At 44.0% G+C, this 72,089-nt stretch overlaps 1 long non-coding RNA gene across 1 annotated transcript; it reads right to left on the bottom strand.

Annotated features, from left to right (window-relative positions):
• Nucleotides 1-1,561: 1,561 nt before the first annotated feature.
• LOC138285632 (uncharacterized) lies at nt 1,562-41,233 on the bottom strand. The gene is made up of 3 exons (XR_011201624.1): nt 40,836-41,233; nt 35,227-35,274; nt 1,562-1,603 (listed from the first exon to the last, which is right to left on the bottom strand). It is a non-coding gene; the product is annotated as an uncharacterized lncRNA (long non-coding RNA).
• Nucleotides 41,234-72,089: the final 30,856 nt, after the last annotated feature.

Raw genomic sequence — 72,089 nt, forward strand, 5'->3', positions numbered from 1 at the left:
AGAGAGTGTTTACACTGGGAAGGGGGACGTGGAGCCTTAACATGGGGCAGGAGCCCTTAGACAGATGAATATTGCAAGTGGAGAAAGGAAGCACGAAAGTGGCATTGATCTGTGAATCAGAAGGGCAAATGGGCATTGCCAGGTGGGAAAGAGGGGAGAGGAGAGAGAGAGCCATGATCAAATGTTTGGGATTAGATGACAGTAGAGCACACCAGGGAGAAGGAAAGCATGGCCATTATGAGGTGCTTGAGAATGGATTGAAGAGAAATTTCACATAGTAAGACTGTTGTTAATGAATTGCCTAAGCAATGGGGAATAAACAAACAGAGCAAACGGTTTGAAGGAAGGTGAGTTATAATGAAGGAATTGAGAATAGGGGTCCAAGAATAATTTTAGAGGAAGGAAGGGCAGCACATAGTAAAAAAAGAGGATGGTCATCATTGCAATGAAGAAACTTGGCTTCAATGGGAGGCAGGAGATGGGGTTAAGGGGATGAAGAACCATAATACATGCTTGGAGGTGAATGGGATGGGGGTACATAACAATGGGGGGAGATAACAGCACGTATATTGGGGCAAAAGATCTTCATGAAAGGGTCACTGGAAGAGGAAACATGATCGTAACAAGGGTATAGAGCTAAGGATGGACATCGTATGGGCAGTGGCATAAAACAGCAAAAATGAGATTTTAGGGCAAGGAGAAAAGTGCTACAGAACAAAGAAAATAGAAGAGGCAGGGTCACAATTATGGTCTGGGAAGTAGGAAAAAGAAGATCATGGCAGTAGGGGTGGGGAAATCAAAGCCACAATATCGAGCAACTGTTCAAGGAACAGGACAGTCCTAGAAAGGGTGTGGGTGCCCTTGGCAAGGTTATGAGGTACATCTTAAGGAGAGGGATGGTTAGGGTTTGTATTGGTTTCATCCACGTCTTTCACATCCTGACATATAAGATTATCTAGAATCATTGCAATACATGAGGCAGACCTCTAAAGATAAGAGTAAACTAGAAATGTTTGTGACCCTTATATTTGAATCATTAGTTTTAACATGATCTGACATTTGGATTAGTGATATCTCTTGACTAAGTTAAACTGCACTTGTGTTTTAAATAACTTTGAAATCAATTAATAGTCCTGCAGAATTTGTTCACCATAATGAAATTAAAATAGGTGTTGAGATTTCCACTTTTTATTCATTTGTGCGTTCCAAACATCTGGGTAAAGAACTATTACAACTCAATATCATTCTTGATAATTTCCACATTTTAATTTATTATGTTGAAAAGTTCATAAATATGGTGAAATAATATACTCACAGCTTGCTTATTATGTAAGGAACATGAAATAAGAAGTAGAATATCCATAAATATTCAACCGCTTAATGACTTATAATTGTCCCTTCCACTGGGTATGGAACACTATCATGAACGTTCTTCTGTGACACTTTGCTGTGTAATTTTGGTGTTCATCAGAGGGAAAGAAGTATTTATAAAATGATTTATCTGTTAAGCTTACTCCTCCCCTGCTTAAAGATCTTCAAAAAAGAGGTTCAAAAGAACTTGTTGGATTTTCTTGTAGAAAAATCTGTTTCTAAGGTTGCCTGTCTGCAAAATAAAAAAATAAAATAATCGTTATTTTTATTCGAAATCAAAAATTTTATAAAGCACTACATTAATTTGAAATACATTCTAGTGACCAATTTGAATTTTATGTAAAGGCCTAGCTTATTTGTAAGCATATTTTAGTTAACATTTCCATTTTGTACCTCATTGTTAGTGTATGCTGCACAGGAGTGTTGGGATTTTCTCAAAAGTAAAGAATTAAGGATCTATGACAGTTTAGAATATCAACAAATTCTTTTAAAGTTCTCAAATAAAATGCAAACAATAAGAACATCAATATCTCTCCTTCCATTGTTGATATCTTCCCACTTTCACTACATGCACTACATCCCTTATTTATTATCAGCTCTCTAAATTCCTCCTACATCCCTCGTCTCAAATCGACCAACACCTTCTTTTCCCTCATAGACATTTATCTCATAAGAAATCAAACTCGAGACCTTTGTCACCTATTCATCTATTTAACAAAGCTGTCCTCATGGGCAATACCTAATTCAATTTATAGAATTGCACCAATTATACACATTAACAGGAATCCTCTTGTCATGCCACTCTACTTCATCCACATAAAACTCACTCTTTCCTTTTTTCTCCACTAGAGCATTGAACAAGTTCAACTACCTCATAAACATCATTAAACATTTTACAATCTGACTTGCACAAAATGCTCTTATGTCTTGTGAGAGACCTCATCAATTCCACACACAACAAACTCTCTTTATCATGACTGTTCTAGATCTGTCTCCTGCAACAATATGAATCAGAGCATATTCTGGAACACACTGTCTGCCCTCTGGATCTTTTAAACAGTTCTCTAACAGCTTATTAGCCAGATCCCTAGCTTCTATGGCTCCAAGATTTTCTAAGGGAGCTTGTGGTGCTTCAACCGTCCTGCCTTATCTGTATTACAATGGGCCCTTTGTTTTTTTCCCAAAAACACATGCAAGAGCCACATCATTTCTACCCATTCTTATCACCTGTTTGCTGCAAAAAAATCCTGTCTCTTTGATCATCATCACCAACAATTCTAAGCTTGAGGAACCAACACCAGTCTCTGTCAATATATATACTCAAAGGCCATTTTCTATTTGATTATCATCTCTGCTAATATTGAAAACATCTTCTCGTTATTCACTACCAAAAAACGTTTGAACACCTATTGGCTTCCCTGTAATGCGATGCTTTATTTTCAGCGAGCCCACAATATCAGCAGCCCTTTTAACAGTGAAATTAGAATTTCTGCATTTACCACCCCACCCACTTGCTACTGCCCATTACCTCAACTTAACGGCTACAGAATCCATTCAGCAATCAACCATTCCTCTGCCAAATCCCTAGTTAATGCCTCACACCTCATGAAGCATAACTGGTAGAATGGTTCTGCAACTGGCATGCATTACGTCTCCTTCCCAAACATTGCACTTTGTCCTCCATTTTATACCCCCAACCCACTGATCCAATTGAAGTGCACAGCATTGAAAAATTAAAGATCCTCCTATTTATGCATGAACATCATTCTTTTGGGATGAACAAGTGATTCATTAAAAAAATATGACATATACATTTAGGATTTTTTTTTTTTTTCAGAAGGCTTTTCAGAGACAACTATTCAATTTTGTCTGGAACATGTTAATATCTGTACAGAATGTATTCCATCCTTAATTAATGTATGCTTTAAACTATCAAGCATTAATGTGTGCTTTGATATCAAGCACATCAAGCACATTAATGTAAAGATATTTCTAGAATTTAAAAGTGTCACTGCTCACTAGGGCAACACTACTCCTAATCTATGGTTAATTGTTGTGAGGTCATATGCAAATTGTTTCAAAACTGCTGAATGTGGGAGTCAATTGCTTTTGGTTGGTGGCATTGATTAACTCATATATTGACCCCCACCTACAGTAGAAGCTGCCGGTCACACAGGACAGAAAGACCAAAAGCCATCTCATTCACACAAAACACATGAATAGGACATGGGAAGAAGAGCACCAGATCCTCTGACACAATCCTTTCAAAACTTGAACTGGCAACATCAACACAACAGCATAGAAGGGATTCATGATCATGGACATAGGGGAAGAACAGTAGTGACTGATTGGCACCAGTCTCCGTCTACACCATCAGCTTTCATAAATATTGCCACTGACTCCAGAGAGGACAAACAAGATCAGTGGCTCTTCACCCACCCCTGGCAACACAAGGCAAAATGGTGCCCATCGACCAACCAACATTTTTCCATTATCAGCTAATTAAAGAAGTAAATGATCAACACTTCCACGTTACCTTCACTACCATTAATTCTGCTGAAGACATAGCATATTCACTGATTGGTTGAATTATTATTTCACTGATTGGTTACACAGCAGTAGTGTTACAATGTATAGGTGCTGGATAGACTCAGAGCAGACACAGGAGTGAAAGTGGTTATGCAGCCGTTTCCACTTGCAGCTGCATCCAAGCAGAAAGGGGGTTGTTTGAAGGCTAGTGGTCAGTTATTTAGGACCATCAATTTCAAGTGATCCCACGTTCTTTTGCATTCAGCAACTTCTTCTTTTTTTTGATTAAGTATATTCTTAAAAATAATATGTACAAAATGTGTCTTCCAGATCTACGCAATAACAAGCTCTGAAATGAAAAGGAGGTAGCCAGACATCCAAAATCTCAAAGATTTCAAAAGCCCAGCATGTGATCTACACTGACAGGGGTTCTTGTGGCTATTGGAATCAATTACAGAGCTGTAGCTTGTTCATCAGTGCAAGTTGTTCCTGCCAAGAAAGTGAGTAAATATTGTGGTTCTGATAGAAATCAAAGGCAGTCTATGCCTGTAAAGAATGTTGAAGGTAGAAGAACTCAACTGCAGAAGGGATCAGAAGGAAGTGCCCGTTTCACAAACCTGGTAATCCAGCTCTTTGACGCTGATCTAATCTGTGCTCTCTACAGCTCAGGACTGTTCCCTCAACTGTGCTTTGAAGACTGATATAGGGACCCATGTATTCAAACTAAATGTGTGTAAAGTTTTGCTGAAATATTTAACTGAAATGTAACCATTATTTAAAATAATCCCCAAGAAGCACATTTTTAAAGGACAATTAAAAATGAACAACTGTATAGTATACCTAAATATCCACTTATTTTCTCTCCGAGAGAGAGTACTTTTGTGTGAAACGTGTCAGAAGGGTTATTTCAGATTTTGTTGAGAAAACACAGTAATGACGGCAATGGTATTTTTATTTGAAAAAACTGTGCAGGTGATTTGTTTGGCGTGCCTTTAATTAATACTACAAGCTTCTTACCTGAGAATAATGATGTCTCATTGTTAGGGTGATGTAAGGGTTTGTGGATAAGTATCAGGCCATTGAAGAATAGCTGTTCGATATAAAATAATATAGTCCCCACCTGCGTGATATGTCGGAGTTGTGCATGGGGAGGCAAGGTATCCGTGACTTAATTGCCCGCGTGGCAGAAGGCAGAGTGCATCCTCTTATTTATAGGGAATGGGACTTATTTTTCGTTATCTGACTTTGACACGGATCAATAAATAGAGAGAAAGGCAGAAAACAGACAGGCGAAGAAGAGAAAGACAGGAAAACAGTGGCAAAGGGAGAACGCGGGGGTAAAAAAGAACCTGCACAGGTGGGATGAAGAAAAATAAAGTGTAGGCATGTGGAAGAAAGACGCATGAGGTGGAATTAAACTAGAAATCCTTGTGACCTGCAACCCCGGTATTTGGCAGCACAGAAGCATTCAAGAAAAACATTGACTCCTTGCTGTTCTTTAAACAAATTGTCATGACTCAATTCTTACAAACAAATGTTACAAATGCATATCTGAATTGCGTAAGTGTACGGAATAATACTCGTTCCCGTTCGACGCTACAAATACAACTAAAATAAAAAAAATAAAAAAACTTTAAAGTGACGTACCGCAACTCTTCAAATATGGCTGCCAGCAATGTGTTATTTCTTACTATGTTCGGAAGAACGGAGTAACACAGAAGCTTTATTCACAGACTCCTGCTCGTGTATCCCTTGCTTGCCCGTTTTGAAGAGGTCAGCAGAGGGCCTCCCCCTGTTTGCGCCTGATTTGGGCCACAAGTTAAACCAGGTGCAAACCCCTTCAAAGGACTGGGACTGCACAAGCCTTAGGGTTCCTTTGATAGCGTGACCTCTGACCCGGTGGCAGTGGACAAAGGCCTTAGTTTGCACAACCTGAATGCCTTTTTCTGCTGACTGTACCAGTGCGAACACACGATGGGTTGACTTCGACATGTTTCAAGCTTCTCAAAAAACATAACAGCAATGATTGCCTGCAATGGTAAGCCTGAGTGCTAAAACATGTACTAAAACCGCTATTTACTAGCCTCATATTACAAGTGGGCTCATAAAACTGATTTGGACGGATCTGGAGGTTCGAACCAAATCGATATTATGATGCATGCAATAATTCGTCCTACAGTACACCGCATGAGGAACTACCACTGGTAATACAAAAAACAAATTCGGCAGGTCAAACCTGTTGGAATTTGACTGCACACAAAAGGCCTGGAATTCCAGAAGAAAATGCGAAACCGTTTAACACCGATTTGTAAAATAATCCTCAATTGATATGGGGACTACATTGGATTACATTAATCCTGTTGTAATTCTGCATCCTGGAATTACCAATACATAAAGCACTGCAATTCTAAGTGCAAAATTAACACGCGGGTGTTTCTACTGCATATGTAATGAGCGCGAGGGGAGTATCCACCCTGTAGACAAGGAAACTGCAAACTCTTTATAGGGGAGTGGCTTTCATCTGCGCAGCAGGTGCAGTCGTACAAGGACCCAAAGGCCAGAGGAGGCGAGGCCCACGGAACCCCGTATTATCGCTGCATTTTGTAATTCAAACAGTAGCCTGGGGGCTCATTTCCTCCTTTGCCCTGGGACCCATGATACACAGGCTACCCTACTGCGTCCTGCTAGCTTAGGTTGTGGACACTTTTGTGTTATATCCACTCTGGTGCAAACTTTCATACTGCTGGGTAACATGCCAAAGTAAACAATTAGAAGTCTAGGTGTATTTCTCCCCACTTAGAAGCAGATTACAGATCAAACCTCTGCAGCAGGGTGGATTAACATCCAGCAGCTTCAATACACTGGAAGTTAATGTGTCCAGCACTGAAGTTGCAAGAGTTGCCGTAGCAACCATTCTAAATAAGGCTTTTTAATTCCATCATCTTCGAGGAGGAGGAAATTAAGTCCCAATGTAAGCAAGCCACTGTGATTTCTTTTTTTTCTAAACTACTTTATAGTTCTAGGTGACTGTGATGCTCGTATAAGTATAATGCGTTTCTTTGTATGTGATAAAAAGCCACTGAGAATGATAGCGATGTAAATTATTTACATTTTCTGTTTTGGATGGCCAGTGTTTTGAACTCGCTTCTTGTTATTGCTTTTTTAGATTTTTTTGGTTAATACCTAAAGTTGGCAAAAGGTCGCAAGAAGTTTTAAGTAACTAGATACATTCTAATGAACGCAGACTTCAGAATGCTGACATTCAATTTGGCTCTTCTTTCCCTAAAGCAAATTTGGCTCCAGGATTCACAGTTTATATGTTTTACTAACTGTGTCCTCCCCATTATAGCATTCATAGGGGCGGCAACCAGAACGGGGTGGCAGGAGGAGAGCCTATTATAAGAATATAAGCCTTTTTTTAATCTACCAGACATCTAAAAAATTTGCCACTTCATCTGAAGCTACTGCTGAATATATTGGGGATTTATCTTTGAATGACAATAGTATTCATTTTCATCTGGAACTTCTGTAAGGGTCCGCTCTAGGGTTCGTTTAGAAGACAGAGATCTGTATCCTCACTTTATTAAGGAACCCACAAACAAGGCAAGCCACATTACTGCTGTAATTTTCAGTTCCCCACACATCCAGTGTACTACTGAACTCTGTTTCCCTACGGCTTGAACTGAATATTTACGAGTATCTTTTTAGGCCTCGCCTGTGACAGTGAATGCGCAGCATTCGCTCTCGCTTACAAGAGATATTGTACACAAGGAGCTTGCAGCCCGCCCATTGCTTTACATTTGCTAGCTGCCTTTTCACTCTTATTTGCTGCCTTTTAATTGGCCAGTGCTTGCTGACTTCACATTCTCTTCTTTTAGCTGGAGCATGGACAAAGTATTGATGCTCCAGTCTGATTGCTGTCTTTCTGATGATCGTGCTGTGATTGAGGGCCCTGCTTTGACTTTTTCTTCTGGCAAAGGACCGCCCCGCAGGGGGCATCAGGGGCCGGCGCATTAACCGCTGCCGGGGACCCGTAAATTATATTTCAAAGCCACCCCAGCGGCAAAACCAACGAAGGACGAAGGACATCTGGTATTCCCCCTCTATGGAGAGGGAGGAGCCCCTCTCCTTTTTAAGGAACAATAACAAAGAAAAGTACAAACCCCACAATGGGATGGGGAGACACTGCCCCGCCCTCACTTCGGAGGGCAGACCAAAAGGATTCTGCTGCCCAGGCAGAATTCACTTCGTGGGCCACAAGGGACAGCGTGCGAGATCGCGAAACCCACCCATCCACACCGGAATAACAGCATTGTCGCAGGGCTGAGAGGACAAGCGGATGGCGGTGGCGGAAAAAGGAGCACATTGGTTGGTAAAGGAGGCACACCGGTGGGCGGTGCACCGGCGAAAGGCTACTTACCTTGGGATGCCTTACGGCAGGGTAAGGAGGCCGATGGGGGAGTAAGCGGAATACGGCACTCGCGGCCCAGACCTGCCGGTTGGCAGGGCACAAAATGGACAGACAAGGTAGCGAGTTGAGCCTAACAGCACTAAGAGGCTACCCCCCTCACGATCAGAGAAAAGAACCAACAAAAGTGGATGACCCCAAAAAGCAGCATGAAGGACGACCTCAACAACAATAGGTGTCAGAATTATGACAAGGACTAGATTGATTTATAGCAGAGATGATGTCATGCAGCAAAGTTATGATCCTGGAGAAATGATTTATGTATGGCATATCAACTGTGATTTATGACCTGTCTCCAAATTACGATTTACAATCATAACGAAAGCAATGTGTGGCACTCAAAATGATTTATGACATTATGATAATTTATGGCCTTGTCTTTGTGATTGATGGTGGAACCTAATGAGTGATGAGGTCAAAGATTGTCGCAAGAATCTATGCTTGTAATAAAACTGCGGCCCAGTATTCCCACAAGAGATTGCAAACACACTTGTTGTTGTGAATTTATTTTAAATGTTTATGGGAATTACATTAATTGGAGTGGGCCAAGTGCGGGGGTTATACCCTGTTGTCATTGTTAAACTTCTTACCATTTGTGGCTATGTTTTACAAAGCCACACTCACTTCAGAGAAGCCTTCATCTCCTTTGAAATCAATGTATATTGTGCAATAGGCATTACCTGCTTTTATTGTGACAACAGATGTTATCTGCTATCAAATGCATTTTCACTAAAAATTTGACATGGGCGCAAATGCTTTCTTCACGTAATAGGATTTTTTGCCAGAAGCCTTTTTTTTCTTCACACGCAAGGAAATTAACTGATTTGATTAGAATAACAGGGGTATTGTGTCAAGACCTAACAGGCATTGACAAAGCCAATAGGTCTATCCCCTTTGAGACTATTGGCTTTGCCATTGGTTTTTGTTTCTACTTGTTGGAAACGGCCTTTTCTGCAGGGTCATCCCCAAACTTTTTGCCTTCCTCCTCCTTTTTTTCTGACCCTGTTTTTGTTTGTTTTAGGACTCTGGGCACTTTTCCACTGCTAAAGTGCTTTTGCTCTCTACTCTCTAAACATTGTAACACTGGCTTAATCACAATTGGCATATTTAATTTACTTGTAAGTCCCTAGAAAAGTGCTCTACCTGTGCCCAGGGTCTGTAAATTAAATGCTACTAGTGGGCCTGCAGCACTGAATGTTCCACTCACTGCTGTAGCACTTTAAACATGACTCGGGCCAGCCACTGAAGGGCCTACGTGTGCAGTTTTAAACATGCCATTTCTACCTAGAAATTGCACCCACTTGCCTGGCCCAAACCTTCCTTTCTATTACATGTACGTCACCCCTAAGGTAGGCCCTAGTTAGCTCCAAGGACAGGGTGCAGTGTATTTAAAAAGATGGACATGTACTTTTAAGTTTAACATGGACAGGTAGTGAAAAACTGCTAAGTGCGTTTTTCACTATTGCAAGGCCTATTTCTCCCACAGGATAACATTGGGATTACCTTAAAACATCTTTTAAGTGTAATTCCTATTTGGGAAAGGATAGAAATATGGAGTTTGGTGTGTCTGGAATCACAATTTAAAATCACAACTTATGGTAAAGTCGGATTTTAAATTGTAAGTCTGAAAATTCCACTTTCACTTTTTTTACTTTAATTATTCTGTGCATTTGCCTGCCTCTGAATACACATCTCTTTGGGTGACAGCTGGGCGTTGTGCATTCCCTCCAGACAGCCACACACAATGCTAGTTTAGGTGTGCCTTGATCAGCCTTAAAGGGCCATAGTGGCCCATTAACTGCCTTGATGGGGGGGGATTAGCACTGCCTCACTTACACCCAAATAGACTTGTCTGTCCACCCACAATAGAGCTTAACAACGCTGTATTGTCACTAGCTAGCTTGGAGCCAGGACAGAGGAAGCAGGGAATCCTCACATTTCAAAGAAAGGCCTGGAAGTTTTGCCCGTATTCCAGAACAAATACACCAAAGTATAAATACTGGACTCCAACTCCCACCAAATCAGATTGTACTGGAAACAAGGACACTCTGTCAACACGAAGGACTGCTGTACTGCCAGGAAGGACAGCCACTCTACAACTGCACTGCTGTTTTGGCCTTGCGCTGTTATTGTAGGACGGACTACCACTTTTCTACTTGCACTGCTGTGCTGGCCTGCTGCTGCTGTTGTAGGAGAGACTGCTACTTTGCTGTTTGCCCTTCTGTGTTGGCATGCTGCCTGGTGCTTCTGTCGTGCAGTGAGAAGGACTAGACTTGTCCCTATATCCTTACATCCAAGAATCTCTAAGGGCTTGCTGGTGTTCCTCCTGTTTTCCTGCAGTCTCAGGGACATCAAAGCCTACCTGCAACTCACCTGCTACAGCACCTGGACTTTGCCATCTGTGAGTCTACCCTGTCAATTAGTGCCACCCCAGACCGAGACCCTTGGAAGAGGGCCTAAAGTTTCTGCCTTCTGGAGTTGTCATCAGAACCGCTGGGAAGCAACGCAAAGTGCCAGCAAGTCCTGCAAAGCCTCGCGGCTCAACTTTTTGGAACCGATGCCGGACGATTTGAAGCCTCGCAAAGCAATGCTGTGCAGACCGCACACCAGGATTTAAGGTACTGTGTTCAGTGGGTCCAAGTGAGTCCTGAAGTCAACCTGTGCTCCATTGCAGTCGGCCTCAACTTATGATTTCGTCCCAGTCAGCATGACCAGCTAACCACCATAGGTGCTTTGCTCTATTTTCACCTAAATCTTTAAAATAGCATGTCTCAGGATCTACTTATTGAATTTTTTCTGTTTGGGTCTTATTTTACTTTAATAAAAAATATCTATTTTTCTAACCTGGTGTGGAGTCTTTTTGTGGTGTCTTTCACTGTGTTACTGTAATTAAGTGATGCACACATACTTTACACATTGCCTCTTAAATAAAGCCTGACTTCTCTGTGCTAAGCTACCAGGGAGTGAGCACAGTTTAATTTAGGGAGTGTAACTGATTTACACTGACTAGAATTGTGGTCCCTACTTGAACAGGTTGCAAAACTCTTCCAACTAGAGGCTCAATTTCAAACACTGCTGTACGGCATGGGCTTTGCTAACTTTGGCAATGACTTGTAGCCATACTGTATAGCAGTGTGGCTGTTCTGTGGCATAGCTAAAATTAACAATAAAAAAGCATCTGCATCCAACATCCAGGACTAATGCACTTTTTAAAAAACACAAAGCACTTTATATGCAGCAATCTACAATGGCTATTTGGCTAAATGATCTATTCACTCAATGCTGACACCCTTGCACTATGGTGCAAGGATGCCTGTGTTTGTACAGGTAGCTTAATTCAGCGCTGGCACGGGGGAAACACAGGGGTGATCCGTATTCCTGTAAATATGGCGAATCCCGGCATTTCAAATGTGGTGCAGAGCGCCACGGCTATTTTTGGCACAGCACTGCGCTGCACCACTTTGTCGTAAATCTGGGCCAAAATCTCAAAGGAGCTTCCCGAGATTCTGTGGTTAGCCTTAAAGGATTATGCGCAACATTTATAAGGCCCTAGCGCCACCAGAGCATCACTTTTTGTAATGCTCCTGTGGTGCTGTGCAGTGAGACACATTTACAAGGGAGTGGTAAGCCACTTTTTGTGGCTTAATGCCACCTTGTAAATATGGGCCCCTCCAACGCAGTTTTCTGCATCAGAGAGGCGTGCAATGGGTGTTGCTGTGGGTATTCCACTGCAATACCCATTGCTTTTGATGCTGCCCCAAATTTACAAAAAGGCTTAAATCTGTGACGGTGCCAAAAACTAACACCACCCCAGGGGTGGCATTAGCATGGCGCAACAAGAGGATTTAATTCCTCCTCGTTTTTGCTTTTACCATGTGTGCTGCATTCTGCAGCACACATAGAAAGAGAAAAAGGCCATGAATGAGTGTTCATGTGCAGGAAGGTGTTCCTTCCTGTACATAAATAATCGTTCAATAATGACAATATGCCACTTCTAAGTGTGATGCATTCTGCAGCACAAATACAAGTGCCAAATTGCCATTGTAGATTATGTGCAGGAAGGGATGCCTTCCTGCACAAAAATAATCAATCCCCTCAATACAGACACACTTGCACTATGGTGCTAGGATGCCTGCGTTGGCTCTGGCAGTTAGATTTAGCGCTGACACAGGGGGAAACACAGGGGTGTGCCGTATATACGGCTCATCTATGCATTTCTGAAGTGACGTGGCACTTCAAATTTTGGCGCAGCACCGGTCAGCGCCACTTTACAGTAAATCTGGCCCTATGTATTCTTAGAAACAGGAAATACATTTGACACTGCTTTTATGTCTACATATTTTTCAATATTTCCTAAGTAACAATAACCGTGATGCTTAATGTTCATTTGTACACAACCTAAAAAAGCCAACACTATTTATATCTTCCATTTTGTTGATTACTAGGTATTCAGCACATGAGGACAATAGAGTTGCAGATCTTATACAGATTTTGCAATTACTTTGTACTTAGAGTCTCATCCAGACGTCATATTCAAGTGAGTCTGCTGCTTAAAAATTTTCTTTGCCCAAACAACGAACATAAATCTCCACCCATCCTACGCATGGGTGGAGAATTGCTAGTTTTAGAGATTCATATTTAACATAAGCACACTTGGAAAGCTCCCAGAGTGGCAAATTTCCAGGCGTACCACTGGGCAGGTAATATGACATTTGCTGTTTTTCAATGAAGTGGAGTGGGACCTGGTTCGGAGGTCACAAGGCTAAGAGGGTTCACTAACTTTTGACTAAGGGTTTGACAAAGATAATGGTGCAGGGAAAGAACTAATTACCTTTTTTCAGACGATTCACGTGCAGTCTTCTATGCAAATTTAGGGAGCTGCCTGTGTGTGTTGTGCAGTGCCACCTACGCTTGCCTGCGCTCTCACCTCTGTTGTACCGTGACTCTCATATTTGTGCATGTGTCTACGCTAATAAAAACAGGCTGTGAGAGAAAGTGGGGAGGTGTCAGTAAAGGCAAGGGTGGTGAAGAGTGAAGAACTGGATGATCTGGATTGAGCATACACCTTTGTCTCTCTTGCCTGGCTTCCATGAAGTCTCCAGCTCTTCCTCAGACCCATAGCAAAAATCTCACCAACCAAAGAATACAGGGCCTGCCCCAGTAAACAGAGGCAAGTCACAGAAAGATGAAGCGACCCACCCAAAGGGGACTGGAATAAATGGGTGGGACAACACACTGGAATCTCCATAGGAGTTCAAAGGTCGAAGACTGGAAAGAGCTGAACTCGGCTGCATAAGAGAACGGTCATCTGTTAGATTAGGCAAAGTTCCAATCCTTCTTCTTATCAGAAAATCACCATAAAACATTGACCCTACCTGGAGCTACTCTTTCTTTCAACTCTTCCAGGGCATGTGCTTAGAACTTGATCTTTATAGCTTCTATAATTTTAGAACAGACTGATGATGCTTTCTGTGTGACAAGACAACTTTTTTGGGCATCTAGTTTTCTCACTTCTGACCCAATGACATTCTCTCTACTTCCTAGGATATTGGTCGGTTACGCCATCCTTCCAACGCTCATCAGTTTTAACATTTGTTTTCGCATCCCTCATGCTTCAGGTCACGTACTCAATTACTTTTAATCACAAAGGGCAGGGATCTATCAGGTACCACATATTTCAACATGTGTACCATTAGGGGTTACATGGTAAGAATGTTGGCAGGTCCGTAGGATGGCATGGAATGATGGAAGTGGCTTGCACAGTCACATTCACTGCATAACAATTACCAGGCTGGTCTCCTCCCAGTCTGTGCTATATGAATACTGTTAATTTATTATTGTAATTATACAATTCAAGTTTACCAGCAGTAACTCTGTTGCTTCACCGGCTGTCAGGTAAGAAGAAGGTGAGGGAAGGCAACTGAAGAGAGTTGCTGAAAAGTCTATGAGCGGGACAGTGTGTGGAGTTGTCCATCCTCAACCCACAACACCTGCGGAAGAGTTGTGGACCAGAGAGAACGACTGAATCTTGTGTAGTATCAGAGGAAGTTGGATTGTACGCTACAATTCTAGTTCATATGCTTCAGTATTGTCCACATGATAATGTAGGCATCCTAAATCTTCAAGCCAGTGTGCCTAAATTCACAGAACAAAGGGCTGTTTTTGTGGAATACAAAAATCAGCTGTACTTTTTCATTATACTGTTGTCATGGCTGTAGGAACTGGAGTGGATGTGGGAGAGCTATTCCCTCGACTTTAGAGCTGGGAGCTTCGGAGGTACAATGAACGAAGCAGTGAGACGAGTCTTCACCAGGTTTCTACTGGCTTCAAAGTAAAATAAAACAAACTGCAGTGTTTCACTTTAAAAAAGCAAATGCTATCCAATTAAAAATATCGAGAGGAAATGTGGAGAAGACAAATTGAAAAAAAATCAGATTACAATAATATTTTCTTCTGCAGTATACAGACATGGCTGAATTTGTGGGGAAAAATCACCATTTCCGAACTCCTTTTTGTTCAGCAGAAACAATACTCACAACTTATAATGTTCATGGTGTGATCTTCCAAAATGTTTCCAAATAGTGCACTGTGTGTGGATGGCATTAACTACTCCTTGGATTGGTCGCTTAGGTGGACAAGACCTCTAGCCACAAAATTGCAATGTAGGGATCTGCCAAAAACTTTGGGCCACATGTTATTAACAAACAAAAGGTTGCAAAGCAGTCAGTGCTATTTCATACCAACTAGACTGTGGCCTGATTCATTATGCAATGTGACTGATATACTAATCAACTGCATCTCAAAATGAGAATTCACAGAGGTTCCAAAACCTCCTGCCTACTGAATAATAGGTAGACACAAGGCATTTTGAGATCCCAAACCACAGTCCATGTGTTTCCATTCAGGGTATGATTTTCTAAAGCAGCTAATAGCCCTTAAAGAGGCAGGTACTACTTTAAAATATTTTCAACCTAGGATGACACGGAGGAGAGCATGCAGTGGTCTCCTGGACCACTGGCTGTTCCCAATTCCCTCTCACAAACCACTGATGAATCCCTTTTACTTGGGGTGTGTGGCTTGGCACTGAACCAAGATGGCAGTGCTCTAATTTCACTCTGACGACCGGACCAAATACTCTGCATTAAATCCTGTTCTGCCATGAGTAATCTACCGGGATTGGGGCATGAACACCCCACCGGCTACCCTGCACTCTGTGGATATGGCCAGAACCCGCCACGGTTCCTGATGAGCAAGCACCAGAGGAAGACCTCCTCTGCCAGGCCTGTATCGCTGGGCTGACGCCTATGGTTTGCAGCTCTTGCGGTGTGGTGGCTGTCTACACCCTTGACTGAGGGGGAGGCGTGCTGCATATTTCCTGGCGCGGGACACTGGAATCAATGTTGGGGGCCCTTGGAGGTACTGAGCTGGTTTGGAGACAGCCGGTGGTGATTATAAACTGGATTTGCTCACTGGACCCGTGGATGACATGAAGGATCCCATGGATAAACAACACACAAGACTGACCGATCCAGAGCAGCATATCTCTGATGTACAAAGATGTGCATACACAGCAGGCCAAAACATAAGGGGAATTAAAGGTAGAACTGTGCAAAGTACAACTTAAGAATGAAGACTTAGGGCGGCGTGGCTAGCAAGATGGAGGAATAGACACTCCAAGTCGGCACTCCGCAGGGGCCTAACAAAATCCTACAATTATCTGGCATACTAAAACTCCCTCATAACCACTGAATGTGGCCCGACTGTCTCTGACACAGAAACCCACAGAACCAAGGCATTTAAAAATAAGAAAAATAACAAATGCATGTGAAAGTGGGACTATGGAGAGATGAGGGGCACAATTGCCGGGTGTTAGAGAGTGAATACGAGGAGGTGGTCATGGGCTGGAGGGGCGCCAAAAAAGACTGTCATCCAGGGCGCCACCAATGCTAAACCCACCCCTATGTGGTAGCTTGTCCCTGTTGCTGTGGGCCGGCTCATTTTCCCACATCAAAGGAAAAAGTAAAGGTATCAAGTTTGCACCGAGGCTACGACCTCTGTGATGCCCCATGACAAGGCAGGGCTGCCTGGTGGCCTTAACCATGGGGCAGCAGTCGTTAGAGGGTGGAGACAGACATCCACCAGTTTATTACACTGCGCTGAGCTTCCCAGTGGCAGAAAGGTGAGGACAATGCCTGGCAGCGAGAAGGTGCACAGTGAGAGAGGCTGAGGCCTCAAATTCCTTTCCTCCCCATTTTCTCCCCCTCCTAGTATTGTCAGCTTACTACTAAGATGGATAGAACTGTTCCTAGCCCTCCCAAAACTCAGACTTGAAACAGCAATTTGTAGTGACCTCTGGTAAATGATGGAATCCGGACTGTGCTGGACTTGCTGGGAGGAGCTCCCAGGCTCATGACTATCGGGAAGCCATTCCTATGTTGTGGAGAGGACTGAAGGAAAATCACAACCGGACAACCAGCCCAAGACAGGCTACACTCAGTTAAGTGCTTCCAGTGAAGGCGTAAGTAGGGACTGATCACCATGCAGCGCAATCTACCTAACAGTCATTTCACAACTGACCTCACCCAGAATCTAATGATCGGATGATGATGATTGCACCCTCTGTGTTAGGAGCAAGAACATCAATCACACCACAGAGGTGCAAACATCTGGACATACCCACATCCACGGTCCTTGGGAACAAGACGGGGTCGGAAACAGTGGACTGAGAACAGAGGGAGCTCTGAAGTACCTCCCTTCCCCCTACCTTGTGCTGTCTTTCCACCCTTGTTTATAATATAAACTGAGTAATTGTACACAAAATGGCAAAATAAAAGCAGCAACATCCTCCCTGTTAAAGGAAAGTAGATAAGAACGCCAAGGTGACCTACCGTAACCCAGACCTGGAATCTCCTTCAGACTTACCCAATAACGCAGCCCTCCTGACCACGATTCAGAAATTCAGAATGACCCTGGAAGTTAAACTGGGAGAAAGACACTCAATAGTATAACTCCTTAGACAGGACCTCCGAAACGTGGAGGAACAAGTGACAGAGGATGAAGGGAGAGTGACTGAGATGGAAGATGCAACAAAAACCATGAAAATAGACACCAAGGAAATGCTGGCAATCACAAAAGATCTCCTCTGTAAGGTATATGACGCCGAAAATCGCACAAGATGCAATAACCTGCAAATTATTGGCTTCCACGAAGGAGTGGAGGGAACTGATGCAATATACTTTCTTCAGGAATGGCTCAAAACAAACTTCAGAGACGAAAATGTCTCCACCTGTTTTGTCCTTGAACGAGCACATTAGGCTTTGACAGATCATTTACTGCAAGGGCCCCCCCACCAAGAACATTCATTGTCTGTCTACTCAATTTTCTAGACCACACGATACTCCAAGAAGTGAGAAAACTGGGAACCTTAAGCATGGCACTTCACAAATTATGATTTTCCAAGACTATTCCAGGGAAGATCAGAAACAACGACCGACATTTGACTCTGTCAAAGCTAAACTCCGACTGCTACATATACAGTATATGCTACTCTTCCCAGCCAAGTTGAAAATGATTTACGAAGAGAAGTCCCACTTCTTTAATACACCAGAAGAAGCCTGGAACTGGCTGGAGGAAGACCATGCCTGCAACTGTGACAAAGTATAGAAGGAGATCGCACAGACACAAGACGATTAGGAGCCCAACCCCAGCTCTGAGACACATATCAAAGAAGGAGAAACAGACCCTGGAAAGGCAAAGGTCAGTCTCTTGGTCCCTTTGAGGCCTGCAGGACAGAGAGAAGATATTCTTCGGACTCTGAGGATGACCAGTGGTGACCAATCAGTCAAAAGTCCAGAACAGAACGAGAAGAAGACCCTCCTCATGAGGAGGGGAGGGGCCACAAGAGCCAAGACTCAGATGGGGCAACAGTATCCACTGATCAGAAACTCATTGATTGAGAAGACCTGGAAGTTAGGGAAACCTGATAAAAGACATAGGGATCTCAAAATATGACTAGACAGAGTAACAGGAGGAAGAACTGGGCAACAGAGAGGGGCCACGAGGAGACTGTATTGGATTCACAAGAACAGACAGTATCCATTAAATGTTTTGCTACTGACAGCACATTTTCTCTCTCCCCTCTCTAGTTCTCCTCCTTCCCCCCTTTTCTTCCCTTTCTCCTTCCATCATCTTGTCTCTCCTGCTTCCATGCCTCCCCCATTCTGTTTCTTTTGTTATTTCTTATTTTTGTTGTTGATGTTTTTCAATGATTTAGTGTTGAGTGGGGATGCAAAAGAGCTGAATATTTTGTTCAGAGTGCCTAAAGTCAGTGAGGTATGCAAGAAAAAAGTAACTAGTGTGAGTAAACACTTTGGTAAAATTTGAGTTAGTAGGTTTTTCGTTCAGGTGTTTGAGTGGGAGAGATACAGGCCTCACTGGCGTAACCAGTGAAGTATTTGTCTGGCAGACATGAAGGGGAAAATGTACGGAGGTAGGGAGGGAGGGGAAATAGTAAGACATGTTTAAAGTTTGTCACATTGTTATTAAGAATTTTGTTATTTAATTGCAAGAGTTGTGGAAATTATAACAATGGTACTCCTACATAGCTTCCAAAATGAAGACAGCCATAATACAGAGATGACAGGAGGTGGGGAACAGGATAAGGAGGTGATCTCCATTAGGTCTTGGAATGCAAATGGCTTAGGTAATAAAGTAAAGAGAGGGCTGGTCACCACCTACATCAGGAAATTAAAGCCAAACATGGTGTTGTTACAAGAGGCGCATCTGATTGGATCTCATAGCCGCTTGCTGAATAGGGGGGGCTGCACCAGCTAGCACAGGCCAATTTTACCTGACGCTCACGGGGAGTAGCAATCCTAATCAGGAACCCCCCCATCTCTCAAACCCACAAGCAGTGGATAGATCCTGATGGGAAACACATAGCAGTGCGAGGCATGTGGGGCAGGAGAGATGTAGCACTCATTAATGTTTATGTCCCCCGCGGTTGCAACGAAACATCCTATAGATGGTGACTGAGATATTATTGAGCACTGACTCTTCCATACACATAGTGGGGGGAGATTTCAATGATGTCATGCTCCCAAGATTGGATAGATCGGGCCCACACCAGACACCTCATGAGAAATGCCTTTAGCCAGCTTCACAAACACACTGAAACTTTCAGATCTCTGGTGTAGATGCAACCCTGATAGCTGCACATACTCCTACTTCTCGGGCACCCTTAGAGTCTTCTCCAGGCTAGATTACATATTAGCTACAGCGGGAGAGGTAACAGTAATAGCTACAGCTGAATACATGGCTAGAGAGATATCAGACCACTCACCACTCTTGATTAGGATGGGAAATAAACCCTGACGCTAGTCACAAGATGAAGGTTAAGTGCATGGGAACTGAGAGACCCACAGGTCTCAAAAGACCTTAGGGTTGACACTGAGCTATACATTGAGGAAAAGAAAGACTCAATGAACTCTGCAGTTGTGTTGTGGGAAACATATCAAACAGTGCTTAGGGACAGAGTGCATAATATTATTGAATATAAATGAAAAAAAGAAACAAAAGAAATGGAAGATATCGAAAACCGACTTATGGCGCTTGAGAAACATGCAGGTCCTGAACTGGAACCTCGGACTCTTTGCACCATGACAATCCTGAAAAAAGAATATCATTCCCTGGCAGGTAGGGGAGGTGAGAACGCAAATACTGACTACACCACACAAACTTTATGACACAGGACATAAGGCTGGTAGGGTATTAGCCTGGGTGGGACAAAGAGAGATTGAATCACACTGGATTCATAACATTGTAGATGGCGATGGTACTGATCACAACACTGATGCAGAGATAGCCGAGGCATTTGCCTGATTTTATAAGACCTTCTACAAGGCATGTCCACTAGCTACAACTTCACAAATAGAGACCTACTTGAGAGCAATCCAAATGCTGAGTCTTCCATCCGAAGACTACAAAGACTTAGATATAGATATTTCTCACTCAGAGATTAAAACAGCCATTTCCCAACATGAGGCTGGGAAGGCCTCTGGTCCCAATGGGATACCGGCCAAATTTTTCAAGAGTAATGCCCAAATCCTTGCTCCTCACCTATTGCAGCTCTATATAGAGACTAAACAGGAAGGCAGATTCCCCCAAGACCTGCAGAAAGCCACAATTGTGGTTATACACAAATCAGGGAAATCAACTACAAGCTGTGGTTCCTATCACCCAACCTCTCTCCTAAACGTTGAAACTAAAATATTAGCAACAATATTGGCCACAAAATTGGTGAAGGTCATCTCCCCTTTGATCCACAAAGCCCAATCCAGCTTTATGCCAAAATGGTCGACCAGATTTAATCTGTGTAAACTTTACAATTGGCTCAGAACTTAGAAGGATCTACATGTTTTTCTCACATTGGATGTTGAAAAAGCATTTGATGCTGTCCACTGGCCCTTCTTATTGCAAGTGCTGACCAAATACAGACTTGGCCCTAAATTCCAAGCACGGATTCAGCTGCTATATAAGGACCCCATGGCAACGGTTAGGGTAAATGGTATCCTGTCAACTGAATTAACAATTGAGCGTGGCACCAGACAAGGCTGCCCTCTGCCCCCCCCCATCCTGTTCGCCTTGGTCTTGGAACCACTACCATGTCTGACTTGAGCCCCCCCAGCAATCAAGAGGATTTCACTATATGCCGATAACATCCTCCTTTATGTTACTCACCCCAAAGAGACCATTCCAGTGGTATTGTAGGTGTTTGATGAATACAGGGCCCACTTTGGATACACTTTAAATTGGGACAAGTCAGGTCTCTACCCACTTAGAGTGGACATAGAAATAGAAATAGATGCTCTACCCCGACAATTATGTATAGCTGGACGGCTTTATATATCTAGGCATTTTTGTCACCTTAGACATATAACGCAACCGAGACTGTAATCTCTGTCAAGTAATAGCAGAGTTCCAGACAGATGTTGACAGATGGGGGAAACTACTGCTGACACTGTTGGGTCGAGAGGCAATGTTCAAGATGATCATCCTACTGAAATTTCTATATTTACTCCAAAATAATGATTATCCTATCCTTTATGAATATTTCACGAAAATGAATGGGGAAATCAGCAAATTGTTATGGGGACTGGGACATCCCAGGATAGTGCTGCAGACCCTCCAAAGAAACCAGTATACCTGTGGTATAGCTCTCCCAGATATCAAGTCATATTACTGAGCAGCCAATTTAATAATCATCAGTGAATGGGGATAAACACTTGGAGATCACCCCACCTACCAAGTTGAAAGCCTACAATTCCTCACTATTCCTACTTACATTAACAGTATGGAGGTCGAGGCTGGAGGAAGCTATTGCCGGCAACACGGGTGACTACTGGCGCCTGGATCAAAACTAGTAAACACTTAGGATGGGCAACGAGATACATCATGGAGACCCCAGTGTGGATGAGACAGAGGTTTAAGCAAATAGGAAACTTAAAAGGCCTTAAGACTTGGGATCTTATTGGAATTTCCAGATTAGGGGATCTGTAGAAAATGGGGAATTAATTCCCCTTTGCCTCTCTCCAGCGAGACTACCAGCTTCATGCTACACAGTATTATAAATACATACAAGTGAGCTATGCATGGCGAGCCGAGGGAATAAACCCGACTGACATCCCAGAATATGCTCCCTTGGAAGGAAGAATCTTCCAAGTGAAGTGGAAATACTAGAAAAAGCAATCTTGTAAAAATACAAGACCATAAATAATAACACATCTGATCATTTGCAGAAATTAAGGGAGAAATGGGAAAGTGAGCTGGGAAACCTAGATAATACGTACTGGGAGGCGGCTCTGATGCATCCAAGAGTGGTGGCAATCAAATCAAGGTTGCGACTTATACAATTCAAAATTTTACATAGAACCTACTATGATCAAGCTTGACTACATAAGTTTGGTAGAGCTGTGAAACCAAATTGCCTGAGATGCGGAGAATATAAGGGTACATTTCTACACACACTAAGGGACTGCAAAGAACACACCAGTACTGGGAAAAATAATAGATAAGCTTTGCAAAATCCTTAATAGACCCCTAGAGGAAGTTCCCAAGTACGAGCTCCTAGGCATTCCCACAGATACAGATATCCCGAGAGCTAAACTATTTTTTGCAATTTGGGTCTGGTAGTGCCAAAGAGTAATACAGCCCTAAGATGGGGTGCACCTAAACCATCAGCCGTGGAAGAATGGAAAAGGGGGATGAATCTTTATATGGCGGCAGAAAAGGTCATATATAAAATTATAGGTTTTTCCAAGAAATATGCTAAGGTTTGGATGCCCCTGGTGTAAATAGCATGAGATTGATATGAATTATGAGAATGCAATGTTCATGCCGGATTGAATGCTAAATGTTCCAACATAACTCTGTATATCACTATATGCACTGGGATGTATGTAAAACTGCCCAAGGGGAGAATAGGCAACACTATACGGTTAAATGTACTGAACAATACTTATCAACTCAATGTAAACAATTGATTTTTGTTAGAAAAACTAATTTTTTTTTTTTTTTTTAAATGAAGACTTAGAAGCTAGGTCTAGAAGAAATCACATACGCATCCTGGGCATTCCTGGGTCCACAGTGATGGGGCGCACAAAAGACTACATAGAAAAACTACTCCTTATTTTGTTTGGTGCTGATTGCTTCTCCCAGGCCTCTGTGATTAAGCACACAGGTTATTAGCCCCTTGGTCCTTAACAGGAGTACCTCCCTGGCCCATCACTAAGTTTATAAACTACAGGGTTGTTTTCTTCTTACCAGTGCTCTCAACATCCCCTGCTTTAGGCCTTGTTCTGCAATATGATATATGATTATGATTAGATTCTGTCATTTCATTTCAGATTTGCCTGTTCACAATGTTCGAGGATATCACTAGGAGTTTGGGTCCTGGTATTCGAGGGTAGGTTGGTGGGCGGAAGGGTTGTTCGACATGACAGAGAATTTACGCCACACTGGCAGGATGTTGGAATATCATACACACTATCCTATCGACCTGTTTCTTATATTTAATGGTACACATAACTGATCAGTGTAGACATTCAATGAGATTTGGTGCTGCTTATAGTAGAAAGTGGACATGAAGATTCAAAACTTGAAATCATTTATGTACAGCAACAAGTGTGTGCATATATGATTGGACTTTGTACCAACGCTAATTATATGAATGTTCATTTGTGCAAGAGTTGAGTGCTGAAAGAATACTGTAGAATTAGCTGAACTTGGGTAACTTGTACTTACATGCATGAAGAGATGCATGGCATCATATATGTGTCTAATTAGTGAATTCTCCACTTATGTATGTATGGGGACATAATTATATTCTGAGGCTAGCTCTATTGCAAATGTGTGCTTTCGAGGTGGGGAAGGATGAAAAGGGGTGTATTAAATGCAACAAACAAGCAGGAGTGGGATACTTGATTGTGAAGTTGTCATGCAAAACGTTAGTTTACTTGTGGATGAATTTTGTTTGAGCTGGGAATGGAGGAGTAAAGCAGCAGACATGTGGCGAGAGAAATTCAGATCCATTGAGGCTGAAAGAAAGCACTCGCAGTCCTTTAATGTCCTTTCTGCACTTATTAGGTTTACGTTTTGGGGATTTACTTCTGTTGATGTTGTGTTGGCACTTGGATATCTTGAATTTGTTTGAGCTTGCTTATCACATCAGATAGCGTGCTGGAAGATGCAGTGTTTAAGTAGGAGTTTTCCGTAATATGTGTGTGATCCTGCTATGCTTCCTCAAACTTTTGATGACGTACAGCTGTCTGCTGGATGTGCTTTATAGGTGCCAGGTGGGCATAAGGTGCTTCTGTCCTGTGTAGAGAGGAACAGTGTTTTAACAGCTGCTCTAAAGTGAAACTTTGGGAGGTATGTCTCCTTTGTGTATAAGAGATATTTGATACTAGGGTGTTTGTCTACGTTTGTCGATAAAGAAGATGAAGGAGGAGTGTACGTGAAAGCTGCATTTGCAACTGCATGCTTTTATTGGCACTGAAAACAATCTCTGTCTTCAGTGGATTGAACTAGGCAGGCATTTGATATCGAGTTTTGGATGGTTGAGAGGCAGTCCCCAGGTGGCCAATGTCTCTTTCACAGGAGACATTTAGATAGACATGAGTGTTGTTTGCTTATAAGTGTACCCCAACAGTCTTGTCTATCAGTGCTACTCAAGTGGATTCCACGTAAACGATTGAGACGTCAAAAATTCTGCAGAATACTAGAATTCACTCTGGTTTTGAGGTGTTCATCTCAACGATCTGGAGCCTGCTGTTCAATTAGGAGGAGAAACACAAAAGGACCAAAGCTCTCTTCAAGAGGAGGAATGGTGAGAAGGTCTTGATGGTCATGCTGCAGAAAGGTCAAGAAGGACTACATGATAGGTGCCACCTGAATCAGTGAGACGAAGAGTGTCATCAGTCCACTACTTGCTAAGTTGTGTTTTCAATACTGCTCTGGGGCCAGAATATCAATTTCCAATATTGATGGAGAGTGTTGGTTTAATACATTTTCTTTGAAGCAACTACACAAGCTATGAGTAAAAGGTGAATGTCAAGGGGGGTTCTATGCAGTGCCAGAAATCACTTGTAGCTGCAGGCTTACAGACAGCAAGGGAAGTCACTGTGCGTACTCTACTTTAAAAAAATACTCTTTCCTCGAAGTAGCATGGCAGCACAACACAGCAGAGCAGCATTTCCTGGGAACAGTCAATCCTGGTAGACTGGCGATCCTGGCAACTAAGTAGTCTTTACACAAGCAGAGTTCCGTTGAGCCCAGAAGTGTACTGATTTCAGGGGGTCAAAGACCCAGTACTTATACCCAAGAAATGTCTTTGATGTGGGGGATGGCTTCAAAAGGTGTCTCCGAAGTGCACAAATCCCCCCCTTTCAGCCCAGCCCCGGCTCCAGACTATCAGTGGGAGTTAATCAGCTCTTTTGTGTAGGCTCAGGCCACTACCCTTTAAAGTGTAAGTGGGAGCCCTTCCCTACTTCCTCTCCAGGAAGCCCGTTCAGTGTGCAGATTCTGTAGAGTATCCTGTGTTGTGGATGTCTGAAGGAAATACACAAGTATAACTGTCACCTAGCCCAGGCCAGACATGGAAACAGGCTGTAAGCACACACGGCAGTGGGGGCAGAGAAATGCCCACTTTCTAAAAGTGGCATTTCTAAAATAGTAATAATAAATCAGAATTTGCCAGAAAGGAGGATTTAGCATTACTATTCGAATGATACTAAAAATTATGCAGCTACTCCTCTCTGATCAGGAATTACAGCTTAATGGTATTTTAAGGAATTCCCAATGCTGGTCTATGAGAGGGGCAGGCCTCATAGTATTGAAAGGCTACTTTGGTAGTTTTTCATTATCAGGACATGTACATTAAGGGCAAATCCTCTGTCTTTTACTGACACAGCACCATGCCCTATGGTCTACTTAGGGCCTACCTTAGGGTTGACTTATATGTAAGAAAAGGGGACTTTACAATTTTGCAAGAGGTTTTACATGCCAAGTAGGGGTGGTAGTGAAACTGGAAACACAGGATCTGCTGTGGCAGGCCTGAGACACGTTTACAGGGTTACTAAAGTGGGTGGCACAATCATTGCTGCAGGCCTGGCAGTAGCCTTTAATTTACAAGCCCTGGGTATATGGTATACCACTTTACAAAGAATTTACATGTAAATTAAATATGCCAATTAAGGAGACACTAATGTTACTATGTTTAGGGGAGAAGCACATGCGCTTTATCACTGGTTAGCAGTAGTAAAGTGCTCAGAGCCCTATGGTCAGCAAAAAGATACAGCAACAAAACAGGTGGTAAACGGCAAATATTCTGGGGTAAGACCACTCTAAAGATGCCGGGTCTAACACACACTATTAAAGGCAAAAACAAGAATAGCAACAGGGTGAAGGGTGTGCTCTTCAAGAGCACTCTATTGGCCGACAGGGATCCAAAAATCAAGAATGGTTGGCCCTAGTGTTTCGATTTCTAAGTCCCCCACAAATTCCAATTAAGGCGCAAAATAATTTTTGTGCTGGAACTGGTATGGTAACTACTGCAGTAAAAACACATCACATCTCGAATATCAGCATTCACCATACCTTCAGGGGAGGGTTTCAATACCCTTGCTCAGTTTTTCTCAGACAAAGTGGCATTGATCTCCGATTCTTTTCCAGTGGAGTCTAGATAATTCATATGTGTTGAATTCTGTTTTGAACCTACTGGGGACAGCTCAACGTTGCATCATTTCAAACCTATTGAACTTGAGGAGCTGTCGGCCTTGTTCACATCTCTCAAGTCTGGTTCCCCGCTTGATACAGTTTTGCCCTTCATCTTGGAATGAGGCATTGAAGCTGTAGTGCCTTTGGCCCATGAGCTACTTAATAGCTCCCTAGCTGCTGGGTAGGTCCTGCAGCAGTCGAAGCATGCAATGGTAGTCTCTCTGCTTAAAAAGCTATTGCTGGATCCTACCAATCCTGAGAACTACTGACTTGGTTCATTGCTACTACTTTTGGCCAAAGTCACTGAGAAGCATGTTAATCAACAGCTCTCTATGTTCATCAAGGCTAACGATCTTCAAAGGATACAGTCTGGGTTTTGGTCCTCTTATAGTATGGAGTCGGCCCTGCTGTTAGTCTCAGAATCCATTTGCCAAATTTTGGATGCCGAACACACAGCTGCTTGTCTGATGCTGGATCTCAGTGTGTTATCTGACATTGTTTCAAACAATCTGCTCATTGAGCGTCTGTGGTAATGCGGTGTCGACCATGAGGCCTTATGGTGTATTCCCTCTTTATGACAGGGATGCACCTTCCAGGTGTGTCAAAATCCAACTATTCCAAAATGTTAACTTTGCAGCAGGGAGTAAACCTCAAGGTTCCTCCTTGAGTCCAACGTTATTTAATAAATACATGCTTCCCCTGGCTAAGATCATTGACATCATGAGTTCACAGTGATCACATATGTCGGTGATACTCTGCTTATCATCACCTTCTCCCAGGGTGCTGCGAACACAGCTACTTTGTTAAGGTTGTGTCTGGAAGAGGTTGCCAGGTGGATGGAGCAAAACTGTTTAAAACTGAATGCAGGGAAGACAAAGGACTTGGTCCTGGGCAAATAAACTAACATCTGGGTGACCTCTCTGTGTCATGAAACTCTTGGCCCTCTATCTAGCGACAAGGTTAAAAATCTAGGTATTTGGTTTGTCCAGAAGTTGTCTTTTGACAGACAAATTACTGCTTTGTCTGGGAAATGCTTCAGAATCCTCAAGACCCTGAAAAAGATCCTTGCCTGCTCCCAGAATCTGCAAAGAAAACAGTAGTTGAAGCCTTAATCACCTCTAAACTTGATCACTGTAACATGCTGTACCCGGAGGTGTCACGGTCGTGCATGATGCGATTTCGAGTGCAGAATGCTGCAGTTTGACTGCTACTCAATCTCGCAAAAAGCACCTCCCCGGGGTCTTCACTTGCTAAGCTACTTGCTAAGCTACACTGTCTTCCTGTGAAACAGAGGTTCTTGTTCAAGGCCTTGTGCTACTGCTATAAAGCTTTGGAAAATAGTGGCCCTCAGTACTTACAGCCTTTCAATCAACCCCATGCCCCTTGAAGGAATCTTAGATCTTCAGAGGCTAGGAGGGCTTGCAGTCCAAAAGTTAGAAGAGTGTGTGTTGGGGGCAGCACGTTTAGCTTTCTTTCTTCCAGTCTTTGGAATTCGCTGCCTCTTTCTGTCCGAGAGGCCCTATCTGAACTCCTTTTTAGGAAAAAATTAAAAACTTGGGCCCATATTTATACTTCTTTAGCGCCTTTGCGTCATTTTATGACGCAAAAGCGGCACAAACTTACAAAATACAATTGTATTTTGTAAGTTTGCGCCACTTTTGCATCAAAAAGCGGCGCAAATGCGGCGCTAAAAAAGTATAACTATGGGCCTTGGTTGTTTAGAATGAATTAATTCTTTAGCCTTTGCGAATGAGTAGCACATGGGATCTTGGACCTTCAGCACTGGGACACTTCATTCCGAAGTAGCTATGCACTCCATAAGATACACTATTATTATTATTGTTATTAATATTCATAATAATATAATTATTTTGAGTTTCTAGGCCTTGTAAAGTGGGAAGCAACGGGTATTAAATGGATTTCCCCTAGTCCCCAATCTGAAACGTGGAATGGTGTGGTGATTGCACACTCAGTAAATACCTCACCGTGTAGAAACTCTACCGACCTGTGCACAATTACACTCTGGGATTGCCCAAAATTAATAAAGAGGCGCTGATTAGTAGCAGTAGTTGATGGTGTCAATTTGATTAATACCTGGAGTACTAAATTAAATTAAGAAAATACTTTTAATTTATAGTAAATGGTTTTACATGATCAACCTGAACACACACATCACAAATGATCAATCTCCAAGAGGACTGTACTTTTGCAAACAAATCAATGCAAAAAGTAATGTCAAATTAAAAGAGACTACATTAAATAGAGACCACCTTACAACAAGTGGAGAAAGAAATTTTATGTTATTCTGAATGCTAATTCAATAAGAATTTAAAAGACGTTTGGCAAGAATGTAGATTTGAGATGCTGCTAACGTTGGAAGGAATGCTGAGGCAGAATACTATTCTGCATGTTTTGTATGTTAAAATCGTTTTTTATTATTTCCAGAGTTTAAGGAGAGTTTATACAACCCAGGACCAGTTAGTTATAGGAAGAGGAACTTCCGATTAGGGTATTATATTATAAAATGATTACTATATTTATATAATAATACATGGAAGCATACAGTCCTTGTATAAAACCCTGCTGTGTAGCTTTTTGATACAGCCTAGTTGTGACATCATTAGTCAGTTGTAATAGGAAATTATTTTGCTGCTTAACTGTAATAAGCTATCAGTTGAACTGTAACGTTGTAATGCCTGCTGCTAGAGCCAGCAGGCAGTGTGAAAAGCAGGTCACAGAACTTAATCACAACTTCTTTAAACAATAGAAACGTGAACTGCATTATTTCCATTTTATTAGCAGAATCAAGATTATGCAGTTACTATCTTCATTTTTTTGCGTCTCCAGATCATTAATTAAATTCAGAAATCACTCTGCATGTTAGCACACATTACCAACGAAAGTTATATTTCAAAGCGGCTTACATTAAACTCCTTATAATATGCTTTTACAAAACATTTTTAACTGTATCATAATGTGTTTTTAATTTTGCACTACAGATTCTGTATTTGTTTTACATATCTGCAAACATACTTGTTCATATGAATGAGAAAGAGACCACGAAATGTAAGCTTTTTAGAGGCAGAGATGATGTAACCAATTATAAGGATAGAAAACTGCCACAGGGGATACCCGAAAGGAACACAGTTGAGACCCGGATTTGTTGGCCTTGGAGAGAGTAAGGAAGCAATTTTTGGCACTGGTATCCGACAATAATTTGTTTCCTTCACAGATCCTTTGATCCTTCCAGGTTTACAGTTTGGCTCATTTGACTCTTGTAAATTCAGAGTACTCTTGACCGATTACGTTTATGAATATTCCATGTATACTTGCTTCAATTGTTGTTCCTATTGCAGGATTGTAGTTTACGTCTGCCTGCCACCCTTACATGTGACATTTCCCTTCTTTGAGTCTTTGTTTAAAGTGGATTTGGATTTTGTATCAGCACTACATTCTCGATTCTTTGTCCTGATGATGATCCTTAAATAGATCAGAGTTGAAATGTCAACTATTGATTCAGCAACATGGGGCTTTATTTGTCGATTTACCATGCGTGAATTACATATTTGGTCATTTTCTTCCACATGTTTCTAAATTGTACCCAACGACGTTAGCCCATTTGCTGTTTTGTTTCTGTATATATTTATCCATTGATTTTTATGTACATTTTCTGTGTTTCACTTGTGCCGTTGACAAGCACAATATGCACAAGCACCTTGTGTTCACTTGCACTTTTTGGTTATGAGAATCGTGGTTGCTGCTTACGTTTTTATTGCTGTCTTCATAACAATATAGACATTGATTGACAAATGCATACTTCCCTATGATATCCTTATTTCTTGAGGTCTATAACATTGGATTATGAATTATCCCTGTTGAGACATTCTTTCAGTTATAAAGAATAATATACCCTCAGCTGTATGATAAGGGATATTGCAAGTAACTCTTAGTTCAATTACCATATAAAGGTACTCAAAATTCAGCCACATTCCTCTATACGGTCACCACACTTCTCTGTGACTTGCAATTGCTGTGTAATGTACCGCAGAAGACACTTCATCCAAATAAATAACACCTACCAATGTATATTCCTAGTAAAGAGTAGTGGTGTCTTTTTCACTCTACAATTTAAAAAATTTCACATAAGAGGATGAAAACAACACTAATCATCCCCACGGTCGACTGGGACAAAAATATAGGCCCGGGCACCAAACTAAAAAATGGCCCACATTGAACAAACAGACAGCTAAAAAAGTGACAATATCAGGGAAATTAATGGTAAAATCTGGCCCATCTAGCCCACTACTGCAAAAAAACTGGCCCACACATTGATCTGTCAGACCAGCCCATTGGGAACTGCCTGGTTGCCCTATAGGCCAGTCCGAACCTGATTGTCTCCCTTGGTACCATTGTTTCTATGTGAATCACTACCAATGCAGCTGGTGATATCATTCAAGGCACCTTATTTCCACGTGAGATTCCCATATGCGCAGTGGCGTAACCAGTATAGGGTTGTGCTGGTTATTCACATATTGAACACAGCATAGCCATCTATCCTCTCTTCATGTTTCCATTACTGAGAGGATAATAAAGGAGTCTGAAGACACACACAAGCAGACTACATACCAACAACAAAGCCACTGCCACACTATCCACCCCTTGTCTGCATACTCACACAAGTTGATAGTAAATATTAAACAGGAAGATCTTGGAGACTTCTGCATTGGTAACTCACCACCAGAAGCTGGCTGTGAGAAACTGACAAGGAACACACAGCAAACAAGAATACACATACACTAAAAGACATGTCAAATGTAGGTGCAATAAATTAACAAAATAGCAGTACTCTGTCTAACAGCACCTTATTAGAGTTAACTATACACAGACATAAGCTAGGCTGAGGATCGCACAACCTCACTATTCATGGAGTAACTCTCTTTTGGGCCAACACATCATCCGCCAACTAACACCCAAGCAGTGCTTACTGGCCGCTGGAAGAGGTGAAAACTATGCAACATTTTATTGCACTGTGCTGGTATTCCACGTCCCACGCGTGACAAAGACCTGTTCTCTGTGTGGTGCAGTTGCATTACTTGTATAGTGCTTCATATCTCTGTCGGGGCTGTGACTTGCTCAATTTGCAACGGGTTCCGTGGGTGCCATTTGAAGCTCATAGTTGATGGTTTGTTATGTGGCTTTAATCTATGTGAGACACGGTGTAATGTCTGAGGATTAACAATATGGTCGGTGAACTGGCTATTGCTTCTGTGCACAATCATGCGTGGTGCAGACAGTGTAGGCTTAGAAAAATAATTTCTCAGGAAGGCTGAGCAGGAGCCCTATTGCATCTGCGTTCATATTCAATATTTGTAGCTGTGCATCACTTTGTGTGGGGGCTGGCAGCTCCTTAAGAGGGTCCTTCTGTAACCCGGAGCCTTAAATGGTGGTCTATTTCCGCCTCGAGAGGAACACACAAGTGTGTTTTGAAACAATTGATGACCACTGGAATCGTATTTCAAAGACATCTAACTTCCTAAATATAGGAAGGCAAATGAGACAGCCCTCCTCCTACACCCCACGAGCACCTTCACATCGTGACATTAGATCACTTCTGTTGGTCTTAGCTTGGCATACACAAACCCTGATGTTTTTGTTTACTCTGTTCTTTCATCGTGAGTGATCACTCTCTTCGACAGTTACTTTAGGAAAGCAGTGCGTGGAAACAGTTGTTGTTAAAGCGACCCAACCCATCTTCAGATTCTCACTTCTTGTCACTGGACCTGTTGGACCGCCAACGCCCTCAGCGTCATACGTTTTTTTTCTCTGAAAATCAACATTCAAAGTTGGGTTTATTATGTTTTGTCAATGAATGCTATCCTGATTTTCTTGGATTCTGCAACACTGAAAAGACTTTTGTTGCTTAGGTACAAAAATAAAAAAAGATTACATGGGAATCTGTAGTCAGAACATTTTGCATGACAGCTATATTTTACAACCAATAGGGTGGCTACAGAAATGCACAGCACTGTGAAAACCAAAACAGAGATTTGTGTTCTGGGTTTGAACCGCGTATTCAGATTTTTAAAGACAGAGAGCTTTTTGAGGAAGGTTGGAAATTTTTGCGTTGTTCAGTAATATATTTTTGTTGCATGTACACTCAACTCAGAATATTGACTTCTTTAGTAACTCACTTTCGGTAAGGTTTGTAAGAAGGCACAGCTTCAGACATCAGCTTGTGGTGATGCCCCGCCATCTTGTCTTACTCTGTGATGATTCGCGTTGCTGTTTTAATGAAATAATAGTTTGACTTATGTTATGCATTTATTAATTTTATTTGCATTATATAGTGACAGAAGTCCCCCAGTGCCACTTTAAAGTGGTCTTCAAAAGTGGTTGAAGGTGGAGTGGAGCCAGGTAGAGCACTGAAGTGGCTTTCAGAATGTGTTGCCTCTAAAATTATGGAACCCGCTTTGCCTCCTGGTTGTTAAAAGCCTGTATAGATGAGGTAGTTTTCAGGTGTTTCCTATAGAGCGAGGTTTTGGGCTATGCTCTCAGGAATAATCGTGTGTTCTGTAATCAAAGGCCCTATTTGCGCAGGGGCCAACTCCATGTTTGACCATATTGCGTTTTTAGTTGATAGATTGTAATAGAGTGGAAGGACTTCAAGCATCTTAAAAGGGCATCACAGTGTGAAGGGTCTTGGTCAGGAGGTCAGTTAAAAAGATGCAAGTCCTGTACAAATGACGGTAAGGAACGATAAAAAAAACACTGGCCTTTTTCCACATACTTTTATGTTAAAGTAAACTCACTGGCCTTAGTAAGTGTTCTTTCATGCCAAGAAACCAGTGGTTGTACTCTACCAAACCTGCTACATGAACATACATAACCACAAACCCACATTTTAATCAGTGGGGGCAGGATTTGCATAAAAGAACCCCCTTTTGGGAAGAAGGAGACAAAGTTACACCCTGCAATGTTCCAACTGTACGTCACAGCTTTTGCACCGGAATTTCTGTGAGTGAGGCAAATATTTTGCAGGCACTTTCAAGCTAATTTGTTTGTTTCCCCATTGCTACATGCCATGGGAAATGTTTTTAGAGCGAAAGGGTTAAGAGTTACATCAATGCAAAACTTGTACACATTGGCCACTCATGATGTAAACATGTAACAGATACAGTGAAAGGGTATTTAAATCTATTTAAAGAAACTCAACACAGCAAGTCACTCAGACGGAAAAAGCTGGCCTCTTTGTATACGGCCCCCTTGGGACAAGAGGTGTAGGTAGGGGGTGAAATGCTTCCAGTCGGTACACAAGCATCTCCAGCAGTGCTGTAGAAACGATTCTCACATGAGGAATTGTGATTTTAATTGTAGAACTGGAGGGAAAAAAACCCTCACACATCTTGGGAAATAGACTTTTAGATGAGTTTCAGGCCTGTCAAAGTTTCCAACTATTTGTCTCTACTGTCTTAAGGTAGCAGGAGCGGGAAAAGCCAGTGCTGATGTAGAATGACTATGTGTGCACCACAAAGAATTCTTTTGCATGGGAACTGCCAGCTGATTGGATGCACTACGCCAGATGTTCCCAACCTTCTGACTTCTGTAGTCCCCCACTTTATGATTACTGGAGCCCCGGGACCCCCACTGAATCTTTACTGGAATCCGGGGACCCCCCATGGAGTCATTACTGAAAGCTGGGGTCCTAATCTGTTAATATTATTTAATGTTCTAAGCAGTGGTGGACCCCCTGAGGAGACTTTGCGGACCCCATAGGTCCCCGGACAACAGGTTGGGAACCATTGCACTAAACAGTTGGTCATGCCACACCCAAGCTCTAGCTACACAGTGCAGGGCCTGTTAGCGTGTGGGACCATTTATGGTTTCCGATAATCATTGTGGAAATTAGTCCAATCGAGGTACCAAGCGGAAATATTTATACCTTTTTCATAAGGTTAGGGGTTATTCAGTATGAGAAGTTCATGTTATTAGACGATATAGAGCTAGATTGGGCTCATTAATTTCCCTATCAGATTCTTGGAGGAACTAAAATGAGCCAATTACATTAATAAAGTCAAAACAGGACAATAGAGAAAACCAACAATGTTAGCCTTGGCATACTACTTGCTAATTCATTCCAACATTTCTGATACTCAACATAAATCCTCTTATGGGAAAAGATCCAGTAAAAGTTTCCTCTACGTTCTATCATCAGAATTTTTTCAGAGTTCACAGATAATGGTGATTATGATAAAATCATATAGTTACTGCCTTCCGAATGCATGTGAATGCATTATGCCTGGTTGCATTTTGCAGCATATATTGTTGCATAATCGATTAAATTTGGCCTATTAACTGTTTCAAGTATCACTTAGCCAAGATGGGCCATTATACAGCTAGACAGTCTCGCCTTTCTGAGTTGGAGTTTGACCAGTGAAAAGGGGAAAATCCCTGCTAGAAACTGCCATTTCCTTTGCATGGTACAGTACACAAAATCGTGCCCTTGATAAGGTTGCAAATTTTCTGTTCATAGTTTCAACTATACCAGTTGTTATTCAAGTTGTATGGTGTAAAGGTGCATAACTCACCTGGTTGCCCTTGTGGTGAGGTCCACGGCCACAGGATGTACCTAGATGCTGAAAAGAAGGCATGAGAGGGATTATCCTTTAGGGGTGCCACAATACACTGATCATGTAGATCTGAAGGGTCACATACAATTGAAAAAGCCACTAACCCAGGAGGCAGACCACTCATTTGTCTCCTTCAAACTTACCAAGATAGCATACAAACTGACAAGCACATCTGAAAAAAGCATCCTATTCACATTAAGAACATAGGTGTTTAAGCCAACCTACAATGCCTAAACACCTAAAACCAAGCATCTGTATCAGTAGGTCCTGATACACTAATTGACAGTCTCGACCTTGACATATCACCCACACTGGCCATTGTTATCTCCTCCACAACCAGAAAACATAAGATGAGCTCAAATCCTCCAAAAAGTGGATTAACAGAGAACTAGATGGCCTCAAACATGCCAACTGAAACCCAGAACTGCAATTATGCACTTTACAGACCAAAGATAGCAATAAATGATTCAAGAAACACAGGCAAGACTCAACAGCCATCAGAGATTTTTGTGCCAAATGCATACTCAAGGCATCCAACTGGATAAAGGAAATAGTTAATTTCTACAAAGAACTCTCCTTCCCAGTACCTAAAAAGCAAATATGACATAGATCATACATCCTAGGAAGAATCTGAATGAGTTCTTCAAACCCAAATTTGCTAATGCCCATGAATTTAAAACCACTGCAATGCCTCTCTAAAATTTGCCTTCAACACTTTCAAATCTCTGGAAATATCTAAAGTGCTACTCCTGGCACCCAAAACAACAGTGTCCAAGTCTCATAAAACCTTTGTCAGCTGCATGCCTCAAATAACTCTTCCCTCCTCTGCCATTTGACACAACCAACTTTATGAACATCCCCTTTCTATCTGGAAACATTCCTGGTCCTCTCAAACACTGTTATCCCTCATATTTGGGACCAAGAATACATACCAAATAATGACCTATCTGCAACCTCCCTTTTATCAACAAAAGTACATAACATAAGATGAAAAAACATAATAAACAGTATATGGAACAAAATCACATTCTTCATAGTCAACAGTCTAGATTCTGCTCTGTGAGGGTTACAGAAGGCATCTTGGCCATCATGAGGGAAGTGTGCCTTCTATCCATGGACAAAGACAACAGGACTGTTTTCATTCTCCTTGACCTGACAGTCTCCTACTTTACTACTTACCATTCGACCCTCCTAGAAAGGACTGAATACCGGAAATGTAGGTTCAGTCCACTGCTGCAAGGTGACAGCTAATTCTCATTAACTGCAGCTAAAATTCAGGAATGTGTTAGTCAATTTGATTGCCACAAAAATTATATATAAAGAAGATCCCTGAAACAGACACCACTGAGTGATCAGCAAGTTTGTGTGTAAATATGTGCATGGGTGTGTGAGTTATATAGAGGGTGGGACAGAGGCTACACTTGTATAGCAGACTTTGTTGCTAAAGCAATCCTGCAATGATGTACAACCAAAACCCATACAATACATGCCACAAATAACCTTCAAGTACACCCAGCCCCATTAATCACAGACCATGAGCAACACAATTTACACCTAATGAAACAATGGTAAAGATGACAAATTTATGGTTGTATATGCATAGTGTTTGCGTAGCACAAAGCTAGTTAGGTAGCAGCAGAGGACAGATCAAAATGTTGCACCTAAACACACATCTAATTTTTCTAAGACCTCAAGGAATGATCATCTACATTCTAACACCCATTGAACATAATTCATAGATATGTCAGCTGCACACGTATTTTATATGACACGGGCCATTAGGATTTATTAGCTGCATCGAATTCGCCACAACACATACCACAAACTGTTAACTTTGTTATCTAAACTCCATGATTAGAATTTCATCAGAGACGGAAAAAAACACTCTTCAGAATCACTCACACCTTGTTGAAAACAGCAATTCAAGAAAACATAATTTGCACCTGAACAATTTGTGCAATCAGTGAAGTCAATAAAAAAGAATTGTCTGCACTGGCATGTCACAGTACATTCATTTGCACCTATGTAAAATCAGAACGAAAGAACTGAAAATAACAGCCATTAGAATAATTCCTAAATACTTCTTATGTAATTAGAGATGTCAATCTGTGTAGTCTAAATTTGGTTTTGACAAATTAGTTGTTTTAGATTTGAAAGAGAACTGTTACAGTTTTGCGAAGCACGTTCAGTGTATCTGGAACATTTACAGTGAATAATGAACAAGATTCCAGCAGCTAACTACTAGCTTTTTTTTTATTTTTTTATTAATTTGAATATTGCAATGCAAGTGCATGACTTTTGTAGGGCTATGCAAAAAGTTATTTTCCAGGTTCTGATTATTTTTGTAAATAAAATAGTAGCTGTAGATGATACCTGTAAGTGCTTTCTGAATCAAAAGCGTAATGAGAACACCTGCACAGGAATACTTTGGGTTTAATGGCATCTAAGATTAAGTTTATTAAGTGTAACATCTGCAAATGTTTCATTCTTTTATTTTCCTGTCTACATTTTTACGGATACATCCAGGGTGGTCTGCCCAGACACATGGCAAACCTTGAGGTAATTAAGTCTTAATTTAGGCACTGATTTCGAGAAACAGAGAAGATACTCTGGTATTTTTTGGGGAAATGCGAATTGAAGCCACCATTCCCATTTGGTCCTTCCACCCATCCCAACTCTATAATATAAAGATGCTCTTGGTGGTTAAATAGGGAAACCTCCATACTGCTCTTCCACTTCCTTCCTCATTCATGGGGCGTGTGTTCTGTAGTAGGCAGTATCCCTTTCTTTAAAAAAAAAAAAAGATGTTAGGCGATTGCTCATGTCACCAGTTCCCATTGTTGCCCTTCTGGAATCCTTTTACTCATGTTACTTCAATTCTGCCTGTTGCATTTTACCATATGGATTAATGGGCCCTTTCTGAGTATCCCCTTTTTGATGTACATCCGCACAGAATCCTACTCCCCTTTAGACTATATGTTTTAGGACTTACTTCAATTATAATCTGAAAGTCTCTCTCCGAAACACTTCCATCCATCATACTTCCATGAGCTGCGTCCCAAACACAATAACTGAACCTTGGTGGTCGTCACGCACCATATGAAAGCACTTCCCACAAAGGCTCAAACAAAAACAGCCTTTGAATTATATTCCCTTCATTGTATAGCTTGCTACCCTGTAGGCAAGCCATGTAGGTCCCCATACAGAGAGAGTAAGTGGTGTACAAATGCTGTAATACAATACCTGAATGTCTTCCCCCACAGTCATAGCGACCTAGAAGTAACCGCGGGTGCATTCTCTTCGCGATTTAGCTCTTCCTCCAAAAATTGCAGGACTTTCCATTGCCACCTAACTTTGTATCAGGCTCTAAAATAAATTCTTAACTAAGAATCAAAAATACGTGTTCCAATCTCTACAGCCCGAACTCATACCTGATCATAGATGCTGATGCTGATGCTATGCAAATTCCTTCAAGCCTCAGTGTCTCGATTACTATAGTTACCAAAATTTCAGAGGGCTAAGAAAGTGACTAAAATTGCAATGAAATGATGTACAACTAACTGTCCACAAACATCCCAACTAGAATACTGTAGAGGTCAATGTCCATGCTGACACTGTTTCTAAATCACCGATATGTTTCATTCTCATTGACTTGGCGGTACCAAAAATTCCTTAACAAATACCTAATCAACAATATTTATTTTCGAGAATGAGAAACGGCGGGTACAAAAAATGAAAAACGAAGTTCACCTTTTTATTTTACAGCGCTGTAAGGTAGGTCTATGAGAAGAAGGCAGGTTAGATCTGTCTTGCCATCTGTCACCAAGCACAGCCGATATACAGCGCTGGCATATTCATGCTGGAAACCCTGCTTTGGGTTGACAGAAGAGAACAAGTAATGGACAGCCATTCTGAAATTATTAATGATTTTTCTTGTCATTTCGTGAAAAATGAAAGCTAAGCACAGCGCCTATTCCCCCTAAACAGATTGCATTTTATTCCACTGCAGTTTGTCCGTCAGGCTTTCCTCTGACAACATAATCCGGAACTAATCCCGCGCATTCGCTTTTCCTTGTTGGCTCTCATGCACACTGCTTAGACAAATCCTGCTACCTGTCAGCCCTCCCCTGTGTGCCCAGCAAGCAGTCTGGTCCCCCCTGGGAAAGATGGGGACCTGCGGAATTAACCCCTGCTTCCCTTCAAATAATCCAGTGTAAACACGGAAGGCGTTAACCGGGTGACGGCCGTAAATCGGGGAGGGACTCCGCCGAACCTGCTTCATTGCACCGCTCCTAAGAAATGTGAAGGCGCGTCAGGGCTGCGCGCGCTGCGTCTGGAGGCGCGCGCGGATGACTAGACAGATGGACGAAGAGAGACTCCGAGTGCTGCTAATCCTGCAGAACAGCTTGGCGCGCGCTGAACGAATATTCATGTATACATATACATGCGCGGCTGTGCATATGCATGAGCGTTATAGCTGAATGTCTATCTCAAAGGCCCCTCAAAGCAAAGAAAAAATAATAATTTTGAATGAAGGGGTTTGTGGTGTATTATGAGGTTACCAGAACCACCGATAGCGTCACATCAGTATAACACACCGTTAAGCAGTATCTGCTGATAAAAGCGACCTGCTGTCTAAAGCAGTTCAACTGGGAGAGCACAGTTCAGCTGCTCGTCTTGCTGAGGTCGAAGCATTTTAATGCCTTCGAGCTGGCCAAAGACAACTCTTCCACTGACAGGTCCAGCTGGCCACGTGCTGGTTGGTGCACAGGTGAGTAGCTGGCAGCGAACTAGCAGCTCACAGCTCGCGCTGACACCTGAACAGGAAATGCTCGTGCGGATTGAAGTAGTTAATAACCTTGAATGTCCCTGCACCGTGGCTTGTTCCGTTCCCCAGGCATTTGTGCGCAGACACGTGGGACGCAGACCCAGAGTTCACTGCATATTATGCCAGCACGGAGTCTTAGTAAGTGAAGTGGTGGATGTGAATGCTCGATTGGAAACCAAAATCAGCCCTGGCAAACGTCTGTGAACGTGCACATCTGTACATGAGCTGCAAAGTACCAGCTTAAATTCTGGCAAGGCCATTTTAGCATTACACTGTTCTGAGGTCGATACATTGAAGACGATTTAATTTTGTACAACTAAAACCTGTCATTTACTGCGCTTAAACCTGCAGTTTCAAGCGCAATTTACATAAAGTATTAATATGTGTGACCGGTGCTGTGCTGCGCCTTTTTAAATTGATGCGAGTCACGTGTAGGGGTTGTTAATACTGATCCTATCATTTAGAGTGCTACAAAATAATAACACTGCGGAGTCAAACGTAATAATAACAACAATAATAAAAATAACAATAATAATAACAATAACACGAATAATATTAGTAAATAATAATGCATGTTATTATTATTAACGCAATAATAACGGCACGTTATTTTTATTATTATTAGAAATGGGTAATTGACAGTAACTTATCTTCGTCCAAAGCTATTTATCTCTTGTTGATAAGACAGAATGGAACACAAGTTGTTTCTGGGGAGAAAGATTTTACGCAGAATACTCACGTGCCATTCGGCGGCCTCCGCTCCATCGGCATTCCGGTCACGCGCTGTATCTGGCTGCGCAGCATCAGCAGCCACAGCAGCAAATCACTTGCATGGGCACGACATACCAGGCAGCAGTGGGAAGCACAGCTAAGCCGGCCACGGGAGACCTGCCATAAAACATTACTGGGCGCGTTCAGCCTTTGGATGGATGGCGAACTTGTTCTAGATGACGTCCGAAGCGAGTGGTGGGGGGTGGAAAAGAGGGCAGGGGCGGAGGGGGGGGCACAGACAGAAATCCGGTAGAGGAAGGATTCCTAAACTGTGCAACAAACAAAACCGGTGGCTTCCGAAAAGGTCATTTATGCTGTTTGAACTAATTGTCAAGGGGCAGATCTAAGGGAGTTCTTATCTCCACCCTCGACTCGGTGCCTCACTCCGCCGCTCACTCTACCTGTGTTATCCTCTTGTACCCCTCGTCCCTCTCCTTCCCAGCTTCTCACCTGTGTCTGTCCTCCTTTCCACATCTTCCAAATACCCTCTTTATCAGAAGAATCACCTGCCCCGACATTCAACACCCCAACCCCCGACCTTTAATAGGGAACCAGGGGCCTAGGCAAGTGGCCTTCTAAGAGAGAAACACGGCATATGCTTGGGTGGCTGCCAGATGCTGACATAATCGAAACGCAATGCCTTACACTGTTATCCTCATTTCCACTGATATTTCCAAAACTATGGACACGGCAATTAACAATTTACCTGTATAATGTTTACTTTGTCAAAAATGATGTCCTTTCAATATGTACTTCCCCTACTAAAAATACACTTCAGTACAAAATGCGTTTATATAAGTATTATTTCAGTCTTTGTTAAACTGTACAGTCACTCTTTGGTCCGGCGGTTTTGACAGTCCAAAGTCACTAAGCTGGTATTTCTCTGCATTTGGTGTGTACTATAAAGAAGGGACCGACTTCAATTATTTCCAGCTGAAGTTTCAGACTCGGCAAAGTTGGTTTCTGCTGCACCATATGCTCACCAGTGGTTGAAGTGGGCAGGATCTAAAGGGAACGATATTCACAATCCATTAGCATTTTGCTGAAAAAGTTCCCGTAGTTTTTGTTGAATAAATAACTGTCCCTGGATGCTCAAAATTGCCTTTCTTGTGCCTCTGGCTGGAACGGAGGGGATCTCCTGCCTATCAATGTGTTCACTTTTTATAGATACGATTGTAAAGGGGAAGTTTTAGTAATGCCACAAATTACAAACGTTTTTGATCTATGACACTGCTCCAGCACAATTAGAAGGCCCCGTTTGGACTGGAAACTCTCAGAAGCCCTGAAAGTGTTTTACTGGCATACATAAACTGCGCAGTGACGTAACATAAAATGGGGGGAGGGGGCGTGTTGATGAGGGACCAGTGAGTCTTCAACAACTCATTGGCCTTGTGCTTAATGGGGTCCTCCTTGAAGTGTTGTTGCCCCCTGGGAGATTGGGGATCCCCTGAACCGCATGGCTTGGAGGGGCCTCGTTATACCCGTGATACTGCACTGTGAGCGGTCGCAGTAGGCAAGCCCAGCTCAATCCAAGATGGATTTGTAGAAGAAGAAAGAGGGGCGGGGTGGCAGTAGCATAACGAAACTTTAGGGAGCCCCCTTGCAAAGTGCATGGAGGTGGCCCCTCTCCCCAACACGCAACCCCAACCCACACAGTGCCGGCCCGTACACGGTGCATGACTGCGTGCTACTGAGGAGGGGCCCTAGAGCTTGGGAGTCCCCCCCCTCACCCCCGCCCCCACCAAGGGGGGGGGGGGATAATGTTACGCCACCGCGGGGTGGGCCCTACAGCATTTTTTTTTTAACAAAGCACAACATTTTAGAGTGTAGTTTCCCAAATAATTTAACTAAAAGTTCACAGTTAAAGTTGGTGCTGAAGTAATACATATTCTTCAGGTCTCGAAGTGGTCCCCACTTGCATATGCCTTAACTTATTTTTCAACAGCAACAAATCATGCATGTGCCTCTAAGAACAGTATATGTCCAATACTAACACCTTATGCGCAGAAGGTAAACACGAGGGCCACAGAGTAAGCAAAGACTGTCTAGTACAGTTTGAGCCCCCCAAAATTAAGGCCATTGAAATACCTAAAACGCACACCCACCCACACAGACTAAAGTATAAAGGATCAATTCAGAGGGACAACATCGCAAAACACCCAACTATGCGACATGAGCAATCATCAACAGAGTCAGACTCAGCCACTCACTCACAAGCATAGAAGCCCCACAATTTGGCAGGGCACTCAGCGTCTCCATTTTACATAGGACGGCTGCTGTAATTCCTTTGTCCAGCCTAGTGATACTTGCACAGTGGTCTGCAGTTGCTGAGGTGGAGAGGGGAAGTGTGATGGCTGACTTAGGTCCGTGGGCTCTAATGGGAAGGACAGCTCTAATATGACCCAAGCAGCCAGCTTTCGAACTTTAACAGCACTCACACCAATGCCAAGAATTCGAGGCCACTTTCTGTTAAGAAGGAAGAACTCATGCAGACTAAACCTGACTGCTTCTCCAGCGCATATGCAACGCACACATAGGCTGTGCAGAAAGAAACGAGTGTAGTTTAACAAATAATGGCTCATCCCGGGAGGGCTGCATGAACATCCAATTTGTGTCCCTCCTTGTTTCCCTCTTTTTGATCGATTAAGCTTTAAGCATCACTGCCCTCTTCTTCACTGTCCTGCCCCTTTCTCATTTTCACCCTCATTTATGACCTCTGCCCTTGATGTGTCAGGCTCATGGTGTCAGTGTCAAGTTTATTGTTTTCAGGTCACCTCTTATTTTGTTGTTTTACGTTTGCACATTTTGTGTCAATCGCAGGCTAATATTGCTGATATTGTCCAGAAAGCTGCAAAGTACAAACATGGTACCCTCATTCTAATCACAAAGGAATTTCTGGTCTAAATTCAGGGACCACTGGAATTATGCGACAGAGGGGGGGGGGGGGGGGGGAGAACTATGCTGCAGGGTTAAGTAAATTTTGCTGCAAGAAAAGGCAGGTTTTGCAACGTGATGCAGCAAATTTTTTTGACAGTATTGCGTCATTATTTTTGAATTTTGGCACTTGTTAACAGTGTCTGGGCATTGGTTGCACCCCGTTTGCACCAGTTTAAAACCCAAATATAGTAATACGCAACACAAAAGTGACCATTCAACTTTTGCAAAGGGCCTAAACTGGGCAGAAACACGTCGATGTGTTTTCAGAAACTTTTGAACCGTTTGAGCTAGAAGGATTTTTTTTGTTAAAATCTACAGATTATGCAACAGATGATGGAGTATGAGGCAAATGCGGCAAATCTATAAGTATGCGAAAAGCTCTACAACTGCACAATCACATAATTTCATTGGCCCTGACTAAACACACCTCAGGCAAATACCACTTCCACATGCCACAGCATTGTTTTTGTCCCTGATCACTATTTTTCTTCTATGCAGTGGGGAAAATTTGCATTAATAGTCTTTGTGACCAATATTGCTGCTCAGCATTCCCTTTGTAATCTGTAAAAACTAGTCAAATAGAACTATTAGTATTCCATAATTCCATCCTATTACCAATTATTATCATGCTACTCATTCTCATAGCGTAAGTCCTCCAGATATGTACATGTTTTCCTGCATTTTATTACACAGGCATTGCATTTGTAACTGCAAAGCAGATTTCTACAGTAACCAGTTTACATAAATAAGTAAAAGCTTTGTTAAAAAGATACACTCTGTTAGCAATGAACAATGGTTTTAAAAAACGCTTTCTAAAAGTATGATGTAACTTACACGATAACATAAAGTGCTGTGTGGATTGTGAAAATTGACCATCACAAGGGCAATTTGGTATATTCTTTGACCATTTCCCCGTTTTTGGGAATGCTACTACAAGGTGCAGGGTCCTAAAATGCAAGCAGGTTAGCTAAAACCTATCTTGAATGTTTGATACTATTAACATATAACTTAAACAGTACTGTCTATATAACCATTCATATGTCACACAACTGTAGGTTTCCTGCCTTCTCTAGCTTCCATATCGATCTCTTTCTGTCCCATTAGCAGCTTCTTCAACTCTTTTTAGCTATTGTAGAGAATGCCAGACTGGTTATCCAGATCAGGATTCAAATCTATACTTTTCAACAAGTTCTTCAAGTGTGCAAACCATGGAATCTTATCTTGATGCTCTAAGGCTAAACAATCTAATGACCTGCAAGGGGTTTTCATTTGAAACTGGATGCAAACACAGCATGCACCTGATTACAAAGTTACTGCAGAAGTCCAAATTAGGGTATATGAAATCAAAATATCACTCGATTTGTGAAGTCCGTTGTTAGGTGAACACCCTACATTTGTTTTAAACAAGTTAAGTTTATTAGTTATTTTTCAAAGCAGGTAAATATAAATGCTGAGATTCTGACCTATTGAGCTATGTCCCACAGTCCAGTCAACAGAGGTTACTTATACTAGCTCATAATAGTGGGCCTGAGTGGCAGGTCAATCCCTAATGAAAATACGTGTTATTTTGAGTAACAACATAACCAAACAACAAAAGGGTTCAGAAATACAAATCTTAAGTGATCCACACCAAGATAAACATTTAAGAAGACATAAAAAATAAGGAATTCTGGGGATTGCTCAAGAGATTAAAAAATGTCAAGGAGCAATTAAAAATGAGTTAAAATGATGTAAAGGAGGGAGCAGTTAAGTTGGAAGTCAGAAGTTCCCAAATGTCTTCAGAAGACTGAGAGATCTTTAATTCAAAGATGTTTAGTGTTTTCCATTTCCCGACACAGGTGGTTCAAAGTAGAGATAATAGTGACCAAGGCTCTCAGGTGGCTGAAGCTCTGATGCCAACAGCCGGGCTTGAGGAACGAAAAGCAGCCCTCCCAAAAACTCTCAACCCAGTCCCACGCTCCTTCATATCTTCCCACTATTGCTCTTTTTCAACCCATCCATTTCCTCTCCCTCCCTCCCTCCCTCAGTTCTCTCTCTCTCTTTTCCATTTCTGATCGCTTTTTCTCTACCCATCCCTCCCCTCTTTCTCTGGGTCTTCAAGCCTCCTTGTGCATACTGAAATTAATCTCACAGATCGGGGGAAAGTGGCAACAAAGGTCTTGGGCTTTCAAAGCCAGCCCCCAAGGGCTCCAGCCTACTGGGGAAATGCCCAGTGGAATAAAAGGCCTGTTCGGCCATGGATGCGAGGAATCCAATGCCTCATCAAAAAGTGAGGTCGGAAAGAATTAAAGCAGTTTCAGATCTGTGATTGAATCAAAGTGCATAGTCATAATGACGGCAAACCTTGACACTCCAGTACAAAGATGTTGAATGTGGGGAAACTATGACCAGGCAGACTAGCCTTCCCATGACTACGGCTCAAAGCTCATTCAACAGAGGGCATTTAAAATAAAGCCATGGTTAATGTTGGATTTCAGTGCTCTTTGAAAAGTACAAAAGGGGCAAAGACAGTTTTACTAGAATACACTAGTTTGTATATTATCAATATTATTCAGCTCAGTCCCCTTTAGATAGGTTTATTATGGCCAACTCTCATGGTTCTCAAATTTTTGTAGTTTCTTACCCTTTATTTCTCTGAGGCTGGCATCTATAACAGGAAAATCTTCAGAAGCAGATACAAATAACCCCGTGGACTAGGTCAAAAACTGGCTCACCAGTTTCTGAACCATTCTTGGCCACACATTCTGATATCTGGCATATTAATCATAAAATTCAAGCTTTCCCCTACCAAGCAGTAAAAAGTTTTCTTGCAGCAGGCAGTAACGTTTCTTCATCTTCAGTGCTCCCGTGGGAGCCACAAAAGCATTTTAAAAAGGAAGTGGTGTTTGGTCCTCATCTCAAACCAATCTGTAAAATGTTCTGAGAGAACCTCTCTTCTACATTCTCTGCAAAGTAATGCAACCATGAGTTTGAGTGACCAAAAGTCTCCCAGAATGCTCTCCAAGCTCAAATCCAAAATGGCAGAAAACAACGACTAAGTGCTAACTTCCCCCACTTCTGACTATAGTCACTACTATCCAGTTTAATCCCTTCTACATTTTAAGAATATTAGCAATATCTGCCAAACCTAGTTAGGTAAGCGCTAGTGGACAAATACAATCTGACAAGAGCCCCGTTCTTGAAAGAAACCCAAAAGGTTATCTGTTCTATTTATTGTCATATGTCAGGGAGATCACTCAGGTCATTTCCTTCCCAAACCAAAATAAAATGATTGACCAAGTGTTGAAACTATTCAAACACTCACCCCCAGGGGGAACAGGGTCAAGACTGATTTGCATATGGCTGGGTCCAAACTGGGGTGGCATGATGAGCAAAATAATTGATGGTTTAAACCCAGATCTGTGAACAGGGGTGTATGTTTGATTGGTTCCGCATTCCATTCATCATTTGTGTTTGCTTGTGTCACCCTAAGTGCGCCAGGCAATCCCAGACATGTGTCTTGGGCTCACTATCCCACTGGATTCAAGCAAACCTGGTTGATGAAGGGTGATACCCTGAAACTGGTCCTAGGATGTTTGTTTCCAGTCCAGGGAAGGCCTGGCCTGGCAGGGACAAGACTGATTTGCATATAGCAGGGTTGAAACTGGGGTGGCAGGGCGAGCAAAATAATTGATGGATTAAACCCAGACCTGTGACTGGTGGTGAATGTTTGATTGGTTCTGCATTCTGTCCACCTTTTGTGTTTGTTTGCTTTTGTTGCCCCAAGTGCGCTGGATATGCCCAGACATGGGTCCCAGACTCACTATGCCACTGGATTCAAGCTAGCCTGCCTGATGAAGGGTGATACCCTGAAACTGGTCCCAGGATGCTTGTTTCCGGTCCAGGGAAGACCTGGCCTGGCAGTTCGGGCAGGACTGCTCCCATGGTCAAGACTGATTTGCATATGGCTGGGTTAAAACTGGGGTGGCATGGTGAGCAAAACAATTGATGGATTAAACCCAGATTTGTGACTGAGGTGAATGTTTGATTGGTTCCGCATTTGGTCTATCATTTGTGTTTGTTTGTATTTCCTTCCCTCTTCATGACATTCATGTGTGTTCCACATGAAGCAGAGGACGGGTATGTCTTTCAAGAAAGCTGTTAATTGTGGGAGGTTACACTGTCCCTCTGGACAGAAGTATGAATTAAGTGTGAAAAGGTCACATTTGAAATATATATCTCATTCGATTAGTTGGATCAGGTGCACAATATTGAATGTGGCAAATGTCACAAAACTAAAACAAGTACTTTAAGTAAGATTACTGTATATGATTTCAGTTTGAGTATTTCAGGCCAAATTCCGTTTTAGGCATAATTAGGTGCCGGCTGCCTTTACCAAATTTAAGAGCCAAATTAATAGTAAGATAACACTGTATAAAACATATGGTGTGTCTGATGCAAAAGTGGTCAGATTTTATGGGCACCACACAAAGGTGATGGAAAGACCAGAACCTGGGAAGAGTATGGCGGTGATTCTAACCGCCATGCGGTTACCGGCAAATGATCGCACCGCGGTCACAAGACCGCGGTGGCCATTCTGGCTTTCCCGCTGTGCTGGCGGGCGACCGCCAAAAGGCCGCCCGCCAGCACAGCGGGAAAGACCCAGCAACGATGAAGCCGGCTCCGAATGAAGCCGGCGGTGTTGCTGGAGTGCGACGGGTGCAGTAGCACCCGTCGCGAATTTCAGTGTCTGCTAGGCAGACACTGAAATCCCTTTTGGGGCCCTCTTACGGGGGCCCCTGCAGTGCCCATGCCATTGGCATGGGCACTGCAGGGGCCCCCAGGGGCCCCGCGGCACCCCCTACCGCCATCCTGTTCCTGGCGGGAGACCCGTCAGGAACAGGATGGCGGTAGGGGGTGTCAGAATCCCCATGGCGGCGGAGTGCGCTCCGCCGCCATGGAGGATTCTCAAGGGCAGCGGAAAGTCGGCGGTACACCGCCGACTTTCCGTTTCTGGCCGCGGCTGAACCGCCGCGGTCAGAATGCCCAGCGGTGCACCGCCAGCCTGTTGGCGGTGCTACCGCGGTCATTCGCCCTGGCGGTTTTTACCGCCAGGGTTAGAATGACCCCCTATGTGTTTTACACAATTTATAAAACTGAATAATCAGCAGTAGGACACGTTTCCCTGCACCAATCATATTGTTTTGTAATCAATGTGTTAATAATAACTGGTTAGGTCTCTGTGACATCCTATTTGTCTCACAGGAACATACAACAAAATGGAGTTTGGCCATATAACCCCGTGTGACCTGGTCAAATTATATAAAGAACAAAACATTGTAGAGTGTTGTGGGGACAGAAACAAACGTTAGACCACAATGGAACAGAGATTACCACTCTGGAAGAGATTTAATCAATGATTAACGTTTACGATACTTTAAGTAAAGCCTGTCTTTGTCTGAGAATCCCAACCAAAATCACTAAATAGCGAACTGAAATATAAAAGACGTTTATCACAATTATGTTCATTACACCATATAATGCACACAATTCAAAAAGTAGATAAACAGTCCTCATTGGGAAAAAGGCTTGTTGTCCATCTGCTGTGTCGTTGCTTCTTTAAATGAGGGGATGAGTTATAAAGTAAATCTGATATAGAATCAACCCAGAGGTAGTCAAGTCTTCCAATAGAGGAACAGGAATAAGATCCCTTGATTCGGCATTAAGTGAAATGAATCAATTAAAATTATGTTTCAATGGGACTCCTTTTGCAAAAGTTCAACAACTTTCGGTCATTGTGTTTGAGTGCCTCTTCAGGACTAAAGAAGAGAAACTTGATCCATTGTGTAGGGAATTGAATGTGGTTTAGGAGAAAAGCTTGCATTGGTGGCACAAATCTTGTATATCTTTGAAAAATGGATCACGGCAGCCAAAGTAAAGTAGGATACCCTTGGAGGGAGTAAAGAACGCTAGGTCCCCATCATAATAATCATAATGGCCAAAACGTGTGGACCTTTCCAGAAGAGGAGCCGCATTGAAATATAATTGTCATTGACTCACTTCACTAAAAAAGAAATCAAGGGCTACAATATATTAGAATCAGGGCATGAGCGGTCTTAACGGTCAGTGGAAAGGGAGAGAAGTATGGATTGTTAGGGGTACTTAAAAAACATTGTTTAAAATAACCAACATTTTTTAAGACCTTCAAAACAGAGACAAAAGTGTGTGTGTGTTTCTGTTTTTCTGCATGTAGACATCTGAGGTGAAATCCGATAGACACCTCGCCATACCTGAGTAAAAGCACCTGGACACAACTATTCACTAGATAATACATTTATTAGGTGGCTGTAACACTAAAAACACTCCCCTTCAAACTACGCCCTGCTAATGGGATGTGTCATCTATATCACTGGGGACTGAATCTATGCCATGGACACAGGAAGCCTTGTCAATTTCCGAAGAGGGGTTAGTTATGACCATTCCAGCAGATCAGCAAAATACACTGGAACTCACCACACTTGACCACTCACACAAGGTGAGCAAATCAAGCACCACAAATCAGTCACCATTACGAACTTTGCCATAATCAATAGAACCTAGAGGCCACCAGAGAGCCATCACCCCAACACCTGCCACACGCAACCCGACAAAAACTTATTTGTTGGAAGGAATTTTATTTATATATTTTACCAATTATCTCATAAAAAGACAAACAGTAATAATTCACCTGCAAAACAATATTCAAAACATATTTATATTTATTTTTTTATAAAAAAACATTTTAATAAGGTTTATTCATCAACCATAAATCAATGTGACAGGATCCCTTCCTGTCCTGAACCTCCTTTGGACCACACAGGTGAACTGTACCTCACCTGAATCCATATCGGGGGGCGGCTCCCCCGACTTCACTGTTCCTTGTCCTCATGCTCTGGGTTCCACCCCCTCCCCAAACACCAATCTACCAAGGGGGCGTAATGGGGCAGCCAGGAGCGGGAGCCCCATGGCCACCCCAGCGATCTGGGCTCACTACCTCCGAAGCTGGTGTGAACATCCACAGGTTGGTTCAGGACTTCAGGATCCTACCTCTGGTGTTATCCAGGGGCCCCAGCCTTGGGGACCCCTCTGTTGGTTATGGTGACTTTAGTACTTCCTCTCCAACTTCAAAAACAAGGGAGTGGGCGGGTGGGATAACGCTGGTTCACAGGTGCTCTGACCGCCGTACACAAAAGACAGAGCCTATCTGGGGGGGTGCTTAAATAGCCCCCCCGCCAGTGTGCAGCGGCCGGGCCCAGAAGTGATGCAGCCCCCGCATGCCCCCAAGTATTACTTCCGCCCCCACACCTCGTGAGGTGTGAGGGCGGAAGTGCCTATGGCCAGCCCGACGCACAACTAGTGCACGAGGTTTGGGCCACGGCGGCCCCGAGTACTAAGGGGCAGCACTCCCTCCATTTTGGGGGGGCGCTTTACCATAGAACCCGGAGGCCACCAGAGAGCTCTCACCCCAACACCTGCCATACGCAGACCAACAAAAACTTATTTGTTGGAAGGAATTTTATTTATATATATTACCAATTATCTCATAAAAACACAAACAGTAATAATTCACCTGCAAAACAATATTCAAAACATATTTATAAAAAACATTTATAAAAAAAAACATTTCAATAAGGTTTATTCATCAACCATAAATCAATGTGACAGGATCCCTTCCTGTCCTGATCCTCCTTTGGACCACACAGGTGAACCGTACCTCACCTGTATCCCTGGGGGGGGGCGGCTCCCCCGACTACACTGTTCCTTGTCCTCATGCTCTGGGTTCCGCCCCCTCCCCAAACACCAATCTGCCAAGGGGGTGTAACGGGCGGCCAGGAGCGGGAGCCCCATGGCCACCCCAGCGATCTGAGCTCCCTACCCCCAAAGCTGGTGTGTACATCCGCAGGTTGGTTCAGGACTTCAGGATCCTACCTCTGGTGTTATCCAGGGGCCCCAGCCTTGGGGACCCCTCTGTTGGTTATTGTGTCTTTAGTACTTCCTCTCCCGCCACGAGGGCGACCAGGGGCCCAAAGGTTCTTCACCCTCCCCACCCCCAAAACAAGCTGCGAGAGAAGGACCAAAGGTCCGCAATACCACTGTTCCTGCATCAGATAAATGTACCATATCTCTGTGGAACATATCTGGTCCTTTTAGAAGTTTATGTGGAATGTTCCATAAGCGGCCAGGACCCGGGCACAGTCTTGCCCTTTCAGCATTAAGCCTACGAACAAACACAATGATTGTCCTTGATTTAATGTTTGGACCCCAGTTGCGGCAAAAGAATGCCCGAGTACCCAAACCACATGAGACCGCATTGAACTGAAAAAAAATAAAATTGTACGGGTAACCAACATAATATTCACAAATCATGAGTGGGGGAACAGTCATCATTGCAATTCAGGCCTAATGTAGCTTTTATAACAATTGGATGACCATCTCCAGATGGACTTTACATCTGCTACTGACATCCCTGTACCGGCCGCTAAGACTGCTGCCCCAATCCTGAAAGAATGGGAGAAGTACCCCTGAGGGTCAATGTAGGAGGCTGGACTGGCTTGTAGTGAGTACCAAGGGGTACTTACACCTTGCACCAGGCCCAGCTATCCCTTATTAGTGTATAGGGTGTCTAGCAGCTTAGGCTGGTAGATAATGGTAGCTTAGCAGAGCAGCTTAGGCTGAACTAGGAGACGAGTGAAGCTCCTACAGTACCACTAGTGTCATATGCAAAATATCATAAGAAAACACAATACACAGATATACTAAAAATAAAGGTACTTTATTTTTATGACAATATGCCAAAAGTATCTCAGTGAGTACCCTCAGTATGAGGATAGCAAATATACACAAGATATATGTACACAATACCAAAAATATGCAGTATAGTATTAGAAAACAGTGCAAACAATGTATAGTTACCATAGGATGCAATGGGGACACATAGGGATAGGGGCAACACAAACCATATACTCCAAAAGTGGAATGCGAACCACTAATGGACCCCAAACCTATGTGACCTTGTAGAGGGTCGCTGGGACTGTAAGAAAACAGTGAGGGTTAGAAAAATAGCCAACCCCAAGTCCCTGAAAAGTGAGTGCAAAGTGCACTAAAGTTCCCCAAAGAGCACAGAAGTCGTGATAGGGGAATTCTACAGGAAAGACACAAATCAGCAATGCAACAACAATGGATTTCCAAGCAAGGGTACCTGTGGAACAAGGGGACCAAGTCCAAAGGTCACAAGCAAGTCGGAGATGGGCAGATGCCCAGGAAATGCCAGCTGTGGGTGCAAAGAAGCTGCTACTAGGCAGTAGAAGCTGAGGATTCTGCAGGAACGACAAGGGCTAGAAACTTCCCCTTTGGAGGATGGATGCCCCACGCCGTGGAGAGTCGTGCAGAAGTGTTTTCCTGAAGAAAGACCGCAAACAAGCCTTGCTAGCTGCAAGTCGTGCGGTTAGGGTTTTCGGATGCTGCTGTGGCCCAGGAGGGACCAGGATGTCGCCAATTGCGTCAGGGGACAGAGGGGGCGCCCAGCAGGACGAGGAGCCCTCTCAGAAGCAGGCAGCACCCACAGAAGAGGAGTGAAACGGTGCTCACCCGAAGTTACACAAAGGAGTCCCATGTCGCCGGAGGACAACTCAGGAGGTCGTGCAATGCAGGTTAGAGTGCCGTGGACCCAGGCTTGGCTGTGCACAAAGGATTTCCGCCGGAAGTGCACAGAGGCCGGAGTAGCTGCAAAAGACGTGATCCCCAGCAATGCAGTCTGGCGTGGGGAGGCAAGGACTTACCTCCACCAAACTTGGACTGAAGAGTCACTGGACTGTGGGAGTCACTTGGACAGAGTTGCTGGATTCAAGGGACCTCGCTTGTCGTGCTGAGAGGAGACCCAGGGTACCGGTGATGCAGTTCTTTGGTGCCTGCGGTTGCAGGGGGAAGATTCCGTCGACCCACGGGAGATTTCTTCGGAGCTTCTAGTGCAGAGAGGAGGCAGACTACCCCCACAGCATGCACCACCAGGAAAACAGTCGAGAAGGCGGCAGGATCAGCGTTACAGAGTTGCAGTAGTCGTCTTCGCTACTTTGTTGCAGTTTTGCAGGCTTCCAGCGCGGTCAGCAGTCGATTCCTTGGCAGAAGGTGAAGAGAGAGATGCAGAGGAACTCTGATGAGCTCTTGCATTCGTTATCTAAGGAATTCCCCAAAGCAGAGACCCTAAATAGCCAGAAAAGAGGGTTTGGCTACTTAGGAGAGAGGATAGGCTAGCAACACCTGAAGGAGCCTATCAGAAGGAGTCTCTGACGTCACCTGCTGGCACTGGCCACTCAGAGCAGTCCAGTGTGCCAGCAGCACCTCTGTTTCCAAGATGGCAGAGGTCTGGAGCACACTGGAGGAGCTCTGGGCACCTCCCAGGGGAGGTGCAGGTCAGGGGAGTGGTCACTCCCCTTTCCTTTGTCCAGTTTCGCGCCAGAGCAGGGCTGAGGGGTCCCTGAACGGGTGTAGACTGGCTTATGCAGAAATGGGCACCATCTGTGCCCATGAAAGCATTTCCAGAGGCTGGGGGAGGCTACTCCTCCCCTGCCTGAACACCTTTTTTCCAAAGGGAGAGGGTGTAACACCCTCTCTCTGAGGAAGTCATTTGTTCTGCCTTCCTGGGCCAAGCCTGGCTGGACCCCAGGAAGGCAGAAACCTGTCTGAGGGGTTGGCAGCAGCAGCAGCTGCAGTGAAACCCCTGAAAAGGCAGTTTGGCAGTACCCGGGTCTGTGCTACAGACCCGTGGGATCATGGGATTGTACCAACAATGCCAGGATGGCATAGAGGGGGCAATTCCATGATCTTAGACATGTTACATGGCCATATTCTGAGTTACCATTGTGAAGCTACACATAGGTAGTGACCTATATGTAGTGCACGCGTGTAATGGTGTCCCCGCACTCACAAAGTCCGGGGAATTGGCCCTTAACAATGTGGGGGCACCTTGGCTAGTGCCAGGGTGCCCACACACTAAGTAACTTAGCACCCAACCTTTACCAGGTAAAGGTTAGACATATAGGTGACTTATAAGTTACTTAAGTGCAGTGTAAAATGGCTGTGAAATAACGTGGACGTTATTTCACTCAGGCTGCAGTGGCAGGCCTGTGTAAGAATTGTCAGAGCTCCCTATGGGTGGCAAAAGAAATGCTGCAGCCCATAGGGATCTCCTGGAACCCCAATACCCTGGGTACCTCAGTACCATATACTAGGGAATTATAAGGGTGTTCCAGTATGCCAATGTAAATTGGTAAAATTGGTCACTAGCCTGTTAGTGACAATTGAAAGAAATGAGAGAGCATAACCACTGAGGTTCTGGTTAGCAGAGCCTCAGTGAGACAGTTAGGCATCACACAGGGAACACATACCTATAGGTCACAAACTTATGAGCACTGGGGTCCTGGCTAGCAGGGTCTCAGTGACACATAACAAACATACTGAAAACATAGGGTTTTCTCTATGAGCACTGGGTCCTGGCTAGCAGGATACCAGTGAGACAGTGAAAACACCCTGACATACACTCACAAACAGGCCAAAATGTGGGGGTAACAAGGCTAGAAAGAGGCTACTTTCTCACACAACCCCCCCCCAAACGAAGGACAATAAGGCTAACCTTGGCCAGTTGAGACTTTATTGTCTAAGTGGTGATAAGTAGAGAGTAGCTCTGCAATAGACTGGTTACTCCCTTTATCATCCACTATATGGTTACTTCCCTGTGGGGATGTAAACCACCCTGTTTGAAGTTTTTTAGCTAAGCAACAATGTGAAGATGTATTTTCAGAGTTTCTATCAGTAAGTTTTAGTTTAGAGCAGTGGGAATTGTCCACTGAACCTATTTGTAGTGATGGAAATGCCAGACAGGGATGCTGTCTCAGAAAAGCCATGGCTGGGCAAAAACCTTGTCCATATGGCTGGAAGAGAGAACAGGGATGCTGTTTCTCTTGTGTTGGAGCAGGGCAGGGATGCTGTCCTATGAGCTCCACAGTAGGGCAGGGATGCTGTCCTAAGTGTTGTGAGGCAGTGCAGAGTTTCTGCACTAAAGTTTCTCTGGGAGGGTTGGAGGGATGCTCCATGTTAACTAAAATGGTGCTCTTTTTCTCACCAATGTTAGTTATCCCACAGAGAGGTACTTCTACCTCAGGGAGTACAGCTTTGCCAGCTGATGCTTCCCTTGGAACAGGTGCCACCCCAGGAGAGGTTTCTCCCACCACAGGAATGGTATCCTGAATGGCAGGGTGGTTAGGGGATACTGTGATACCCTTTTTACCTGTTGATGGAGAGGGATCCTGAGTTTTCAGGCCTTCTCTCCTTTGCTTTTTCATTTCAGTAGAAATGAGAGGGAACAATTCCTCTGGGATGCCCAGCATGACTGCATGGGCATAAAACTCTACATCAGCCCAACCTGAGGCCTCTAGGTCATTACCTAAGAGACAGTCTACAGGTAAGCTAGGTGATACCACCACCTGCTTAGGGCCAGTAACTCCACCCCAACTAAACTGAATTATAGCTAAGGGAAGAAACTTAGTGGAGTTATGGACATCAATAATTTTATACTGTTGTCCAATGATGTGTTGTTCAGGAGCCACTAGGTTTTCAGTCACCAAAGTGATACTGGCACCTGTGTCCCTGTAGGCCAAGGCCTCAACACCATTTATTGAAACTGTCTGCCTGTACTTATCCGTTGTAAGGGGACAAGCAGCCAGTGTGGCAAGGCCAATGCCACTAGGTGTGACAGAAACTGTCTTGGGACTGACTACCCCAGTTTCTATTATGGACCCATAAGTGAACCCAACTACACCCTTAACTTGACTGTTGCCAGCAGTCCCACCACTAGTACCACTACTGCTAGGGGCACTAGAGCTTGATGTATTAGTGGTGGTAGGCTCAGGGGGTTTACCTGGACAGGACTTATCCCCTGGCCTATGGCCTCTGTTTTTACACACAAATCACCAAGGCTTTTTAATGTGTGCAGGTTGAGAAGAAGAGGAAGAATTTGTTTTATCCCCACACTCTGAAGAGTTTTTAAGATTTGAAGTGGAATCTTTGGTTTTACCCTTATCCCCATGCTTATCTTGAGATTTTTCTCCATCTTTCTTCTTGCCATCCTTGTCACCACCTGTATGAACTTTTCTGTTCACTCTTGTTCTGACCCATTTGTCTGCCTTCTTTCCCAATTCTTGGGGAGAGGTCAGATCTGAGTCCACTAGATACTGGTGCAACAAATCAGACACACAATTATTAAGTATATGCTCTCTCAGGATTATGTTATATAGGCTTACATAGTCAGTCACTTTACTGCCATGTAACCACCCCTCCAAGGCCTTCACTGAATGGTCAACAAAGTCTACCCAGTCTTGTGAAGACTCCTTTTTGGTTTCTCTGAACTTCATCCTGTACTGTTCAGTGGTTAAGCCATAACCATCTAGGAGTGCATTCTTAAGAACTGCAAAATTATTGGCATCACTTTCTTTCACAGTAAGGAGCCTATCCCTACCCTTTCCACTAAATGATAGCCATAGGATAGCAGCCCACTGCCTTTGAGGGACATCCTGTACAACACAGGCCCTCTCAAGTGCAGCAAACCACTTGTTAATGTCATCCCCTCCTTATAAGGGGGAACTATCTTGTGCAGATTCCTAGAATCATGCTCTTTTGCAGGATGACTATGGGGAATACTGCTGCTGCCACCATGGGTTTCTAAACCCAATTTCTGTCTTTCCCTTTCCACCTCTAAGGACTGCCTATCCAAATCCAGCTGTTGCTTCTTGAGCTTCAGTCTGGTTTGTTCCACTCTCAATCTATTGAGCTCCCTTTCTAACCCTCTGTCATCAGGGTGGGTGGGTGAGGCATGTCTAGAGACAGAAGTATGCTGAGATTGAACAGAAGGAGACCTGGCCCTAACAGATGGCACCCTAATAGCTTGATTAACAGAAACAGCACTTCTACTATGATGAGAAGGGATACTCTTACTGTGATGTGAGACAACACTATCAGTATGGTGTGACTCTACATCAGTACCAGCTATGCTAGGTGGCTTGCTAGGGGGCAGGCTTGGAAGTTTCCCTCCCACATCTTTTGCTAGGGGTGCCCCAGAATCAGAGTGGGAACCATCAGCTAACTTTTCAACAGGAGTGCCAGCTCTGGCCTTATCCTGTTCAACAAGCATATTCACCAACAGTTCTCTAGGGGGATTCTTCCCTACATTTAAACCTCTTTCTATGCAGAGACTCCTTGCTCCTTTCCAGCTAAGGTGATCATAAGCAAGTTTGGACAGATCAACAGTTTGGCCTGTGCCAGACATTTTAGAAAGTGTTTCAGTGATAGAAAAAGTGAGAAAAAAGTTTTTCAGAACTTTTGGAAAGACAGAAAAAAAACTTTTTAAACTTTTAAAGAACTTTTTAGAAAGTTAGAGGTACTTTTCAGCACTTTAGAAAAGAGGTGAGAAAAGAAATGCTAAACTTTTTGGTTAGGTGTACATACACTGAACTTGTTTTGTATATTTTTCTCTTATGAAAAGTACAATGACAAAAGTGGTAAGCAGTTACAAAGTACTTATCCCACCGCTGCACAACCAATGTAGGAGGCTGGACTGGCTTGTAGTGAGTACCAAGGGGTACTTACACCTTGCACCAGGCCCAGGTATCCCTTATTAGTGTATAGGGTGTCTAGCAGTTTAGGCTGGTAGATAATGGTAGCTTAGCAGAGCAGCTTAGGCTGAACTAGGAGACGAGTGAAGCTCCTACAGTACCACTAGTGTCATATGCACAATATCATAAGAAAACACAATACACAGATAAACTAAAAATAAAGGTACTTTATTTTTATGACAATATGCCAAAAGTATCTCAGTGAGTACCCTCAGTATGAGGATAGCAAATATACACAAGATATATGTACACAATACCAAAAATATGCAGCATAGTATTAGAAAACAGTGCAAACAATGTATAGTTACAATAGGATGCAATGGGGACACATAGGGATAGGGGCAACACAAACCATATGCTCCAAAAGTGGAATGCGAACCACGAATGGACCCCAAACCTATGTGACCTTGTAGAGGGTCGCTAGGACTGTAAGAAAACAGTGAGGGTTAGAAAAATAGCCCACCCCAAGACCCTGAAAAGTGAGTGCAAAGTGCACTAAAGTTCCCCAAAGAGCACAGAAGTCGTGATAGGGGAATTCTGCAGGAAAGACACAAATCAGCAATGCAACAACAATGGATTTCCAAACGAGGGTACCTGTGGAACAAGGGGACCAAGTCCAAAAGTCACAAGCAAGTCGGAGATGGGCAGATGCCCAGGAAATGCCAGCTGTGGGTGCAAAGAAGCTGCTACTAGGCAGTAGAAGCTGAGGATTCTGCTGGAACGACAAGGGCTAGAAACTTCCCCTTTGGAGGATGGATGCCCCACGCCGTGGAGAGTCGTGCAGAAGTGTTTTCCTGAAGAAAGACTGCAAACAAGCCTTGCTAGCTGCAAGTCGTGCGGTTAGGGTTTTTGGATGCTGCTGTGGCCCAGGAGGGACCAGGATGTCGCCAATTGCGTCAGGGGACAGAGGGGGCGCCCAGCAGGACGAGGAGCCCTCTCAGAAGCAGGCAGCACCCACAGAAGAGGAGTGAAACGGTGCTCACCCGAAGTTACACAAAGGAGTCCCATGTCGCCGGAGGACAACTCAGGAGGTCGTGCAATGCAGGTTAGAGTGCCGTGGACCCAGGCTTGGCTGTGCACAAAGGATTTCCGCCGGAAGTGCACAGAGGCCGGAGTAGCTGCAAAAGACGTGATCCCCAGCAATGCAGTCTGGCGTGGGGAGGCAAGGACTTACCTCCACCAAACTTGGACTGAAGAGTCACTGGACTGTGGGAGTCACTTGGACAGAGTTGCTGGATTCAAGGGACCTCGCTTGTCGTGCTGAGAGGAGACCCAGGGTACCGGTGATGCAGTTCTTTGGTGCCTGCGGTTGCAGGGGGAAGATTCCGTCGACCCACGGGAGATTTCTTCGGAGCTTCTAGTGCAGAGAGGAGGCAGACTACCCCCACAGCATGCACCACCAGGAAAACAGTCGAGAAGGCGGCAGGATCAGCGTTACAGAGTTGCAGTAGTCGTCTTCGCTACTTTGTTGCAGTTTTGCAGGCTTCCAGCGCGGTCAGCAGTCGATTCCTTGGCAGAAGGTGAAGAGAGAGATGCAGAGGAACTCTGATGAGCTCTTGCATTCGTTATCTAAGGAATTCCCCAAAGCAGAGACCCTAAATAGCCAGAAAAGAGGGTTTGGCTACTTAGGAGAGAGGATAGGCTAGCAACACCTGAAGGAGCCTATCAGAAGGAGTCTCTGACGTCACCTGCTGGCACTGGCCACTCAGAGCAGTCCAGTGTGCCAGCAGCACCTCTGTTTCCAAGATGGCAGAGGTCTGGAGCACACTGGAGGAGCTTTGGGCACCTCCCAGGGGAGGTGCAGGTCAGGGGAGTGGTCACTCCCCTTTCCTTTGTCCAGTTTCGCGCCAGAGCAGGGCTGAGGGGTCCCTGAACGGGTGTAGACTGGCTTATGCAGAAATGGGCACCATCTGTGCCCATGAAAGCATTTCCAGAGGCTGGGGGAGGCTACTCCTCCCCTGCCTGAACTCCTTTTTCCAAAGATAGAGGGTGTAACACCCTCTCTCTGAGGAAGTCCTTTGTTCTGCCTCCCTGGACCAAGCCTGGCTGGACCCCAGGAGGGCAGAAACCTGTCTGAGGGGTTGGCAGCAGCAGCAGCTGCAGTGAAACCCCTGAAAAGGCAGTTTGGCAGTACCCGGGTCTGTGCTACAGACCCGTGGGATCATGGGATTGTACCAACAATGCCAGGATGGCATAGAGGGGGCAATTCCATGATCTTAGACATGTTACATGGCCATATTCGGAGTTACCATTGTGAAGCTACACATAGGTAGTGACCTATATGTAGTGCACGCGTGTAATGGTGTCCCCGCACTCACAAAGTCCGGGGAATTGGCCCTGAACAATGTGGGGGCACCTTGGCTAGTGCCAGGGTGCCCACACACTAAGTAACTTAGCACCCAACCTTTACCAGGTAAAGGTTAGACATATAGGTGACTTATAAGTTACTTAAGTGCAGTGTAAAATGGCTGTGAAATAACGTGGACGTTATTTCACTCAGGCTGCAGTGGCAGGCCTGTGTAAGAATTGTCAGAGCTCCCTATGGGTGGCAAAAGAAATGCTGCAGCCCATAGGGATCTCCTGGAACCCCAATACCCTGGGTACCTCAGTACCATACACTAGGGAATTATAAGGGTGTTCCAGTATGCCAATGTAAATTGGTAAAATTGGTCACTAGCCTGTTAGTGACAATTTGAAAGAAATGAGAGAGCATAACCACTGAGGTTCTGGTTAGCAGAGCCTCAGTGAGACAGTTAGGCATCACACAGGGAACACAACCTATAGGTCACAAACTTATGAGCATTGGGGTCCTGGCTAGCAGGGTCCCAGTGACACATAACAAACATACTGAAAACATAGGGTTTTCACTATGAGCACTGGGTCCTGGCTAGCAGGATACCAGTGAGACAGTGAAAACACCCTGACATACACTCACAAACAGGCCAAAAAGTGGGGCTAACAAGGCTAGAAAGAGGCTACTTTCTCACAGTCAACACCTGCAGCCCCAAGAGTCACCTTCAATACTGCCAAAAACTGGTACCGTGATAAGCATTCCCCGTTTACGTGTAGAAAAAGGGCAGATAACCCAGAGGGTGGGCAGGCCGTCAAGTATGATCCCAAGCGACCCACCAGGCATAAAGGAGACCCCGGCGGCGCTCTAAGTTTAATGTGTGACCCCTTTCTTAATTGATCTGTCTTGGACTTTTGTAATTGAATTGTCACCAACCCCGGGACGATTGAAGGCCTCCTGTGTGGTCACCCTTGGAAGATCCCACTAATTCGCTAATGCGAAAAGCGCCATAAAAAGCTGTAGTAAATGCTGGATCAAATAATGCCACCTCAAAAGGCGTGGAACAAACATTGGGGAGACTGTCCCAGAGCCCCCCAACAAGGGAGCAGTTATGAGGTGCCTAGTGTCCTTTTTTGCACCATCTAGTCGAGCCCAACCAGCCACTGCCCTCTTAATGACAAAGGTGTCCAGATGGGACTCCTGATTCTGTAATTTTGCAAAGAAATGAATAGCGGACAGGTGGGCCTTTGCGCAGGAAACTGGTTTGCTCCTTTCTTTCAAATGACTTAAAAAGCCACAAATGGCCTGTGTATAAAACAGCTCTGTAATTTTTGTCAAATTCAGAAAATGTCTGTATTGTTGGAATGATTTTTCATATGCCTCCCTTGTGCGGGTTGCTAGGGACGCTGCTACTAAAGAGGGGAGGACGGGGCTCCAATCTTCCGCAGGTATGCTGGGAACTGCGTCATCTTCTCTGCCGCCTGAGGGTGGAACCTCAGAAAATCCTGCATCAATGAGCGAGATAGAGCGTCGGCTGCATTGTTATGAACCCCAGGGACATGTCTTGCATGAAAGGTAATATTCAGTTTCAAACGCATTAAAACCAAGTGTTTCAGCAGACGGAGCACCATCCTGCAAGTTGCACTTTGTCTATTAATCGCATCTACCCCCGCCATGTTATCAGACCAGAATATTACTGATCTATCTTTGAACGTAAGGGCCCAGATGGCGACAGCAACAACAATGGGGAACAGTTCCAAAAATGCTACATTGCTCGGAATCCCATTCTCCAACCACTCAACTGGCCAGTCACCTCTGCACCAGTTGTTGCCCATAATGGCTCCAACACCTACACTGCTGGCTGCATCGGTGAATAATCCCAGAGTAGGACTAGGAATTGAGGAGGCAAAATGACTGCCCCATTAAAATCCTGTAAAAAGGAAGCCCAGATTTTTAATTCCTCTCTAACTTCCAGCGACAGTCTGGTGTGATGATGCTTCTCAGTCAAACCCACCATTGCCCTAGCGATAGACCTGGAAAAGGAGCGAACCATGGGGATAATCCGTAAGGTGAAATTCAGTTGACCTACCAGAACTTGCAGTTTATGTAGAGTGACCTTATTTTGTGACAGTACTGAGCTAATGGAATTCTTAAAAGCCAGCAATTTATCAGAGGGTAGGCAACACTCACGGGCTACTGAATCTATCTCAATCCCCAGAAATATGATGCAGGTTGTGGGGCCCTCAGTTTTGTCTGGGGCTAGTGGAACCCCAAATTCTTCAAACATGGAAGTCAAAGCCTGCAGGGCCCACAAGCACCTGGCCGACCCCGGAGGACCCAGTACCAAGAAATCATCCAAGTAGTGTATCACCTCTTTAGGTCCCATGCGCTTGGTGAAAATCCATTGCAACAGGGAGCTAACTGTTCAAAGTAACTGCAAGACACACTACAACCCATTGACATGCATTTATCATAGAAATAAGACCCTCCAAATTGAAATCCTAATAAATGGTAATCATCTGGGTGAACTGAAAGGAGCCGAAAGGCCGATTCAATGTCCGTCTTTGCCAGAAGTGCTCCATGACCTAAGTCGCACAACTTCACCAGAGCCTGGTCTACAGTTGCATATCGGACTGAGAAAATTGAGGGTCAATTGCTTCATTCACAGAAGATCCCCGCGGAGCTGAGAGGTTATGTATCAACCTGAACTGGCCTGGCTCTTTTTTAGGAATCACCCCAAAGGAGAAAAGACAAAATCTTGGGCTGGAGGAGAGGAAAAGGGGCCCGCTAACCTGCCTAACAACATTTCCTTCTCTACCTTCCTTGCAACCGCCCCAAGATTTCTCAGCGCTGATAGTAAATTTTTGCAATACGCAATAGGAAGGACTTGGAAGGCAGGGATCCTGAAACCAAAAGAGAATCCATTAAATAGGAGGTCTGCAGAGTCTTTGTTAGGATAGGACTGTACACATGAGAGAAATGTGTTAATCTGTATGGGTGATGGCAAAGTTGAGTTAGGTAGAGAGCTTACTCCCCTCCTTAACCTTTTCCTTGGATTTCTTAATGCACTTGAACATTGGGTGGGAAGGGTGCCCGCAGAAGGAGCAGGTATGTCTGAATTTGCAAGACCCTGGTGGGTGAGAACATACTTTTCTATTGAATGCCCAGCACAAACCTTTTTTATCACTGGAATATTGTGTGCGAAAGGGCTACTTCCCAGGCAATTTGCTATTCACACATTCTAGCCATACATTCACTTCGATTTGGTCCCAACCTATTTCTGGGTCCTCTACCTTAGCCCACCTATCATATTCCAACCAAGAATTACCCCCATACATATGGTGCGCTATCAAAATCTTATTGGCATAGAAAATCATTGATATTGCTAAGTCAGGCTTCTTCTCCAGCATGACGGACATATAAACATTGAACCCAAACAACCAATTTGTTATGTTCTCTTCCACTCTGGTTTTTTATCACTAGAGGATGATGCCTTCCCATCCTTGTCTTTGACTTCTATCTCCCTTCTTTTAGCTCTAATGAGGGAATTTTTTTTAACAAAGTCCCCTTTCCAAATTTTTTTTTTTATACCTCTGGCCCAACATGAGCTGCGAGCTTACCTGGTCGGGGTAATAGTGTGTCTTGCTCAGCTACTGCTACCGCAGTACCACCTACCGGTGTTTTATTGTTGCTCTCAGTGATCTTACCTTTGTCTATGCTGTTAGGGGTAAGAGACTGCATGCCCGGTAACAGAGTGACACTCGGACTTGTAGCCCCAGAAGGCGCTGTTATAGCACTGCGCGCCGCCGCAATTGCCTAAACCTGGTGTTTGAGATCTGCCACTGAATTTTTTAGAGTGTCATTTGTGGCCCATGGAGTAGTAGGTGGAACGGGGGTAGATGGAGCACCAATGTTAGACAACAGCTGCGCCACCGCCAGCAGTGCTTGCGTGCTCGCATCCTGCATAGGTACCTGGGCAGTGGAACTGCCCTGCCCTTGTAATGCCAGGGAAGAGACAATTGGTGCTGCGGCCTGGTCTGGTGCTGCAGTCTGGACTACTGGCATTGCTGGATGTACAGTTAAGGTTGACAGTGTCTGCCGAATGTCTGTTAGGATGGCCAAGACCCCTAACACAGGTGTAGGTACTGCTTTTTGCTCCACTGGGGGAACCTTCATAGTGGCGCTTACAGATACTGCTAATGTATCCGTCATAGGGGACTGCACAGGAAGGAGAGTTGATGTCGCAGTGGCAGCTGGCTGCTTTGTGCTTGGAACCTGTCCCTTCCTTCTGCGCTTAACAGGGGGAACGCTGCATGAGGGGGCACATGTGAGCACCTAGGACAGTCACTCTCTGCACAATTGTTTTCCCCGTCGGATGCGGAGTTCCCGCTGTCCGAATCCCCATTGCCCAATTTGGCGAACACTAATTTCAACAGCTGTGACAGTTCAGGGTCCCTGCCCTTCCTCTTACCAACCTTACTGCGGTTACAAGCCATGATCCTTAAATTGCAATCAAAATTGCCACAATACAGTATAACGTATGATTTGTAAATGCGCAAAGATAAATTACAACACAGTATTAATAGAGTCCCAGTATAAATTACTTTTCTATCCTTATGTGCACAATAATAATAATAAAAAATTATACAGCATCCTTACCACAAATACAACCCCTCCCCTCAATGACCCCCACTTACCCTGAAATGATGAGCGTTCCTGGCCCAGACCAGGCTGACATTGCGTGATAGAAAATTGGGTGTCAGAAAGGCCTAGCAGTAAGTAAGATCTGGTGGTCAGTACACACTGAAAGAAGGGGGTACGAGGGAACAAGGGGCCTTGGAACCTGGGGGGAGCGGACCTGGTCAAAACACTAGCAAAGACTCTAGATAGGCTGGCATTCAGCAAAAGGTCAAATTCCCTCTTGGCTAGCTAAACAGCAGAGGTAACGACAAAAATGGGGCCCATAGAAAACCCTCTTTAATGAAATTACCCCTAACAACAAACGGTCAAGTTTTCAATGGGAGATAATCTCGCCTCGGTTAGACCTCGTCAGCTAAGAAACTGACCACAAATTAAACTAACAGACCTTTAAATCTAAATTTACTGAGTGCTCTATCCATTACCCATGGAGCGGCTCACCTAAAAGCACTCCGTGTATCCTCCGGCCCGCAAACCATGCAGCAAGAGCAGATGAGAGGAATCGGGCTTCGTGAGCCAAAGAGGGGCGCCGAGCGGGGCAACAGGTGTCAGGGGGCCCTGTAAGGCGCGCGCTCCCAGCCGCTCCATCAATTACCCCTGGAAACCAAGCGGCAGGAGGAGGTGAAGGGATCTGAGCTCTATAAGCCAAAGAGTGGTGCCGAGCGGGGCAACAGGTGTCAGGGAGCCCTGTAAGGCGCGCGCTCCCAGCCACTCTATCAATTACCCCTGGAGACCAAGCGGCAGGAGGAGGTGAAGGGATCCGGGCTCCGGGAGGCAAATAGGGGCACCGGGCAGGACAAAGCGTGTCCGGGGGGCCCTGTATGGCACGCGTTCCCAACAAGCACGCTGCGTAACCCTTCGGCCCGTAAAGCAAGCGGCAGGAGGAGAAGAAGGGATCCAGCCTCAGATACAACCGCCGACCTCGTTTGACGTTCTTCAGCTGCTCCGACCGCCACGCTGGTTCGCGGGTGCTCTGAACGCCGTACACGCCGTACACAAAAGGCAGAGCCTTTCTGGGGAGGCGCTTAAATAGCCCCCCACATTCGAATGTGCAGCGGCCGGGCCTAGAAGTGACGCAGCCCCCGCGTGCCCCCAAGTATTACTTTTGGGCCACAGGAGCCCCGAGTACTAAGGAGCTGTGCTCCTCCCATTTTGGGGGGGGGGGTGCTTTACTAAATGTCATGGCATACAGTGTGCAGTATTCTCCATTTACTTGTGGTGAAAACTACATCTGGAGGTCACCTTTAGAGGTATCGCTATAACAGGTAGTGGACATTACTAGAAATTTATCACCAACCTTAACTGAGTGGGCCACCAGGATTGGTGGACCGATTGTTTTTTTACATACACAGGCCCAATGGGAACTCCACACATTACAGGAGGCTTGAAGGTGCAACCATCACTTACAGCACATGCAGGTTGAATTATATAGGTAAGAGTGACAATGTCACACAGCTCTAGCACATATATTATCTGCATGCAAGACACTGCAGTAATGTGCTGCAGCAAATTCTCCTACAATTCCCTTTTCTGTCATGCATATGCATGGTGCATTGGCATGTGGCTGCATATTACAAGCTCCACTTTCACAAATATCAACTTCTATTCATGCGTTTATTTTTGTATCTTCTAATTTAACGTTTCTCAGCTAGTAGTGACAGCAAATACCCACACTGACGAGAGACACAAAGACCCGTGGAATAATAAATCTGCTGGAGGGCAAGGTGCACAACCTATCCCTCTCATGCGCACTGTGAAAGGACATCTAGCATAAGTACAGACAGCTTCATGTCAAGATGTGTCATGAGAAAAACAGTGTTGAGAAGGGGCAGAAAGATGTAACTGAAGCAGAGGTTTTATGTGGGATGTGAAGTTTTTTTTTCAGAGAAACGTTATACTCTCAGCCTTGAGAGAGTGGGGGAGGTTGGTGGTCTGTTAAGAAGAGGTTAGAGTACTATTCCATCCCAATTGAAACAATCAAGTACTGACACTTGACTGTCAATAGTAATGGAGCAGAACTGTTGTATGACCCATTTTGGGTGGCCACAAGTCTAGTGGGCACAAACTGTGCAGGTTGATGTCATTTCCTACTGGTGTCATGGGCTGTGTGCTGGTGGGTGCAGGTAGGGCCCACTGGCACTTATTTTTGGGGACCAAAACTTATTTCTCCTCAACAGTCTTTGATCCAGAGCAAAAGAGTGAAAAAGACTAGAGAGGTAAAGGAGGAGAAAATACAAAACTGAAAAACAGTAACAATAGGTAGAAAGCATGAAGGTAAAAGAACCTGCAAAGTGAGATTAAGAGGCAGATTGTCTTTGGTGGTGAATTAAAAAGGTATGAGGTTGAATCAAGACTAAGCAGCTTGATATTTGGTGCTCCATCCTTCAATAGCACTAGCCATGGTCCTCTGACAAAACTATGGATACAAGCAGTTATTTGTTTATAGATCAAGCACCAGCTGTGGTGTGTCCTACTATGGCTCTGAAAATTGGGCCAAATACACCCTTTACACTCATAACTCACAGGTTAACAAGCAGCAAGAGGCTTCTCAAGAGGAAGTAGTGTATGGTAAAAAAAACGGTGTTTAATAGTCAACCAACAGACACATTAAGATGCTATCCAGCCTAGTGCTTTTTATGTACTTTAGTAACATGAAAAACCTATCAATACACAGAGTAATGGGGATCAGGTACAGGGTTGTACTATTCGCTATTGGGTATAACCAAAGTGTTGGTTCATGCCATCTGCCACATCTCTGTTCAGGGATTATTATCCCACCCTACTACAGTAATATTCCAGAACGGCCGTAGCTCCCACCTGTCTATAAAGAACGTTTGCTTAAGGGCAATATTATGCAAGAATTGTCTCAATTATGTCAATATAATCACAGAAAATTGTAGGTCCATTTAGTCTCATATCTAAGAATTCAGATAGCCCAGTAGACACATTAAGAGGAAGTTCTAGGGCAAGATGAAGTTTCTCAGCCTGTTAGGCACTGCCCCATGTTATAAGTCTGAGTAAAGCACTGTTTGGCGTGTGGTGATCATTTGTACTTTTTGTGGTCACACAAGTGAGTCCTGTGGCTGTGGGAGCTGGGTCATGGAGGATGGCTCTCCCCTTGGGTCATGTTAGATTTGCAGCACACTAGCCTGGATCAGAATTCGGCCCTTTCTCTTCACAGTTCCATGGAACCCCCGCCCCGTACCAGGAGCAAGGTTGCAGAGACAGCTCAGCCTCTTAGGTCAAGTAGGAGTTGCAGCGCAGCAGGTTGGGACCTGCGGTCATCTTCTCCTGGGCAGTTATGGCCTCCCAGCCATCTAGAAGACTTCAACTGATGTGGTGGTGTGAGGCCATACTGTAAGTTGGCAATGGCAGCAGGCCCCTCACATTATGATGAAGAGGCAGATGGCCCACCGATGATGACGGAATGGTTTGGGACAGTCCCCTTTAAAATGTAATTTTCTGGCCGGATGATGGTTGCTGACTCCAATAGAAGTACACAATGAAGTGTGAGATCTCTGCACCTGTACCTCTGCATCTGGGTATCACCAGCTTTCCTGATGTGTTAACTAGTAATAAACAAAGCCCACAGCCTGCCAAGTAATTTCTTATAAAAGAAACTGCTGAATCACCCTTCCTCATTATTAACCATCAAATGGAAATGCTCAGGAAGGACTAATCAGCAACTTCTTGTAGAAAGGTCCTCATGCAGTTTCTAAAGGTAGTCCAGTGTCAGTCTTTCCTCACATCAGTGTCTGAATCGCCAACCTATAATCACAAGAATGCAGACATTACTCTTCTATTCTCTGGGAAAGCTGCATCCACTCTTCATGATGTGTCATGTTGAAACTAGGGACCATTCAAAATGGATCCTAATAGTCACAGCAATCATACTCACACTACACACAGAGTCTCACTGTGACACATGTCCCATACACCCACTACCATACACTTACTTGGCATACAAGTACTCAACACACAACATGGCAGCACCATGGTCAGGTTGTCATATCACCACAGTACTTTAAATAAATGTGACGGTAGACTGCACAGCTCTGAATCAAACAAAAATGCTTTGCTCAGAACCATAAATCCTCTAAAGTCAATATGCTGCCATTACCACTGTATGTGATCAAACCAAAACTTTGGCAGTAGTCCCATGCTGCTACAGAGTGTATGCTTAGTGCACCCTTCCAGATTACAGAACAAGTTCTGGACCCTGTCTTTACAATAGACAGCCCTAGGCTTCAGCACACAAACTAGATTAAAGTGCTGGATGGATCATTCAATAAGTCAGGATACCAGATTCACATGCAGTTGGGCACTCAGGACGAGGACTCATGCCTGTATATCATTCATATATTGCATAAATGTTAGACCTGACAGCCTTAGGGTGGTCACCCCTACCTTTGTGCCTGCATCCTTCCATGTTTTGGACACTGTTTTTGCTGGTTTTAAGACTCTGCAAACTTTACCACTGCTAACCAGTGCTAAGGTGCATATGCTCTCTCCCTTAAACATGGTGACATTGGTTTATTCCCAATTGGTTTATTTAAACTACTTGTAAATCCCCAGTAAAGTGCACTATATGTTCCCAGGGCTTGTAGATTAAATGTTATTTGTAGACCTGAAGCAATGATTGTTGACCCACCTACTTAGCCATCCAACCATACCCCAGGCCTGCCTTTGCAAGGCCTGTTTGGGCAGTTTCACTGCCACTTCAACTTGGCATTTAAAAGTATTTGCTAAGCCTTAAACTCCCCTTTTTCTACATATGTCACCCCTAAGGTAGGTCCTAGTTAACCCATAGGGCAGGGTGATATAGGTAAAAGGCAGGACATATACCTCTGTAGTTTATATGTCCTGATAGTGTAGAACTCCTAAATTCATTTTACACTGCTGTGAGGCCTGCTCCTTTCATAGGCTAACATTAGGGCTACCCTCATATACTCTTTGAGTGGTAGCTTCTGATCTGAAAGGAGTAACAAGGTCATATTTAGTATGGCCAGAATTGTAATACAAAATCCTGCTGACTGGTGAAGATTGATTTGGTATTAATGTTTAAGAAATGCCACTTTTAGAAAGTGAGCATTTCTCTGCACTTAAATCCTTCTGTGCCTTACAATCCACATCTGGCTAGGTTAAGTTGACAGCTCCCTTGTGCATTCACTCAGACAACCCCAGACACAGGATGCTCGGTCACACTTGCATACATCTGCATATTGAATGGGTCTTCCTGGGCTGGGAGAGTGGAGGGCCTGACACTTACATGTCAAAGGACAGTAGCCTGCCCTCACACAAAGGACTGCAACACCCCCAAAAAGACTTAATTCCTGCAAAATAACTCCTTGTGCGGCGAAATTCGATGCACAGCCTGCAAGAAACGACGCACAGCCTGCATTGCAGCGAGAAAATCATCACCCGCAAACTGGATCGACGGAGCCTGACTTCCCAATGAGGAGATCAATGCAGTTCCAGCATTGTGAATGGAAATTCGACTCACCGCCCACTGGATCAACGCAAAGCCGAACCGGAACGATGCAGCCCGACTTCCTGAGAGGAATCGACGCAGCACGTGCCGTGCAGCACAAATTTCCACGCAACACCCACCGGATCGACGCAACCCCTGTGACTTCGTCCTGCACACCCAGGATTTCAATGCATCATCCTCGGGCCGTCGGAAAACACCACAACCGAAGAGGATCCCAGTCTCCGTGCCGGAAATCGACGCAAAGCCTGCCCTGCATGACAACTCAACAACGTATCGTCTGTGTGCACCGGAAAACTCAACGCACACCTCCCATTTTTCCACGCAACTCCTCCTCTGCGGTCCCTTGTGGAGAATTTGAACGCAAACCAGGTACTTTGTGCTTGCAAGAGACATTTGTTGCTTTTTAAGACCTAAGGACTCTTTAAACCATTTTCTAAGTGATATTTCAACGTGTACTTATTGAATCTTAATTGTTTTGACCTGCATTTATCCAGATAAATATTATAAATTTTTCTAAGCACTGTGTGGTGTTATACTGCATGATTTATTGCACAAATACTTTACACATTGCCTTCTAAGTTAAGCCTGACTGCTCAGTGCCAAGCTACCAGAGGGTGGGTACAGGATACTTTGGATTGTGTTGACCTACCCTGACTAGAGTGAGGGTCCTTGCTTGGACAGGGGGTAACCTGACTGACAACAAAAGACCCCATTTCTAACACTGGTGATCAGCAGTGAGGATAGGACTTGTATTTGTGCAGTGACATACAATAGCTAAGTGTTCACTACCTACCCAGGCCAACACGGACTGACGCTCACCCCATCCCCGAGCTGATGAGCTCATAGACAGACTAGGTGCTACCAAATTCCTCAGTACTTTTGACGTCACATCAGGGAACTAGCAGATCGCCTTGACCGAGGGGGCTAAAGAGAGATCTGCATTTTCCACTCCTGAGGGCCATTACCAATTCAAGGTGATGTCCTTTGGGTTGAAAAATGCCCTGCTACCTTCCAACGCTTGGTTAACGAGGTCCTAGCTGGCAAGGATGCATTCTGCGCCGCCTACCTAGATGACATTGCCAGCTATAGTTCCAGCTGAGAGGAACACCTGCTCCACATCAAGGA

This window comes from Pleurodeles waltl, chromosome 1_1 (genome assembly GCF_031143425.1).
Source record: "Pleurodeles waltl isolate 20211129_DDA chromosome 1_1, aPleWal1.hap1.20221129, whole genome shotgun sequence".
Taxonomy (NCBI): Eukaryota; Metazoa; Chordata; class Amphibia; order Caudata; family Salamandridae; genus Pleurodeles; species Pleurodeles waltl.